Source organism: Metopolophium dirhodum, chromosome 2 (assembly GCF_019925205.1).
Source record: "Metopolophium dirhodum isolate CAU chromosome 2, ASM1992520v1, whole genome shotgun sequence".
Taxonomy (NCBI): Eukaryota; Metazoa; Arthropoda; class Insecta; order Hemiptera; family Aphididae; genus Metopolophium; species Metopolophium dirhodum.
Genome location: NC_083561.1, coordinates 37,995,115 through 38,052,575, shown reverse-complemented (window position 1 = coordinate 38,052,575; position 57,461 = coordinate 37,995,115). Strand labels below are relative to the sequence as shown.

General features: G+C 30.4%; 2 protein-coding genes and 1 long non-coding RNA gene across 3 annotated transcripts; all 3 read left to right on the top strand.

The window, feature by feature from the left end:
- The first annotated feature begins 224 nt into the window (after window positions 1–224).
- LOC132937871 (acetylcholine receptor subunit beta-like 2) lies at window positions 225–19,674 on the top strand. The gene is made up of 11 exons (XM_061004458.1): window positions 225–377; window positions 1,747–1,892; window positions 1,973–2,127; window positions 4,564–4,744; window positions 4,869–5,025; window positions 6,909–7,036; window positions 7,882–8,057; window positions 8,149–8,301; window positions 8,501–8,607; window positions 8,862–8,965; window positions 13,462–19,674. The coding sequence occupies exons 1-11, from the start codon at window positions 314–316 to the stop codon at window positions 13,687–13,689; spliced, it is 1,599 nt and encodes a 532-aa protein (XP_060860441.1). The 5' UTR covers window positions 225–313; the 3' UTR covers window positions 13,690–19,674.
- A 3,387-nt stretch (window positions 19,675–23,061) lies between these two features.
- LOC132939220 (uncharacterized) lies at window positions 23,062–30,614 on the top strand. The gene is made up of 4 exons (XR_009663961.1): window positions 23,062–23,566; window positions 27,485–27,563; window positions 28,771–28,885; window positions 28,968–30,614. It is a non-coding gene; the product is annotated as an uncharacterized LOC132939220 (long non-coding RNA).
- On the top strand, window positions 24,305–25,961 carry LOC132939321 (E3 SUMO-protein ligase KIAA1586-like). Its single transcript, XM_061006417.1, has 2 exons — window positions 24,305–25,213; window positions 25,312–25,961. The coding sequence occupies exons 1-2, from the start codon at window positions 24,932–24,934 to the stop codon at window positions 25,741–25,743; spliced, it is 714 nt and encodes a 237-aa protein (XP_060862400.1). The 5' UTR covers window positions 24,305–24,931; the 3' UTR covers window positions 25,744–25,961.
- Window positions 30,615–57,461: the final 26,847 nt, after the last annotated feature.

Genomic DNA, 57,461 nt, shown 5'->3' with positions numbered 1-57,461 from the left:
TTATAATATTGCGCGTTGTCATCTGCTGCAGTATATGGGATTTCGAGATCGAATCATGACAACGCAGTGATGGTGTGTTGATATGAACGTAGGTAACGAAATGTCGCTGTGGGTCGCGGTGCGCATCTGTGCGAATTTTCCATGGAAAACGGGGTGGAAGCTGTGGACGAGAGGGCGTGGTTATTGATTTTCCACGGCAATGCGCGAAAAGTGCAGTCAGCTGACGTGAAACGTGAGTGTTGGTCTTCGCTATCCGTACGAGTCTTGTGCATTTTCCCATACGGTGTCCTAGCAGTTCCTTGACGGCGTCAAAATGAATATTTTATTTATCCTCCCGTTACTATTGCCTCTCAGCTATTGTGAATTCGCGTTGAACGGTAAGTAAAACATTGATATTGATCACACCCATAGACAATAATATTATATACATATTATATATTATACACGTAGGTACAACGGACGAGACCTGTATTCTGTTATAGATATGTTTGATTCGTTTGTAGACGTAAATAATGCGAGCACAAAAACAACAAATACAACGGTTGTATTTATAAACCAGCATATTAGAACATAATAGCGTGTCGAAATGATTTAAATATTTTAGAGTTCAAACAATCGTTGGATCCATCACTTTGATCCTTTAACTGTTTAAACTACGTTCTGTAACACACATAATAATATGTTATTTATTCGTGGTATTCTGCAACTTGTCCATTGGAATTCTATAAATTTCACGCGTGGTGTATTCTTGAAGTTGAAACATTTTGGCTTATCATAACATAATATATTATGAGATTTGGGCACGCAGATACGCATTGACGTGTTATGTATACTTAGATTTGTGTATGTACTATAATATATACACGAGTTTGATGATAAATTGATAACGTTAAGCCATTAATTTTAAATTGTTACGTAACGCGTGTATAATGTATTACAGCTAATAATAATAATAATAATAATAATAATAATAATAATATCCAAGCAAAAATCGATTGTCGTTTGTTATATTATTATTGAAGGGATAGTGAAACCTTATCTTTTCACAAAGCTGTATTATCATAACACGTACCTATACACTATCTAAATTCTAAATCATAGACCTTATATTAGGTAGGTATAGTAGGTACCTATAGTATACCTACCTTAGTATAAGGTATATTATTTAATTGCATAAATATTACAATCCAAGCATAGATGCAATTTAAATCTTTGACTTACTGAAGCTAGACATTTTTTTTTTTAATGCGACAGACCCGTGGACGCTTAAACGCTATACCCACACTGCACTGAACCTCGCCTACTCTCACCAAACAATATAATAAAAAGCATTTTTGGACGAGCTAAATTGAGTATTGAAGTTTCTCACCACCAAAAATTGAATTAATAAAATCTAGGTGATATTTGCATTATTCAATAACAGAATAATCAACGGATTTATATAATTAAAATGGCATCATAATAATTATTACCGGTGTTATGGTTGTGGGCGCCGCATGAACAACAGTTTTTGCATTTTATACTTTTCAGTTTCCATAATCCGTAATATTTTAAATTGTAGGCACGTACCTATTACATTTGTCTTAATTGTTGTCGTTAAACTGCGCCCATTAAAACGATATTGTTGCCAGCAATTTATTGATTTTTGTTTGTTGAAATAATGTAGTTAATTTTCGATCAATCGACGAGTCTATATTGTGTTATTAATTGTTTCGTATTATTAATTAGTCTTAAATATGTAATTAGATACAAAATTCGAAGGAAACCCTTACAAAAAACATCTGTTCGATGACCTTCTGAGCAACTACAATCGGCTGATCAGACCAGTCCAAAACCATTCGGAGAACTTGACCGTTTGGATGGGCTTAAAACTCACTCAGCTAACCGAAATGGTAATGGGTGCGACGACGGACAGTAATATAGCTAATTCACCATGATGCGTATTTCAACACATTTTTTGTTTTTGTTATAGAATCTCAAAAGTCAAGTGATGACAACGAGTGTGTGGTTGATCCAGAAATGGTTTGACTGCAATTTGAAATGGGATCCCAAAGACTATGGTGGCTTAGACAAGTTATACGTGCCATCGGATCATATTTGGTTGCCCGACATAGTTTTGTTCAACAAGTAATAATCGTTTACTTAACATTATACTATATAATTCGTAAACGCCAAAATAATTATATTATAAGAATATACTAAAAATAACTATGCACTATATTCTACCGTCGTTCATAAATCTTCATAAATAATTTTTTAGTCTCGTGATTTATTACGCAAACAAGCTGTAATTGTTGCCAACGACCACACATAGACGTCTAGCCGCCTAACGAAAAACCAATTGTGGGTGGATAATAATATTTCATTGACATTTTGTTGTTTAGTATGTTCATAATATCCATAGTAAAAATTCCAATCGAAATCCATATAGGCATTTATGAGTAATTGCATAACGGAGGAACACATAATAATATAATATACGTATATATTTTTTCCATGTATGTACTATTGTCTATTGTACGATATATATTTGTATTTTCTATTGTTTATTTGTTATGGAATGTTCGTTTGCCCTTGGGTTTGTTTTCGTATCGAACTATATTAAAGTAGATTGTAGGTACGTACGTAAATTATGAAGAAAATGTATACTAATTTTAATGCTACTAATTTTGTCTCAACATAAAATAAATTAAAATGTTATAATACTAATAATTATTATACATGTATACGGTTAGAACTATAGTAATATTTTTGAACGACGCAAAGTCCCAATGCCTAATCTGGTATGATGAATGACGAATATACCTATAACCGTACAATAATATTGATTTTCACATATAAGTGATAAGTACTTATAAATTAATCGACTTGCATTTGATATAATACAATAAATATCATAAGACAATCGAATGATCCAAGCATAGGAATAATTAGGTATAGGTTTACCAATTACCGAGATACCTATAGGTATATGACGCTTGCATTTATGAACAAATTTCCGGCTTTAGTGGGAGAGCAAATCTAATGTTTGCGTACCTCTCAACCACCTGTAACGCCCTTGGCCTACAATATTTGATGATTTAAGATTTATTTTTTTTGTCATTATAATTGGTGCAGTAAAAATTCTAAGCTTTTCTACTTCAGCATCATTTCGGATATGAAAGAGAAACTAGTTGGTACTTTGGTGGATCAAAAGTAAAAAATTCCCAGAACTCTTTAAAAAGCGTCAGGAAAAACATACCAACAATTAAGTAAAAACTGAGATTTTTACGCAAAACCGGCAATTTTCAAAAAAACAGATTTTGTTTATTGGCGTAACTCTAAATATTTTTAAATTTTTTTAAACTATTTGTAGACATAAGAAAATTTTGATTTACATTAGTTTTTTTTAAATTATAGTCGATAAAAAAGTTTTCACTCGGTCTCATAACTTGAAAATTTAAAAACAAGTTGAGCGTAAATCCACTATAAATCATACATTCATACGTTCTGCGTTTTTGAGTGTGGATGGTACAACATTGCCATGACAAGATTTTTTTTTTGTAGAATTGTCCGAATTCAGTCGAACTTTATTTTGGGGGTGGGTGAAATTGACAACGAGTTTTTATAACTTTATACCATAATATGTTATATATATAATATTATATACATATATTTTTGGGTAATAGTTTTTTTTTTTTTTATCTTTTTATGTTAATTGTTCGTATGTAAAAATCGTTACACTATAATCCTTAGTTCCAACTACTTATTCCATATATTGTGATCCAATTTTCAAATGTTAAAAAATTAAATTTTTCATACATAATTTTAGATGATGATTGCCAGGAAAACTTTAAATAATAATAATAATAATAATAATAATAATAATAATAATAATAATAATAATAATAAAGGTAATAGTTATCATGATTTACATATAATATTCGTTGTCATAATATAAAATAAAATCGATGGTATGTAGTTATGGTAGTACCTATAGGTATAATACCTAGCTACAAAGTTATAATTTGCTATCATATTATATCATCATTAATAATGTATCAATAATATTCTATTCTTTGGTAATATTGATATTTATACATTATTATAGGCATGTAAGTATGTTTAAATGTAATTCATTATTTACATAATTGTAAACTTAATAGTTATAATAGTATAATAATACATATAATTTAATAGGTACTCTTCTTCGCTATTGAAGTATAAAAGGAAAATTAATACCTATCTAAAATAATACACCACATTTTTCTTTTTATCGTTCATTTTTTTGACACCCCTTAAATTCATGAAAGCCCTTGGGCACTTTCCCCTTTTGCCCCCCTCCCCCCTGGACGGCTATGGAATTCCTCTATTGGATTATTGTTAAATATAATATATTAGGTATATGATGTGTATGTAAACATGATATATCTATAAGTGGAGGTGGTTTAAAAGCTGAGTAACAACGGGTGATTTACAATTTTTACGATTTTACTCGTAAATCCAATAAATTGAGAATTATACTATAACGAAATCAAATGTCTAACAAATTGAAGAATACATTTTTATATTTTTCCTTCGCAGTGCCGACGGGAACTACGAAGTAACCTTGATGACAAAAGCTGTGCTCAAGTATACCGGTGAAGTATTATGGTCACCTCCGGCCATCTACAAATCATACTGCGAGATCAACGTTCTGTACTTTCCGTTTGACGAACAGAACTGTTATATGATGTTCGGTTCGTGGACGTACAACGGAAATCAGGTATGTGATCACTGATCAATAATGTTTACGTTTTCGGTATATTATTTAATATTTTAATCCCAATTCCCAACTGACTAGGCAGATTAACCGTACTTATCTCTTTTACTGTATAAATAACGTGCAGGTAGACTTGAGGCACATCGACCAATCGCAGGGTAGAAACCGCGTGGACGTTGGCATCGATTTAAGCGAATTCTATCTATCCGTCGAATGGGATTTACTCGAAGTCCCTGCGGTCAGGAACGAAGAGTTCTATTCCTGTTGCTCAGAATCGTATACAGGTGAGTCGAAACGTTTTAAATGTTATCGAATTTTTTCTCGCGAACCTCGTGTAAATATTGTCCAATTCGCCAAGACAATTGTGTTTTATTGTTTAAGGGTTATGTTCGTTAACCACTCATACATTATGGTTTATTATACTTTATAGTTCATAGTTTATACCATAAAATATGTATCAAAATAATATTATGTACCTACTATATTATGTACGCATAATTTGATATTATGATGATTCGGGTATGGTTATGAGTTACACGACAAGTCGTCACTCGTCTGGATAAACGATGATTAGCGTGATTCTAATACCTATATATAATATATATACCTATGTGATTAAATTTAGGTAATATTGTGCACAGCTTGCGCCAAGACAGCATATTATAAGGTGCCTTTATTATATTAGAGAGACATAAATTTTAGTAGGTATATTATATTTGCATGTAAAATATAATACAACTATCATAATATGAATATAATATACTGAATAGACTGATTATTTATGATTATAATATATGATATTATGTCTTATATATCGTATATGGAATAATAAGTGATTAAACGTTCAACATTAAGAACAACTTTCGCTGTCCGGACAAAACGGTTAGGTACCAACTGCAGTTGTCGTTATTGTGGGGGTCTTATACGATGTTTTAAGTTTGAACATAGGTCAATTAACCTAAAATGGATAGAATACATTTAATTTTAAAGAGTAATATTGTGTAATATGTGTGATTTTTTTTTACTAACATTATGCCAACGTCGACAGAAAGTATAAGGCGAGGGCGCGAGGCGTATAAGATCTGCACAACATTTAGGCAAAAAACAATAATAACATAATATACCTACTATAGGTAGTAAATAATATTATCATATTTTAAACGTTTACAGGTAAACAAATATTAATTATATGTTAGTTTCTGTATTAATATAATAAATCTATGTGTACGGAATAATATATAGGTAATATATTATATAAGCTTTAAAATTATATGTTACATTTTTTAACAATATGCGATACAAATATCTCATTTCATTATCGTAAATTATATTTTATGACGTCCTAATATTTTCGTCAAAAACTTGATTATTATGTACGAATGCGTCATCATGATAATTTAATGACATTTTTGTTGTGGGTATTGACGTGCATTTGGGTATGCGATTATATTGATAAACTTATAATCAGTTATTTTCAATAATCACGTACTATTTGCAAAAAATTACACTTGATTTTGATAAAGCGAGAAACCAACATTATATAAAATAGGTACTACAGTAAAATTATAATTTATATTCAAAGTTTATATACCTAAGTACTTTAGTATTTGGTTTAATACAATTGACTAGCATTAAGTAATATTGAGTACCTTAAAACAAATTGCATACCAATATTATAATATATACCTAATAATAATATTGTAACATTATTTCATGTACAATATCACTAGTCGCCATATTATATTAACCTAGAACTCATGTAATAATGGAATCAAATATCAATATGGAATACTATGCAATATTTAGTTGAAGTATAATAGTTAACTGTTTTATACATTTATATTTATATAACTGCAGCATACAGTTAGTACATACTATGCAAGAAGATGGATAGGTATATCGTATTTCGCATATATTAGCAAAATGCATTCAACTAATCGATTTCTAATTATCGATTTTCTGAACAAAATATTGGCTATAAAAAATGTATACTGGGACGCAAGTAGTATGATTATGACCGGTTTTCGACATTTTTTATGTGGATGCAATACTTGCGTATCAAATAAATTCTGGGACGCAAGTATAGTATGCACCGCCTCAAAGTCTACCTACCAACTAGATCAAAATTGTTACCAGAAACAACATTTCTAATGTAAGAATTTTTCAGACATAACTTTCAACATAAAGATGCGACGCAAGACTTTGTTCTACACTGTTAATCTGATCATTCCGTGCGTCGGACTGACATTCATGACGGTGTTGGTGTTCTATTTGCCGTCAGACTCTGGCGAAAAGGTAATAAAAAAAAAACCATATACCTACATATTATAAACTCGTATTTGCTGCATTTTTTGAAAAAAAAACTGTTTGAATTCAAAAAATCATATTGCAATATCGAAAGCGCTATATCTGCATACATTTTACACGGTTCATCGACCTGGGAACTGTTTTATATAAATCGCGGAATTATAATTTTAAATCGATTATAATAACACAAATCCACTTAGTACAGTATTCAGTATAAATCAAATTTACTATTGTTATATTAAATATACAGATAAATAGGTAATGACGCACTAAAATAAGGGTAGATGTTTGTTTGGAACACTAACACAGTGGTTCCCAATCTTTTTTCAAAAATCTCACGCCCTCTCCCCCTTAAATTAGTGTTTAAATGACCTTTTATTTTTAATAATATAAAATAACTTAATAATTAGGTATAAATATTATTTTTATATTTTTTAGCACAATTTTATAAATATTATAATTTATAAGTAAAATTAATTTATTGTTTTCAATTTTACTGAATGTAAAATGGCATAATTATTTTAACAATAAAATTTTCGTTATTTCATCATTAGGTACTACTATATCCCCCCCCCTCCCGCCGTTCAGTATCTTAATTCCTACCGGTCGGGAACCACTGCACTAGCAAATGTAACGTACAACCTGTTATTATTAACAAATAACAATATATAATAATATAGTACACGAAGAAAATATATATTATATTTTGTAACGAGTAAGATGTTACAGCAATTTAGTTAAATATTTCAAAAGTAACTTACCCCTAATACCTTATACTACGAACGATCACTGATGCGATTTCGTCCTTTTATAATAATATAATAATACTTCAGGTGACTCTGTGCAGTAACATTCTAGTGTCGTTGACTGTGTTCTTCTTGCTGCTAGCCGAGATCATCCCCCCGACGTCTCTGGCCGTTCCACTCCTCGGCAAGTACTTGTTGTTTACCATGGTTCTAGTGTCCATGTCGATCGGCATGACCGTGGTCGTGTTAAACATCCATTTCCGGTAAGCGTGCGTTTATACCGTGCATGTCTTATCGCTATATATTACAATATTACGTCGGGCGTCTTTTAACCAAATCGAATCGCTTATAAAGGTCACCATCAACCCACACCCTGTCGCCTTGGGTGAGAACCGTGTTTCTGCACATGATGCCACAGATACTGATGATGCGCCGGCCGCCGTATTCGCTGATGACCAACGACGGATTCCAAAGCTCACCTGGTTACTTCAACGAACTGGACTACAGGTATCTGGCCCTGCTATATTATACAGCTGTTATATGCTCACTGTTAACCATATATACTATACCGGCTTTTTTTTAAAAACAGTTTTATCGATAATTTAAAGTCTGAACGTCTGATTGTGACGGATGCGCAGTCTCATGATGTTCAGTATAGATTATAGTTGTTATTATTTATTATACGATAATTTATTATAATTCACAGTCGAGACAGCATAAGCGATAGCGGTGGAACCGAACAGAAACCTCCATCTTTGACCCAGAGACACTGGTCCTTCAAAAAAATTCAATCTGTACAGCCTCACAATTATCGTAAGTCATTAATCATTATTCAATAATTTAATGAATATATTTAATAGTATAGCTACCTATATCTGTAGTTTTATTTATTTATTTTCTCACTATTTGTGAAAATTATTATAAATTTATAAATTCAATATAATATAGATGATATTTTAAATTTGTTTAGTCTGTTGTACACACGTAGTACCTATGCATATTATAATAATATGAAATGAAATGAATTCTCGTACAAAGACTAATGGAAAATAATGATATTTCTCTAGCGGAGAATGTAATGCCAAAGACAATGTCTCCAGATCTACTCAAGGCTTTACAAGGGGTCTGTTATATTGCTCAACATATAAAAGACGCAGACAAAGATAAAGAGGTAAATTAATGTAATATAATAATCAAATATTAATTTAATTATACATTGTACAATATTCAAATAGGTTAATGGTTTTTATTAGTTTCAAGTTGTTTAATGTTCGTTGTTCGTATAATATAGACGCGTGAATTGAATAATAATATTTATAATATTATATAAATGCAAATATACTGTGTAGCCGTGTAGGACGTACTTTGAAAAAAAACAAAAACAATTATTGCTCTAATCAATATATAAACCCTTTTACTTTATCTTCATTCCACCTATATAATTAAAATTATAATATAAGCCTACAGGATACAATTATTAAACACTTAAAAGTTAAAAGTTAAAACCATAATATTCATAAAAAGTGCAAAACATTTTTGTGATTCAAAAAAGTGTCTATGAATAAGTTTTATAGTTAATCACATTAAGATTCCCTTTTGCCTATCTTTAATTTATTATCATTTATCACAATTAATCAAATAATTAATCTTAATGTACACGTACATTGTCTCAAACATAAAAATACTTTTATTAGAAATTTAGTCGTGGAGTATCTATATAATATACTAACTTATATTTGTTATTAACCATCGGAAAATAGTGTAAGTACTTCGTAGGTACATGTCATTTTATCATACGTATAAAAACGGCCTATATATTATACAATTTCAGTTATCTAAATAGTAGACAGTCATAATATGATTTCGTTTTTTTATTTAAAACAAAATTTGTTTTGACGATTCAACAAAATACGGTATTTTAATCTAAATTGATTCGGTTGTAACATTACTGGTTAGGTATAATGTTTATTTTTTTTACTATGCATACTAGCTCGAGTACCTACTTAATTTTAATTTCCTGTCTTTAAAATGTAAAAACAAATCAATTATAAACTGTGCGAAATAAATGTATCGCCTACGTATTGTACAGTTACGATAACACGTTTATTATTTAAATTTGTGTTAGTTTTATAGATCACGTAGCTACCTATATGACGTATATTAATATTATGACATGAAATATCCATACAAAAAATATTACAGAACTGAGGTTATTACTAAAAGGCAGTCAAATAACTTTGATCATCTAGCTAAGCTCATTGTATTATTAGTTATTTTAGTAAATTTAGACGAATTAATATAAATTAAAATTGTAAAATTCTGTGCTTATTTTGCAGTTAACTTTATTTTATTTATGTATATATATATACAATCTGTTAAACTAATACTTACAACAATCATATGTGCAATTATATATATAGGTATATACTATATATGTTTATATGAAATTATTTGACATAGGAAGGTACACGAAAAAAGCATACTTCGCAATGGTGACTTTTTATTATAATTCATATAATTTGACAGTCTATTCAAATATTTATACATTTATTATGCACGTATAATGTATTATTAAACTTTTAGGTTTTCATTAAATAGAGCTATCTACCAAGCATGCACATTGCACACCCCCATTTTTCCTTTTAATAATTCATTTATTTGAGTTCTGATTTTTGGGATTTTAAAGTATACACAAGGACCATATTTCAAATACAATTTGTCATTTGTATACATTGTATACAAATACATTTGTCCATATTCCTATCTCATTGCTGCAACCATTCGACGAAAATAGGTGATGTCATCCATGCATAATTCAATTCGGATATTAGCAGATTATCGATCGTAATTAATAAATATATCCGGTTACGTGGCTCAGATAAGCAATAAACAAATACACTACATTCATTAGGTAGTGTATTTTGGTAATTGAAGAGTTACCCCGATCAAGCGGTCGTCCTAATTAACCGGTGTCTCTATTAACTATTAAACGAAGTCTACTGTACATAGATATTTACACCATTTAAGGAGTGTCCTGAGGCCATACAAACTTATTATCTTCAAATAAAAACAAACCTTTTTTTACAGTAAATTGTAAATTTTTTTGAAAATTTTAATGTAACTAAAACAAAATTGGAATGAGTAATTTCTAAGTTATTTAAATGCATGCATATACTATATACTACTATACTAGGGTCTAGGGATATAGATAGGTAATATTCTTTAATAAAGGGGTTTACAAAAATTAAAAAATATGTAATATTTAATAAAGACATAGGTACCTAGTAGTTACTTACTTACATAATATATATTATACTATTATTCTTTATACAAATTATAATATTAAGTTAATAATTTAATATAGATCAATACTAATTAGTAACTAGTTAACATAATTTTAAAATCATCAAAGTAACACATATCTACCAAACCTATTATCGTGGACTTGTCCATAAATAACTCATAACTACTCGTTCAAATTTCGATATAAATACACCAACAAACTCATCTACTTAACAGTTTAATGGAAAATCTCATTTGAAAAAAAGAAGTTGGTACGCCCAAAGAAGCAAAGGACATTCCATAGACGAAATAAAAAAATAGTATTTGATTTTGTTTAAATATTTGAAAATATAGTCCTTGCAGAGTGTACTTAAAAATTCAAAAATCATTATTTGGATAGATTCATTATAAAAGGAAAAATGGGAGTAGAATGCCTGATTAATTACCCTGTAAATTGACTATAGTATTTACTTCTATAAAAATGCAAATTTCAAGCCAAAATTCATCATTTAAATCAAATAAAAAAAATATAGATAATACAACCGTTGGTAATAATTATGAACTTTAAATTTATGAAACAATTTTGAATTACGCGGTTAGCTTATCATATGGTTAACGTTGTATAATAAATGTTCAAATATTAAAATATAAAATTTTAAATTGTATAAAAATTAAAAACAACACATTTTTATAACTCAATACTTGGACTAAAAAATAAAAATGGTCTGAATGTTATTTCTTCTATCTTTTACCAAAGAAAGCTAAAAAAAACATGTTCAGAAATGTGAAGGTTGATTGGAAACCGTTAAATGCAAAAATATAAACGTAAAACACCATAAGTATTATAACTAGATCACGGATTTTTATAAAAATATTTTAGAATATTCATAAGCAATTTAAAAATATGCATCAAGAGGTACATAAAAAACTTGAAAAATAGTACATTTTTTTTAAAAAGATTTTCGAAATATAAGGTTGAAATCCTTCTTTTTTTTATTAATTTATTATGAAACAATTTAAATGATATTAATAACAAATTATAAATTTAGTATTGTATTAATATTCAGAAAATTATAAATTTATCCAGCTAATCGTTCGATTACTATATGCTCAAAATATCATGATGGCTCCTTACAACATGTAATCATTCTTTGAGCAAAATTTAAATTTATTTATTTATAATGTATATGAAACATGCAACCTGTATGCAACTATCTAAAAGTATGTAATTTATATACGTAAATTTTACTTGTATATGCAAAAAAAAAAATAATAATAACTATAGATACAGAATCTACGCATCACAAAATGTATTTAATCAGAATTATTCTAAATTAAATTATTGAAGTGTAGAAGAATAATATGCATTTATATGAAAATTCAGTCCCTATAGTTATAAATTATAACTTATAATATCAACGCATGCTAGAAAATTGTATAGTAATTAATGGCAATATAGACGAGGAAAAAAACAATAATCACACAGTCCACAGTCAGTGACTCATTAACACCTCCACGCCATCAATTTACAATCATAAATTATTTTGAACTACAATTTACAATTTTTTTTTTTACAAATACACTATGGATACAGATTACAGTCATTTATCGAAGTGTTGTCGGTATTGAGAATCAACGGAGGCACATCTCGTAAACATTTTTACATCGACTTATTCCATTTTCATACCTAGTTGATTTTTTTTCTAAGTGTCACCGGCAATGATAAGTGTATTTATATCGTAGAGCTCAATATAACGTATATAATATAATACATTAATATGATGTGTATTTATTCTCTGGGTAATTGGATTACAACCAAAATATATACGTATATTTATCATACATATTATGCTAATAAGTGTCTTAATATTTTCTGAACATATATTTCTGAATATTTCCGCGTCATCTGAAACTTAGACGGATCTTAGTGCCGTGGTTGTGTATTAATTTTCTCAGTTGTGTTAAATACATACCTATATAGTTGGCGAATATATAACATATACGCATGTTACCATTGAGTGTATTGTAAATATTTTATATTATACAATATATACTCAATGATGATACATAGGTATATCTCATTTAAATCCCACTTCACTTTTATCATACATAAAAAAAATCTTATTAATACATTGAATTACCTTATAAATAGCAAATTTTTTTTAAGAGACCTCCAATATTATTTAATAAGTAGTCTCACCCCGACCATCCGAGACTTTGGCGGATCTCAGTGCCAGAGCACTGCGGGTCGTGTATCAGATTTTTAGGCCGGGGCTAAACTAAACATAATATATTTGGCGAATATATAACATTAATTCTCGTGTGATTTATACAACCTACTATGTGTATAGTACTTATAATGTATATAACAATATTAAAATTTAGGTGATCGAGGACTGGAAGTACGTTTCGATGGTGTTTGACCGGTTCTTCCTGTGGGTGTTCACTCTAGCCTGTATAGTGGGCACATGCGCCATAATATTCCAGGCACCATCGCTGTATGACCAACGGCAACCCATTGACTTCCAGCTGTCCAGCATACCCCGCCGCCGGAGCAACCTGGCACTACCTCATGAAATCGACTTTTACGAGCGCACTTACGGTGCCAACTAGAGTATCTAACAACTATTATATTTTATAGACAATATATCCGTTGAAATCCCGCCGCAGGCTCATTTTAATATGTACATAATTAAATATATATATACTTATATACCTACGTAGTCATGTAGATAACAAACACGCGTGTTTATATAGATATACCGAATAAGCGATATATAGTGAGAGGTGAAACCTCTAAATATTGGACACTATATCGGTCGCTAAAATGTTGTCCGCTAATCAGAGGGTTCAGTTCGTAGAAAGTTTGTACTTGGTTCCCAAGAAAACGCCCGCAATTCGGAAGTGACCGCTATTTAGAGGCGATCGTTATGTAACATGAGATATGTCCGTCGCTTCTCAAACGCGTCCACTGCTGCAGTGGCGCAACTATATAAAATAACTAAGGGATGGAAATATTTAACCCCCCCCCACGCCAACGAGAAACCGAGACCCCCAAACGGTTTGGACTTTTCGAACCATCCGTCGTGATCACGAGAAATAGAATAATATTATTGTGGACGGAATACCACCACATCTCATTATTGATATAAAATATAATATTTTCGCTTATCTGGAAGGCTACATAATAATAATAATAATAATATATCATATCCGTTATATTGTGCACACGACGTGTTATCTAAACGCGTCTGTGCGCGTTTAACGAAACATAATATTAATGCGTGTGGAAAAAATGGTACCTATCTTTAAATAGTTTTAGCGGCACGATTATATATTATTTTGTTTATTCTTTTCGCATGTCCGCTGTACGCACGCAAAATCGTCGCCAATCAGACACACCGAAAAACCCCGTGTATGGGGCACACGCGTGCGTACTGTGTGTCTGTGTGTTATACGTCAATATACAATATTATAATATATAATATGAGCAACGAGCGGAATCCGCAGCGTGCTGCAGAGTCTGCGCGTGTTGTGCCTGTATGGAAGTCGTTTCGTCTTAGACGCATAGCTAGGTACTGCCGAGACGTAGACCGCGAGGTGATGTACCTATGTATATAATATCTATCTGTATAACAGTATATGCATACCGGGCGAACCATATTTTAACGCCAGTCGTTCATTGTTTCCAATAACGTTTTCGGAGATATTTTTTAATTTTTTCATATCACTCGGAGTATAATTCGTTGAAAAGCAAAATTTTTCAAGCAATTTTTTTTTATATCGTTATCAATTTTCAAATAAATATTGTTCCTGTTTTTTAGTGACAACATGTATTTTTAATTCCGTAGTCCAAAGCAAAATATTTTTTGGAGTACTTAGAGAGGAATTTGGAAATCAAATTTTGGATGAGTAGCTTATGAGTTACAAATAGGTATTTAAAGTTTTGGTGAGCGGTGTGGAGTGGTAATTACTACAGACTATTATAGTGGTACTCTGGAAAATGTTGGTCCATTACTCCGTTCGTCTATACTTTAAACACTTATAGGTATATGACTAATAAAATACTTGTTCGAAATTTGTTTTCAATAGATCGAAATACTCCAAGATTATTCTGCTTCAGACTATGAAATTAAAAATGTATATTATTGTAATTATTCAAAAGCGCAGAAAACTTAAAAAATGAAAACGATAAAAATTAGTAAAATAATTTAATAAATATGTTGTTTTGTAACAACTTGTAATGGCGTAAAATAAATATTAACAAAAACGTTAGGGTTTTCTGAAATTATATGAGTGTCTTAAGTTAAATGAATCACACCGTATATCTATAAGTTATATAACTAATGTGTTTTAATTATCTAATTGGGATATTGCAATTACGTGGGAAAATATAAGTATAGGTACAACGAATCCCGATGATTTTCTTCGGTGAACGATGAATATTTGTGTAGGTAATTGTGTATAATGACGTCTATATTCTTTTTAGGTATACGACTATATACTATCAATAAAAAAGCTGATCGTATAATATTTTATAGAAATCAATAACTTTTTTTTTTTTTAATTGTGTTTAACTGTTTAAATAACATACCAAAACTACCAAAATATTGTATACATATATACGGACAGCGTTGCGACTTGCGATAATATAATACACGCATGAATACATGATCATAATTCATATTATTATGTTATTCAAGTACAAATAGTATAATCAATAAATGTTTCCGATTGACGCAATGATGCAATACTATAAAATATACATTTGAACAGGAATCGCAATAGTATGTATCAGCAGAGCTTGCAGCGTTAAGGAATCTTAAAAACTTTAATAATATCCCAATTTGTTTTCTAATCCATTTTCCCATTCAATAGTTTTAATTTTGTTCTTTTAATAGTTGTATGCTTCTTTGTACAAATAACCATTGGTGAACTGTTTCTCTATAATATCCCAAGCATCAATCGCAGGGGCGAATCTAAGGAGGGGTTCAGGAGGTCAGCTGACCCACAGTTAATATTTGCCGATCAAATTGGCCTCTTTTCAGATCTTAGGTAGTTGCAGGGCACTTGGACCCTCGAATAAACACACATACAGTATAAATGAATTTTTTAATATTACACAAGTATAGATTTCTAATCTGGTTTTAATAAGTGGCCCCTTGAAAAGTCCTGACCCACAGTTTCCTAACTCTGGATCTTCCCCTGAATTTCAACCGTATATAAGGGTGGCATATATATATAGGTATATCTATAATAATTTATGTTTAACTACAGATTTTCTGTTTCAACACAGTCCAACATAGTTGAGCGTAATGGAAATATATTACTAGTACCTACTAGTTAAACGATCTATATCAGCACTGAAATGTATAATTATTAACTAATATCAAATTTGATAACAATGGAACACGATGTAAAATGGAAATTGGAATAATGATTTTTAATTTTTTAGAGATACAATTTATCTACGTTGATAGTTGAAAATGTAGAACATAAATGCATACATATTTGCAGATGTATTAATCTATATATAATATATTGTGTAGTTGGATACAAAAGTTGAAAAAATTATATAATGAAATTGTTTTGAACTTGGACTTACATAAATTTGTAAATTTCACAAATATTTCATTAATTTTAGGTTCTGATTAAATTTGTATTTATAACGGCCTATTTTAGTATAGAACCGGCCATATTGGTTATAAAACTGCCGCGATGCCGCTTAGAGCAAGCTTTTATTATTATTATTATTACCTAGATCAACATTCGATTGATATTATGCTTCCCTGGCAGTGGCGTGACGAACTTCATTAACTTATGAGGCACAAATGCACAATAATTTATAAATACTTATATAAATAATTACATATATACTTAAATGGTAACTGAGAATGATTGGCTTAGTCTTGGTGTGTACTTAATAAATTATTTACTATATGTGAAATGCCCCTAGTCTCCAGGACACCCACCAAATAAAGTTCTTCGTCACGCCACTGCTTCCCTGTATAATATAATATGTTACAATACTTTCCCCAAACGACATATTGTATTGTTAAAATTATTTCGCATCGAGAGGACCTTTTACTGCAGATAAACCTCTCCTCCCCCAAGTTTCGACATGGCCGTCTATCGGTTATACCAACAATAAACATTCAAAACGCTGCACAGAGCACGAATTATTCGCGAATAAATGTAGGTACCTATACATAATATGTCTTAACGAACGGTGGGAGATCGTGTTTCGAGGTCAAAGAGCACTGCGCGTGTATATATATATATTTATATTTATGAATTATGCTTATTGCTTATGTCTTTTTCGCATTTGTGTATATGCGCTTTGCGTGCATGCTGTAGTTATATATTCATACCTATACTCGAAACGTGGGCGATGGCTACAGATTTTTTTATCGTTATCATTTCTAATTGACGGTCGAAATGCTGTTGGACGATACCTACCTATAGCATAAGATGATTAACTTGGTCGGCGGAAGGAATTTTTAAAAAATAAACAAACGCTTTTCGTTCAAAACCAAAGTCCGTGGGGCAGGGCAGTATATAAGATGATATAATACCGTATTTTCCTAATATAATTTTGTTTTAGCTCTGAAATCTACATCGAAACCGTCGGAGACGTGTGACAATTCCCGTTGTATATAGGTACCATAATATAATATTATACGTTATAAACTTATTATGACCTACCCCAATTTTTGAAGTACATAATTATTATTATTATAACTATTATCTAACTATGCATGAACACAATATCGATGAATTAGTATGTATTATCTACTCGGACGGCAACTTTCTAAAAGTATACAATGTGTAATATTGTATACATATACCTATTATTATATTATTATAGGTATACGTTATTCCTATTTTAAAAAGCGTTATATGCATCATCATATTATATTCATAAACGAAACGTTTAAGTTTGCTCAAACAATCTATCGAAAGACTATGTACATTTATTATTATTACCTAGGTATACATTATTATGCTCCGACGCGTATACGTAAATATTATAATAGCATAATATTTTAAAGAACATTTACATTATTATAAAGAGCGATGGCTTACTACGCGTCACGTTTGTCAATCGACCTTTTTGTGAATTTTTGTAGATTTTATATTGATGATATCGTTATTGCCAGAATTTTCGATTTCCTGGACTGTTTGATACTTTGATTTCGTTTCGTCGTGTCGATTATTGAATATTTTACTCACTCGGATAAGTCTTATAGATTAAAGATATTTCGTGCGGCCGGCCGCCAAAACGTAGAAGATAACCGTTTCGCCTGGTCACGTCTAAGAAAAGAATAACAAACATTTAAAAAAAAATTTAAATAAATAAATAGAAATAACAATCGTGGACAAAGTAGACATTATGATGGACTTTAGCGTTAGTCTTCCGGTATACCACGTGATCCTAGTGGCAGAAACAAATTGAGTTTCACGCCTGCGTATTTCTAATAGGTATATAGATAAATGGATCCCCTGCTCAATGTGCACAGATTTCTGTAGAATCGATTGAATAATATTGTATATTAGTCTTCGAAACTGTTTTCTTACAATATTAAATAATTTTAAAAAAACATAGGTACACTTTTTTATGTACACCCGATGTCTTACTACATAATTTTATCTATATGTGCGTCCTTTGTGTAATATTATTCCAATTTATTAAATATAACCAATTTATTAGACTATTTTTTAGATTAATTTTGTTGACCTAGTCCGAAAGTTTTCTAGCACAAATTGTACTCAAAGAATAGTAATTCATTCAAATATTTTTTTACATTTCACCAAAAGTAAAATAATACTAATTTTTATAAATATTATTGTTAATTATTTGTTATAATATTTACTTGCAAATAAACGAATACCAATTCAATAAAAAGGAATTTTGGTTAAGCAGTGTAGAATAATTGTTAAAAATGATCGTTCAATGTTCTCGATTCAAACCGGAACCGCGTAAGAAATTCAATTTAGTCAATTGATACAGCTAAAATAAATTGAACTTATAAATTATGATGCCTATATTATAAATTTGCGTGCAAGTTCGGGATGGTATTAAAATAATATATTATATTATAAAGTTACTCAATCGATGTTGTAGTATTTTATGTGTGAAATATAATACTTAATATTAATGGTGAATATGGAATAATGTATACATGTTGTATTTCCTGTATAATATAATGTAATACTATTATAATTACAGTCGTTTAAGAATTTGAATTATATTATTTTATTTTAACATTTTCAATGAATTCAAAAAATCCCATTATCTTCTACGGAGTACAAAATATTAACTAGGCATTTAACTTGCTAATTCCTTTTTTGGATACAATTAATGTCTTTTAAATGATTTTCGAAAGATATTAGGTATACTAAATAGCTTAATTATTGTTATTATTATAAAAAGTACTTTAACTTCATAATTGTATACTTCTGAAGTTATAACATAAGTTACTAGTTTGTAAGGTTTGCTTAAGTGTTGTAGTAAAATTTAAAATTATATTTAATTATATAATAATATGTTGTATCAATGTAAATATATTTTAATAAACTGAACATTATTATATTATATATTTAATATTATGTAATATTTATTAGTTTATTAAATTCGGAGAAAAAGAAATTTGATAACATTAGAAAAGTACACTTGAACCACATATTATTTATTTAAAATCATTAATATTAGAATAAAATATATCTAAATTATCATAGTTACCTAATGCATTAGCATACTTGCCGGTGAATTGATTTAATAATTAGAACGTATCTACGAATATGTTTTGTAGAAAAAAAATTTTTATGTCTTTTATTTTTCAGATTTATTTTAAAATTAGTTAATAAAATTTAAAAGTTTCTCTAACAAAGAGCTACAATAACAATCTAATTCATTACTGAAGAGTTTGAATAAAAAGTCTAAATTAAGATAGTTTCTACCGTTTTTTACAGAAGTCATACTACAAAACCATAAAATGTTATCATAATTCATAACCAGTATGAGGCTGAAGTGTTTCTACTCTACATTTAAAAGAAAAGAACCATAAAAAAGAATTACGGAAAGATTCGAGATTTTAAGCCAGTGTTATGGAATTGGGAGATCAGACGAAGGTGGTATAATATTCTAATTGAGAACGTTTTAAGAGAAATATATATATTTTTATAGTGCAAGTGGGTTACTAAATTTTAATTTCTGCGCAACATCGTTTAAGAAAACCTAGTTTTGAGGATGTTTTGTTTTTAATTTTATTAATACGGTCGTTGAATTTTAGTTTAGTATCAAAGAAGACAAGATGACTAAATCATTCACAAACGTTTTAAATAAACTTGAAATATTTGTAGAACATAAATATTAAGACTTTTATATAAAACGTTGTATAGAACAATATAAATAGTTAAAAGTAGACCTATTTTATTCATAAAATAAACTGATTTCAGAACATTTATTTAAATTAACTTAAAGCACCATCTGCATTCATTGATTTAATATTTTATACATTTTAGAGACATCGGCGAGAAGCAATATTTTTAAAATTTAAGAAATACCTCAAATACCTATCATTAATGAATGATAAAAGTAATGAAAAAGAGGAACTACAGAGGAAATATGAATGGAATATTTATACACACTATACATAGGTACATAAAACATACAGTTGTTGTACTGTCATATTATGTGTATAAGCGACTGAAGTGCTTCAAATATCTATAACGTAATCACATAACGATATTCCAATGAATATATTTTTAATAAATTATCGTAGGTAGGTACGTTTATAGTTATACTCCGAATGTCTTAGGTGCATATTATATTAAATTTTTTGTAAATAAATCAGAAACTCTTGATAGGAGTAATATTGCAAGGCCACGCGGGTGAGAGTATAATATATACGAGCGTAAACACATAGAATTTGATAAGAATAAGTTACTTTTACCAATTAGGTATACTTATACAATCGATAAAATCGTTAAAGTTTACCTAACCAACACGAAAAAAATGAAAATTTACATTTTATAGCTGCATAACATATACGTATAATATATATAATGTATAACCATGGCGGTCAAATGATTTTTCGGGTGGTGGGAGTCACCCCAACTGATTTTTCAACATGCACTATTTGATCATAAAAAATATAATTCATTGTTATAAGATCATATAAATATTGAGATGTGCCATGGGGGGGGGGATCTACAATTCCCCTTCATCCGCCCCCGTTTGACCGCCTCTAAAACCAATCCACCAATACTATCTTATACAATATAAATATATAGATCAATCATTATTGGATTTCGATAAATAAATAAAAAAAACATTTGGTTGACATTTACTTGTGTATTATGCGAGTGTCGAATGGATGGATGTTGGGTAAAGGCCGAAGGGTATGCAATACGATGTACGTTTGAAATACAATTATCTGAATATTTTTTGAAATTTGTCAAAAAATAAATCAAACTAGATCATTCCGCTGCAATTGCAACGTCGCCACCGCGGTAATACAATATAAAATATTATTTCCAAAAGCAATGGGCAGTACAAATTTTTAAATATCGGAATATCGCAACCACCATAGAAGTACCTAGCGAGTGTCCGGGTGACCGGGTAAAACACTCGTTACTTCAAAAAATAATAACATTTTTGAAGATATTCTTTTTACATGAATGTAAATCGTTTGTAGGTCGTTAAAAAACAAAATAGTTCCATAAAAATTAATAATTATTTTACTTTTTTTTATTTTTTTTAAAAGACAACCATATAATATATTTTCCATTCTTTATTCTAAACCAGAATATTTTTTGAAGTGCTTTGATGTATAAAAATCAAATTTTGGACAAGTAGTTTATTGGTCATTACTCACAAGTCATAAGTATTTAAAATATACATATGAGCGGATTAAAGTTGATCAACATTGACTTCGGAATATGAAATTAAAAATGTACGTTGTTATTTAAAAGAGTAAAAAACTTTTGATACATTTTTACACAAAAATATTGTTTTGTAATGACTCAAATTTATGTGAAAGAAATATTTTCAAAAACGTTAGTGTTTTCTGTAGTAATAAGACGTGTCTTGCGTTAAATGGATTGCGGCTATTTTTTTTAATCAGTAAAGTAGTTTCGTGGCCAGTGGGTCAAGTAATTAACCACTGTGTCAGCCTTCCCAGCTTCCGTCCCTCGCGATTCCGGTTTCGCAATATAATATTTTAACACAATTTTAGGTATGTACCCACTATACCTAGTATAATGTTTGCAGACACGAACCTATTGCGTAGCAAGTTAGCGGAATGCTCAAAATATGTAATATTATGTATTAAGGTATATATAATATACAGCTGCTACCACGCCGTAAATGTACTATGGTTACTTTACTATATACTATATTAATTAATAGATATATTATTATATCATAATATTATATAGGTACATACACCTACAGCGAGTAATAATGTGTCGATTTGTGTATTATTCATTGGCTTACTTATAATGGATGCAAGCAGATAAACCGCGAACGATATATTATGCCGTTTTATCGCTTAGGCAGAAATGCATTTCTTTCGTTATCTGAACACGTTTGTGTTTGCAGTGAGAAATAAAATCAAACAAAACATATTTGCATTAGCATTGTTATTATTCTACAATTATATTATAGAATAAAGAACAACAAACACTTCCGATTAAAAATAATTGCGTTCGTTGGGCAAATAGTATATTGTTGCATAGAGAAATATAATATTGTTCGAGAACGTGATCGTTAGCGAATTTACTATTTGATAAGAGTCCTAATAGTTAAAATGCAATGTGTTTATATATATATAATATATTATACTATAATAATATAGGCCATAGGAGGTACTATAAGGCATACTTTATTATAGGTTATATATTATTCTATTATTGCGAATAGAACAATAGTTTTTTCTTCTTTTAATATTCAATTTAATCGGTTAGTGTACGCATTTTAAATCAAACGCAATCAACCTCAATATAATAAATATCATTATTATGCAATGGTTTTATATCCTCGTAAATATTTAAAAACGATTTTGCTATTCCGTTTTAATAATGTTCAGTTAAATTTTTTTTTTTTATTTACCACCTAGTAAAATAAATAATATATACAGCCACACAGGTACCACAGTATTATTACTGTACCGCGGATAACTATACGAAATGTAAAAACATCATTTTCTTTCATTCGGACGTTACGAGTTACGATGATTACTTAGTTTATGTGCATTGTGCGGTCCAGTGTATTATGACTAATGGTGTGATATTACAGACCATACAGTATCCAAACAAATGACCCTCTAGCCGCACACGAGTTTATCCGAAGGGTCATAACAATTAAAGAGACGGGTGTCGGAGTGTGACAATAGGAGAAATTCATTTTTATATCATTATTGTAAAAACTACGAAGACAGAAAACGGGTAAAAACTATAAACGTACAAATGGAATTAAATGATATAGGTACGATTATTACAATTACAATATTAAAATAACGACTACACACACACACACACTCGTTCTTTTTCATAGTATACAATATTATGGTATATTATAATATTATAATATGGTTTTAATTTTTTTTTTTTTTATTAAAGATGTTAAATAATTTTTTTTCCCGGCACAAAAATAACACGTGATGTACTGAATGTGTTAAACAACATATGTGCACGGTTTTTTGAACCGTATCAAATGTTAAACAGCTAATGAGACATTTTTTATAGACGTCTGTAAATGCAGGCGCTGTATAATAATTAATACATTAATGTGCGCGCCCATGTGGATCAAATATACGCATTGCAAATGTGTTTCACAACATAATTTCATCTCTAAACGCCATTAAATATCTTGTATTCTTACGAGTGTTCACTAAAAAAATAAATAAATTATTATTAATCTAAAATTTTATTCGTTTTTGCATTAACTTGCAATTTTAAATAATTATTAATATTATTATTATTTTTTAATTCAAAGATATATTATGGTCTAATACTTTAAACACGACTATTTTATAGATTATTGTTTTACGCAGAAAGTACTTGTATTCGTTTTACAGAATAATAAATTGTAGATTGTCGAATTCGAAGTTTTTTCGAACTTAAGGACAAATTATCTCCGTGGACTAAAAACTATATATGTGGGTAAACAACTATAACAGTAAAACAATGACATTCATTATAATTATAAAAATATGCGGGTACTTATATCCAGAGGTGTTCCCATAGGGTATACTACATATACGCCGTATACTCTCAAGATATTTTGTGAAAACTATGGGTATACTGCGTATACTCTCAAATTATATACAAAAGTAAAAAAAAAAACTGGTTTTGGTTACTCAGAAAATGCTAGACAACTGGATTGCTTTTGCCAGTGACGGAGCAAGTGTAATGACGGGTAAGAAAGCTGGAGTTGCTACTAAACTACGCGAAAAAATTCCGAATCTATTTACCTGGCATTGTTTATGTCATCGCCTCGAACTCTCAGTACATGACGTAATAAAAGATTGTACTGGAGTCTCTCGTTTCCAAAGTCTAATGGACAAACTCTACGCTTACTATCATCAAAGTCCTAAAAATTCAATGGGTTTAGATAAATCTTGTGTTGAAGTAGGCATTGAAATGAAAAAAATAGGTCGTGTTTTGAATGTACGCTGGTCTGCAAGCAGTTTTCGATCTATAAAAGCCATATGGAATAATTATCCGGGAATATATTTACATGTTAGTAAAACACATGATGCGACATCAAACGGCATAAAAAAAAAAATTAGAATCCTCTTCTTTTTTGGAGGAACTTGGACTTTTTTACGATGTTCTTTCTGAGCTTGCAATGTTATCTTGTATATTACAGTCCAGAAAAACAACTCTAATGCGTGCCCAGTCGGAGATAAATAGAACGATTAGAATTTTAGAAAGTCTGAAAGCTGAACCTGGGGAAAAAGAAAAGGAAATTATAGAAGCTATTCAGAAAGGAATTAACAAAGGTGTCAATATTACAATGACAAAATCAGGAGGGATTAACAGGTTACAATTTTTGCAAAATTTAGTAGACAGAATGCGTCAACGCTTATTTGATGACTCAAAAAATAAAACAATGCTAGAAGACATTCAGGTAAAGAAAAAAACTATTATTTTGATAATTTATTTCAATATTTTGATTATTTAAACAGAATAAATGAATATTTTAATAAATCGTCTTTTATTTTATAGGTAATTGATGAAGTGTTCAAAGTAGCAACTAATGATGCAAAGGGAGAAGATGAAGTTAAAAGAGTATCACGGACATTAGGTTTTTCTGAATTTGAAAGTGTAGTTGACTTCCGTTCAAGAAATGTTTTTTCTAGTTTCATCAAAGCATTAAATATACTCCCAACTTCAACAGCTGATTGTGAACGAGGGTTTTCCGATATGAATTTGACAATAACTGATTTAAGGACTAGATTAAACATTGAAAATGTGTCAGATTTGATGTTCATCTCTATCAATGGCCCTTCAGTTGCAGATTTTAATCCTAGACCTTATATTAAAATTTGGTTAAGAGATCACCGTTCTGCCGTTTCCACTCCTAGAGGTAAAGAAAGAAAAGAAATAGACGACGAAAATAAGATGCAGAAATTATTTTTTAACAATTTATTTAATTAAATTTTTTAGTATTTGTATATTTTCATATTTTATTGACTTATAAAGGTAATTTCAAGCTTTTTTTAAAAGTTTGATTTTTTTTTCATATTTTTAACACATCCTTTATAATTATAGACCACAGTAAAAATATTTGTATATTATTAAATATTCATGTTTATTACTAAATCATGGATCTTCACCTCGACTAGTCTTAGTATACTCTCAAAAAAAATATTGGGAACACCTCTGCTTATATCTTAAATCAGTTAGGTAGGTTGTTTGCGTGTATTCTTAAAAATAGTCAATTTTGGGTTTAGCATAACGAAATTATCAATATTTGTAATTGATAATTGTATACTTGTATATCACAACCTACTTAATAATATTGTTTATACATAATATACTGTAATTGATTATTAAATAACGCTCGTGCATTATTTTTCACCAATTATTCCGAAGCTGTAGATAACAATAATGCACTATTGCACATAATATATCACAATGTATATTATAAAATATATAACTACCGCACATGTTGGCTGTTGCGAGTATAAATTTAATCTCAAATAATTCGTGAAATTAATTAATTTTTGTGAATACATTAATTAATATACAAATTATATATACAACTATCCATTTCCGCTTTTCGTGATAACCGCTATTGTCCGTGAGGTATATATAGTGACGTAGTGTAAATATTCCATTTTTTCCACCCTCGTAAAATCAATGGGACGCAAGTATATACACGACCCACCCCAAGACTTGTTCAATGTGACTGCACCCGTAATTCCGTGAGGTTAGTGACATTATATATATATATATAATGTAATATAATATTATTATGTACGTTTATTATTCGAAACGAACGCGATTTCCAATGAATTATTTATGATATACATTTGAAATTTCTCCGTGCAAATGGAAATCAATCGTGTGATGTATTTATGTGTACGTCATATAATTCATGAAATGTGTGATTTAACGATTCCATCAAACCTATAACCGAAACACGATGGACTCATATTATATATAGGCGTCGAGTACACGGGGGCTCAGCGACCACAGCCCTCTGTAGCAAAGATTGAGCCGTGGCTAAGTCCCCGGAGGCCAACAGATAGGACTCAAAAACAGTAATTTCAGCCCCCAAAGAAATTTTGAAAACCTGTTGCCTATATGGAATATGTGCATTCACTATTCGTTAAACCACCGATTAATCTGCACGGGTCGTATACAACCTGCTTACGCCGTCCTAAATAATTATGTTATCAGCTGAAACCGCGTATACAGATGATTTAAAAAATGTTTATGAGCATGATGGTGTGTGTGCAAACTTTGAGAGACGAGATGCATAATATAATATACAAACATTAAACGTAATATGTATTTTATCATTTTTAATTATAAACATAATATATTATTCACTATTCAACGCTTTCCAGAAAAAAAATGGTTTTTTATTTAGTATTCGCAATTTTTTCGTTCACAAATTTCAGATTAACCACAAACATTCACCAACACCAACCAGTAAAAACTAATAAGTAATAACTTATGATTGATCGCCTTCCATCCTCCTACTTAACACCACCGCTGGTAACACAAGTACCAACTTATATAATAGTATGTAGGTCTCGTGAGTTTTCTTTTAAAATTGTAATAACATGAGATATTATATGCTGACACATTAAAATGTATTAAATAAAAAAAAATAAGAAGTTTTCTTCTATAATAATAATAATAATATAATAATTACTATATTTTGCAGGTAGGTAATATTTCAGATATTGAACAGTTTTAATAATATTTCAAAACCACAAAAAACCATCATTATAGCAGGTCTAAAAGTGAGTAAAACTAATATAAGTAATATAATAATATTATATACGAGTAGGTAGTACAGTTACGCGGCTATACGCTGAGCGGTAAAGGTGAACGCGAAGTCAGCGTGTGGCAGCGATACCGCAGCGGCGGGATTTACGCCGATAAGGTTTTAGACGTGTTTTGGTGTTTAAGAGGCTGATAAGACCTCGTAATCTAATCTTTTTTAACGCCGCACATAAAAAAGTAAACAAAAACATGTCTGATTTCTTAGAAACTATTCAATTCTAAAAAATCGGCTATGTGTATAGTAGAGAGATTAGGCAATAAAATACTGTCGATATAGATATATAGTATACCTAGAGTACAACTAGACACGACTGGCATACAGACTACATTTTCGGTTATTTGGTCGTAATTTTAATGATGTAACGACAATTTGTCACTGTTTTTTACAATACGTCTTATTGTGTCCACGAAAATACATTTTAAATGAATATGTCTAACTTAAAACTATTTGTTTATTCTCAATGTTATAATGTGTGTATCATTATACTATTATTTCGTATTTGGATATAAGCTACCTCCGTATAATAGTTATATTAGTTTCTAAAATAAATTACTTAACGGTAGGTACATTGGTAATGTACTTCAAGTTTCAAGCGGTAATGTACTGCGACTTACTGGCAATGCGTAGTGGAAATATTATTTTAATTATAAGAGCGTATAATATTATTGTTATAGGTTATCCACAGTAAATTATGGTAGTAATTTGAATAGCATTGTAAATACCAGAATTTTATAGTGTGTAGGAAATTACGATCAATATAACTATCATATACAAGATAATACAACTACATAAGATTGGTGTTTGTACCTATATAATTTCAACACGTCATACGAGTTTTTCATTTGTAATCATAGTATTCATAATATAGGTATATATTATATCTATGAAATATTGACGAGGAAAATTAAGAAAAAAATATTGGCAGGAGTACAGGACAATAGCATTATAACTCCAATAACAAGTGTTGTAATAAATAAATCATGATGTCACTCAAAAAACAATTTTGATCTCAGTTTACGCTTTTATTATGTATAAAATAATATTTAAAATAGTTGAGTTTTTTAAACTTTAAATGGCATGTTCACAAATTATTTCGTGTAGTAATAGTAATATTCAATATTTATTCGATCTAGTCAACTAATTTAATGATGGGAACTTTATAGCAAAATTGTTTGATACCCTAACTCCAAAGTGCAATTCTACATGACGTGACTACTGACTATATACCTATCGCCCTATCGCCTAGATTTAAGTTGGATTTTATACGTTTAGCTATAGGTAAATATATAGAGTATATTACACCTAATAATAATAGGTATAATATAATAGTATATTTGTAAGTAATATTAGTTATATCTAGGGTTATTTAAAAAAAACGTCAACGACGATCGCCGGAGCGTATGAATGAATGTCAATCCCTACGAGGAACATGACGTGAATAATATTGCAGGCGACATGGTTTTGTCTTACTTTGATGTGCCGCCCTTGGAAAATAACGTACACTGTACGACTCGTTTCGCTGGAATTCAGTCGACTGCACAGTGCAAAACGCTCAACAGACAACAGTGCACGATTGATCGAGAGAACGGGCCGCAGTGAAAAGGCTGACGAAGACCGCGTTTTCCTTTTGGACGGACCGCGTCCGACGACGGAGAGAATACCATGGTTACCCGCTCGACGAATTTATACCTACCACGCGGTCGAGGGGACGTACACTTTGTACCGTTTTTTGCCTCCACGTGGTTTATGTTTCTCGGAACCGTGGGTAACCTCGACATTTTTCGTTTCGTTATTTTTGGTCAGTAAGTTAAAAGTTTTAATTTGTATTAGGGGAAAATGTAGCCGTTAACCGTTTTCTCTACGTCCGCCGCGCCACCCCGCGCCATTATGTATAATAATATGTTTTCGGCGTTTATCAATCAGACTGTTTTTTTTTTTATAATATTTATAACACATTAATATGATTTACATTTATAGATATTCTCAATCAAACAGTTTTCACATCGACACGCGACGTTCGCGTTTGAGCGTTTATAAGGTACTGTATACGTCTTGATTATAGATATTATTTACCTATATTATATATGTATATATGTATCTAATATTATATATTATATTATATTCAATGATAATAAGCACGTTAGTACGTAGTTTCGAGCCTCATCACTTCCGGTCCACCTAAAATTGGACCTTTCCTATCTTTCCTAAAGATAGTATCACGGTAAAAAGCCCCAAATACAATCACCCATGCCATGTATACATGATATGATATCATTCACCGTTTCCTCGGTTACCTCTGTGACCGATTTATAATTGGTTGTATACAGTTGTCAGTTACACATCATGTTCATACTACCTATGCATATATGTATAATATAGATTTGTAAAATCAAAATATAGAATCCTTAAAAAGTATTTTATTTTTTTTTTTAACACTCGATTTCATTGTTGGGAATTTTCGTTTTCCGCCAAAGCGACCTAGAACGTTATTTGAACCGTGTCCTTTTTCCGCAGATTATATCCCAATTTCCGCATAAATAAATTAATATATTATCATTTTTGATTTTTTTTTTTTTGAGAACCCCTGAACCTAAATTTCTAATGATTGTGATTACGTGCTTACATCCTCGCCTCGTAATGTCTCTAAATATCATATCAAGTAATAAATTATTTGATTGTACCTATTGTACAATGTTTATTAAAAAACTGCATTTCAAATTCCAAAACGTTCCTTCTTATGTAAGTTATGAACAGAAGCAACAAGAACCACGAATATTATAATATCTAATTATATTAATTTAGTTTAGTATAGTATTATGAGCCATTATTTCTTTAAATAAAACTTCAATTTTTCTTGCATGTATTAGAAATGTAATTAATTGATTAGAACTCTCGTCTTCCGATCTTCGTACATGCAATTGGCTTGGAGATGACCAACTCTCTTTAGTGGTAATGATCATTTCATTTTGTTTTTATGTAATATTGTTGAATGTTGTAAATGGAATTTTATTCAATAAATAAATAAATATATGTGAATCATTTCATTCTGATTTTAATCAATTTTATAAAACTCACCCTTAAAAGGTAATTACGTTTCGTTGTTGGATATCATTTTATCATCTAAAAAACTTGATCAGAAAATATATAGATATTTATATTTAAAACTATAAAAATAATAATGAGTACTTATATATTTTTTTCACTATTTTCACCTAAGCATGTGAACTTGTATAGAGTTCAGTGTTGGGAAAAGATAAACAAAAAATCATCTGGATAAGAAAACAGATAATTCACTCAAAATGTATTTAGATAAGATAAAATATAACATCATTTTTTTTTATCTAGATAAAGATAAAAATACACATAAATTTATTTAGATAAAAAAATAGATAATTTTTTTTAAATTCTTATAAATAATGTAATTTATTAGTAATTACTAATTAGATAATATTTATTAATTAATAAATCCTTAATGTCATTTCTCAACTAAAATAATATACTATTTACATTTTTAATACAACTTGAATAAAAATAAAAACTACTCGGTTCTAGTAAATGATTGGCTATTTCAGTATTCAAAAATATTCTTATTATTATATTATTTATCTAGATAAATTACCACAGATAACCATTACATTTATCTAGATGAGATAATTAGATGATTTAATTATTTTTATCTAGATAAGGTAATTAAAGAAATAATTTTATCTATATAATTCCCAACACTGATAGAGTTCATGACTTTTTACTAGGAAATCCATCGTTATTAAGAGAGATCTAACAAATATTATACAATATGAATTATGAGACAACTTCCCCATCAATACAAGTAACAAACAATTAGTTTGGTTTTTATAAACAAATTTCGTTATATTGATTTATATAAAAAATCTATTCCCAAATGTACCTATCTACAGTTAGCAAATTTAGCAAATTTAATAAATTATTTATTTGATTAGTTATAGCCATAGGTATATATTATATATTAACATACTTTACTTTTACGGAGTTTTAACACGCCACATAACATACGATATACCTATAGTATAATGCTATTATATGCCTATATGGCTATATCATTTAGAAATATATGTTAGATGGGAACTCAATTTTATTGACAAACAACCAATTAGTTCTACAAGGTTAAATAATATATATTATGTGTACGGATGTATACATGTATATTTATAAATGTAATTTGATATTTATTTAATAACTTAGTTCCTTATTTTTTGGCTATTACTATTTACTATACAAAAATTCTAAAAAATAATTGTTTTTTTTTTTTTTTTTAGATTCTGAGCGCTCTGCTGAATGTGTTGATTTTACAATGATGTGTTATATTTCTTTTTGTATGTACCTACGTGTTACAGTATAATTCGTTAAATTTATATTAACATTATTAATCACTAATCAATATCTAATTACCCAACGTTAATAGATAATAATGAATAATTTACTAGGGTTATAACGTTAATTACTAAGGATTTTTGTTGATTCCAAATGATATTAGATTATCGTGTTAGTTGTATTATAATTATTTATTTTCACATGATAATGAACTATATGGCATTTAGAAATGCATATAATTTTCCAACTACTCGACAGGCGCATTTATTCGTTTTACTGTAGTTCTATCTACAATGTACTGTGGCTGTAATACTATCGAATACCATTAAAATAACATTATATCAACATTTTCCATCGTTGGTATAAATTATCGATAATCAAACCAAAAAAAATAATAAACCACGATAATTATTGGTTTGTTTGGTAACTATTGTTATTTACTAGAAAATAATATTATTTTGATGTATAAGGTTAGGTTGAACTAACCATCGTTTAATTTAACATACAATAGTTTTCTATGAGTATCTAAAATTAGAATTTTGTTTTTTTTTTTTATGACAACTTATATTTCTTTAAATGTAATACTGTATTACTATTTTATATCATTGAAATCAAATATAACATAATCCATTACTGTGGACCCACTAGTAACCTGCTGTACAGCAGAGCGACACCCACTTACCCGCTCTTTTTTTATTGAGCTTAAAAAATATGTTATGTTATTATCTTATATATTTTATCAAAACTTTTAATTAAAGGTATCTTATGCTATTTTAGAAAGCCAATGTTAATATTAACTCACCCCTCACCAAAATAAATATCGTCTAATACGTATAATAGTTGTACCTGTACATTATAACACAAGGAACTTTCATCAACATTTTATAGTTTCGACATTTAACATAGACTTAGAGACTACCTACTATAAAACAACACAGATATGTTTTGCATTACTTATCCAGTTTCTTAAAGTTAGAAATCTGGCAACCTGGTTTGTTTGAATATTAATAGATATACCTATATACCTATTTATATTTTAGCTACCTATAGGTATGTCGGAATATTATAATATTGTTTTTAATTTTTATGTGTAGATCTTATGACTGCAGTCTGCAATCCTATGTGTTCGTAATTCATTTTTCTATAATCTTACACCTCGATAATGTTGTAAATTTCATTATGTAAGTACCGCAGTCGTTTAAAATACACTTAATGATTCATACGAATCGGAGGGATTAGATTGAATTAAACCATCTTAACATATTTTCCGTTTTATAAAATTAAATATAAAGTAGTGTATTACACTATAGTTTATACATAAATATAATGCAGCCCTTATTAATTCATTGAAATTATTTAATTAAAATTTTTTTTTAATTTCAATAAACACGTAAACCGGAATAATAATCCTGGGACTGTATGTTGAAAACAGGCAGTATCCGTATTTTGAATCGGGATTAATGGCAATAACTTGGCATACGTACTTGGTACTTATAGTTATAGACCTACCTATATTGAACATTGGCATTGGTAATTATTTGGTTTTTGTTATGGAAATTGCGGTTATAGGAGTTGTATGTTTTTTAACGTAGGTATATACCTAATCCATCAACTATCAAGGTTACAATAATTCTTTTTTCCATAAATACAGAGTAATTTTTGAAGAACAAAATATAATTATTTACGCTTAAATCATACTAATTAATTTTAATTGAATTATATGCCAACGAAAAATGGACGGACAGTGCATATATTCCACCAAGGTTCAACACCGATTATATAAGCCTAAATTACATTTAATAATACACGTAAATTTACAATAAATGAAGCGACCATAATTCATTATATAATACTTCAAATTCGGGTGTCGGAACCATTTATTCGATATATATAAGCCTAAATTATATTTAATAATAAACGTAAATTTACAATAAATGAAGCGACCATAATTCATTATATAATACTTCAAATTCGGGTGTCGGAACCATTTATTCGGGTTTCGGGTGCTGCATGATGTATTCGAGTGTTTAAACACCGGATAAAAAAAAATTTAAACTAACGTTTGGGTGTTCATAATCGTTATTATTTGAGTTCATTAATTGGTTATTACGGGTACTTAGTAGTTAGGTTAATACCTAAAAATATATACACGATATATATATGACGTGAATAATATATATCATTAGAAAATATTTCTCGGTCATCATTGAAACAACATAGCCCCACAAAAAATAAAAAAATTAGCATATTTGCACCTATATTATTACCTTTAATAATTATTAATAGCAATTTTATATAATTATTGCTGATGTAAAATTATTATTAAAATTTGTAAGATAAATAAAATATTCGGGTTATATGGGTTTCGGTTATTAGATTTGTCAAGGATTTTAGGGGTACTATGGGTTTTGGTTAATTCTGGTGCAAATCCCTGCTGTTGAGGGTTTAACACTGACCCCCCCTCCCCGAAATTTTCTTTGTATATGTGCCTGACTTGAAGTACCTATACAGATTTCCAAAATTCGTAACTTAATGCATTCCTTGAGACTCGAAGGGTGTTTATAACTTATTCTTCAACCTTTATAGATTGCTATAGGGTGGCTCAGTACCGGCTCACACATGCATTTAGTTTTGATCGTTTTGGCTCATTAAAATCAACTATTTTGTAGTTTATTTAAATGGTTGCCATTAGTTACAGATTATATTACTAATTACTATTTTAATTAATACAAATATGGCATATAATTATGTAAACATTTCTACAATGTATTTAAAAAAAAATTAAAATCAAAACATACTTATGAGCACAATTACAATGATAATTGATAACTCTTATGATTTGTAATCATATAATATTATGCTTTCTTAACTCATATTCTTATGTATAGGTAATAGGTGAACACATTGAGACGAATTTATAATCATTAAAGCTGGTTTTTAAGCATTCGTTGAACAATATTTACATAACAAATATGTCCAGAATTAAGAGTTGGAATATCATAATTATACGTCTGTATTTAAATATATTTCAACTAAAGCAAAACGGGAAAGATAGATTAACCAGTTAAATTTAACCAGGACAAAGTCTGGTAATATAGCTAATATATTGTTATAAATTATAATTATTATTATACACGAGGATTGGTGAAACGTATTTTCATTAACGGGGGGGGGGGGGAGGGGGGGGGGCTGTGCTATAATAAATAGTGGTCGGAAAATGTCCCAGAAAAAAGAAGACTGAAATAATTCGACCAAAAATGTTTAACACTGAAAAGTACTATGTCCTGCAGAGGTGTGTGTTTTTTATAATAATATTGTATACAATTATGTTTCTATTTTTGTCATGCCTGCACCGAAAGTTTAGTTTTCGATGACGGTTGAACCGTTGGAAAGCGACGTTTTTCCGTCCAGCGGGCGGTAAAGTGGGAATCCCCAAAAGTACCGGGTGGTAAATTGGAAATCCCCAAAAGTACCGGGCGGTAAAGTGGAATTCCCCAAAAGTACCGGGCGGTAAAATGGAAATATATATATATATCAATAAAATATATTAAGAACAAACGGACACTAAAATCTATACTACGGTCCTCATAAAACATAAACTTTTGGTTACATCTTATATTCATATTATATAACCTCCTTGCATGACGCGTAAACATTTTTCTTTCATGAAATTGTTTTCGTATAATAATTTGGTTGATGCATAGATCCCCGCACAATGCATTTACCTTTGCCTTGATTACATTTTTTATTCTTATTTTATTTTAATATAATAATTATTATTTATACTGAAATCTATACCACGGTCCTTACAAAACATAAGCTTTTGGTTACATCTTATATTCATATTATATAACCTCCTTGCATGACGCTTAAAATAAATAAAACCAAATGGTTTGTTTCATGAAATATTGTTTTCGTAGAATAGTCTGCAGGTTGTTGCATAGATCCTAGCCTGAATTACCTTTGCCGTGATGACGCGATCAATGAACGCTGCAGAGTCGTGACAAAAAATAGTATGTGTGGCTCGTGCGGGAAGGCAATTTCAGTCTTGGCCCTCACCCGCGACTGAAATAGCTCACTTCCCCACACAATATACTATTCTCAGTTGCTTTTGTTTTCTTATTATTTATATTTCGGGCCGGTATCACACTTGCAGAATATCCGCGGCGGAAATTCGACCCGCGGAGTCGGCATTTTTTGAAAACTAGTTGTTTTGAATACACGTGTAACGCGCGTCGTACCTATACTAGATTGGAAATGTCGTCGCGGGACATCCGCTGCGAATATCCGCAAGTGTGACACCGGCCAATTGACATAATAATAATATGTATACAATTAATTTGTACCGTCAAAAGTCGACATTATACAAAATAACGATCTAGGATGGGTGCCGATCAGAGATTAGTGCTGCCGTGGTGCGAAAATTCTGTGTACATAATATCTCAGTCGTGACATAGGTACAGTCGTCGGCGGCGTTTGACATGATAACGATATAGTATATTATAGTATTGTCGTCGTGGCACTCCCCCGCCAATCGAGTTTGCAACGTAAACACACGACGATACGCGAGTCGCGTATATTATTATTATTATTATATAGTGTGACACGAATGCGCGATTACAATATTATTGTAATTTTACGGTGGTATTGCGCCGAATTGGCCAGACGAGGTTTTCGCAAGCGTTGTTGAAAAAACCCGAACGAAAAAAGAACGGGATAAAAACCTACCAGCGCCGTGCGTGCGTACAACGGCGGCGTTTAAACGGAAACCGCCGATGAGTCAGATGGGTTTTTTTTCGGGCGGTCTCCGCCGCAGTTGCCGTAGTTTCACTTTCACCCGAACGCAGATCCGTCTCGAAACCGGTCCATCACGGTCGTGTGCGTACGCACACATAATATTAATATATTATTATTATTATTATTATTATTATTATTATTATTATAGATAATAATGTTTAATCGCGCGTTTGTCAACTATACGTATATTATGTTATGTATTTTGTATACATAATAAATTCCTGCGCTCTGCGGTCGTACCTAAATATTGACGACACGGTGACTCAGGTCGGACCTCGTCTGTCAGGCAGGCCCGGCGCTTGCTGATATTTTGATGATAGGTACTTTTTTTTTTTATTGAGATATAAGTATTACATATTATATTATATATTCGAGGAGTAGGTTATATTAAATAATAACATTTTGTCGTGTTCAGAGGGTGTAACGGTAAATCCTACGGCCTCCCTGTCAACGCCCATGTCGCAAATTGATACTGTTATACAATTAGCTATATCTATCCGCAAACACGTACATAAAAAGTAGACCATACTTCACAGGAACAATAAAAATGCCATGGTGGAGGAGGGGGGGGGGGGTGTAATCTTTAAATTTTCGGACTAAAAAAATTGTTATATGTCGAACAAATTTACTGACTGCCGACCAAAAGTCAAATATTGGTGCCAAAGGGGAAGGGGGGGGAGGGTTGTTACTCCTCACCCCAACGCACATTCAGTTCATCTGTAGAATCTATATTAGTGTCAAGTGTCGTAGACATGATTTCTTCAGTGTCTATATGGTGTCTATATGTCGATACGGTGGGACGAGACGGTGTGATATCCGCTCGCCAAGATTTATGATTTTCTCCACGTGTTAAAAATTAAAAGTCGTGTTTGTTTTAATAATCAAAATCGATTTTTTTTCAACGTAAAATACATCACGGCTAATGTTGGGAATAACCATTATCATAATTGCGACCTGTTGTTTGTTTATTGGAATTAATTACACTGTATTATTATAATGTGTTTTTCAAACTATAAATTTCCAACTATAGTCGCATTATAAACCCATCGTTAAAGTGCTCAACGTGCGTTTGTACCTACCCCATGTTCGGACGGTATAAATAAACGATTACTGAAAGTGAAAACACACGGATTATAATATTATAGACGTCGGTAAAAATTGAGTTTCTTTTGATTGGGCGGGCGGCGGCGGCGGCGTCCGTAAACGAAAATCGCAAAGCGCTGACACGGTGATTTACGCGCATTTAGCACAACAAAACGGTATAAACACGCGTTGGCACTTCTTCGTGTTGTCGTTATCATGCCGAACGCGTGCAAGTGTATTTTATCAGTCGATTTCGATACATTTTGAAAGTCGTCCGTGGAGAAAAACAAAACAAAACCCGATTCGCGTCCCGCAGTGTACATAATATTGTATAACTTGGTCCGGTCGAAGAGAGCACTCGCGCGCGTCCGGTTGGGGGACTATAATATAATATTATTGTGTTCTCGGAAATCACGACGCGATATCGACTTGTTTTTTTCATATTTTAATGTCGCCGCGCGTCCTTCAGATATCAAAAGTTGTATTGGGTTATATTATAGGTACTTGTATACTAGATACAACAACACGCGGATGGCCACCACTGCAACAAACGATACAAATATATACCTTTAAAATATAATATTATGTAATAACGTAACGTGTCCACAATGTATATGCAAGTGCCGCGGAGTACCGTTTAAATATTAATATATGGTCGACATGAAAAGCGCACGTCCGCGATTATTAATATAAACGAAAACGTGTATCACGATACCTGACCCTAATCCTTGTACCATTATTGCGGTGCGCCTGTTCCGCGAAAAATGTCTCTTTTGATTGCTCACCGTGTGTTTCGTAATATTATAATATTAATAATTTAATATGTGCATAATAATTATTGTGATTTATATTATTATAAAGCTCTTTGTCCTTTGAATTGCAAGTATAAAACAAAAAACCACGCTTGTCGACATTTTTTATAGACTCGATAATATTACGATCTGTACAAAAACTTCAAAGGCGCTTATTGCGCAAAACTTTCTGAGAACTCCTTTGCTATAAACTCGAATGGGAACGTAGTAAGATTATACTGCAATACACCTTTGTTAAACCTAAATACATTTTTCGCTTCAATATTGAAGTAGGTATGAACATTTTAAAGCGGTACTATATGAACACTGCCTACATCGTCTGGCCACGATACGCTGCAGAATATTATACATGTGCGGTTTTGTGATATTCAGTCGACAGTTTGACGAAGGCAATTATAGCGATAAATCGTTTGATACGAAAAAAAAAAGATTGTACCTTCTGAATTAATCCAAAAAAATGGCCTATTCTTCGGGACCTTAGGACACGTCTTGTTTGCTCTAAACCATGCATGCAGTTCAGGGGCACCATTTCAGTTTTAAAACAGGGCTGCCACATTTTTCTACCACCAGGCCACACTTATAACAATGAAAATTGAAATGTAGCCATGTCGTAGTTATTTCTAACCTTACTATTAGGGATGAAAAATAATTAATATTTTAAGTGATAACACTGATAAAAGTATACGATCATTATTCATTAATATACATTTTCTTTCTATGACTTTAACACCCAGGTATATATCTATGTATATCCCCTTGTTTATAAAATGTTTTTATCTTATATTAATTATTTCAATTAATTAAATTTAACTGACACATCGGACATCGGTGCGACGGTGCCAGCATGTAATCAAGACCGGCTAATATGTATACGTCGAAAAATAGGGCCACCAATGTATACCCTGCGATACCCCAAATAATGGCGCCCCGGATGCAGCTGCAGCAGCGTTTAAAATAATATTAACCTTTAATATAATAATATGATATACATATAATATAGCTCACCGAATTCGTTTGTCAAAGTACATCACGGAATTAATAAAATGAATTTTAATTGGAATATTGCATTAGATCGTCGGCCGTCGCGGGATGTGCTACGAAGTAAATAAATATATTCGGATACCATGTGAAATATCATATTATGCGAAATTTGACAGCATATATATTGCGCCGACGTGCACACACGTCGTTCCTCGTGTTTTTGCGACCGTGGTAACTGGTACATATCATATACTATTATATATATATATATATATATATATGCAATATGTATTTATGTGTTCTATGTACATTGTGTACACTGCGTACAATGTAAAGATGTATAAATATAAGATATACCATTATACCATAAACATATTATACTATAGCTGTGTTACAGGACTTCACTATCAGTTATCTTTCTATATTGTTTTTTTGGTTTTTTTTTCCGTTGAAATATAAAGCACATTAACAATGATACATGATATGATTTTCCACTTCTCAATTCTGGACATATTTTTTATGTAAACAAAAACAATGAATACAGATCAACGAATGTTTTTCGAAGCTGACGTAAATCGAATATCGTTAAGATTGGTAGGTATATTTTTGTCTTTATTTGCTTACATCAAAAAATTATGTCCAGAATTGTTACGAAAGCAAATCATCGTTGTAAATCATAAAAGGTAATCATTGCATTTGTGTTTATAAGTATTTTATTTTAGTTTTTGTTTTTTTTTTTTTCGTAAATAATTGCATATGCCTTAACTTTTACTAATTTATTATTGTGGACAACCATTCAAATACCTAAACAAAACGATATTCGATTTTCGTGAGCCAAAACTAAGTTCATGTGTGAGCCACCAGCCACCCAATAAGCCATCCCTCTGAGATTCAAGGAGTCCATATCGATATAACTTATATTGAAAACGGTCCAATAGTTTTTTAGAAAATGGAGGACGAACAAATAATGAAACATTAATAACTAATACAATTATTGTTATATATTATACTGACACTGTAAACATTTTTTGCAGGGTGTTTTTTCTTTTTTTGTATGCAATTGTATTGATATTATTTCTTATATGTATAGGTGTATGTGTGCATAAACCTTTAACGACCGACCGTGCTTAGTCGTTCGTGTTTCAAGTAGTTTAACCGTTTTAAAAGCCGAGATATCAAATAGTTTGCGAACGCTCGGGTACATCGTGGTATTGTCTGGTTTGTAATGAAAATAAATACCTGATAAATGATCACCCTGTAGATAGCTAGGTATGATGTGAGGCCGCGAAATAACACACACGTATATAAGATGTAAGTATATATAATATATAAGGTACCTATACACCGACGTAGTTTGGCAAATGGCAACATTGAATTATTGCGCGCACGCGTCGCCGTTGGCTGTACAATGTATATATTATATTATTATATAGTATATTATTTTATATGTATTATGTATATATATATACCATTACCGGAAACCGGAGACATTCTTCTATTCTTCTTCCTCTTCTTCCTCTTCTTCCTCTTCTTCTCGCCGCGCTCAGTTTCGTAAACTATGTTTTATACCTTTCGAGGCCCGTAGGACGGTATTCGCGGGCGCGTCGTATATACCTATATATTGACTACAGCCGGTGATATACCATTAGTATATTATGGGGCCATAATATTATAGTAATAATTATACAGTACAATATTGTATTATACACCGTTCGGTCCAATATATGTGACCATCGGATAATATATACATTAGGTGTACTATACGACCGATGTAATATATATAATATTATAATATTATAATATTATAATATTATATATGTTAAATATTATCAGTATCACACTATAATATATTGTGCACATTACTGTGAGACGTAGGTGGGTGCGCACCGCGTATTGAATATTAATGTTACATATTATTATTTTAATGTAGTACAACATTATACATGTCATTCTGCGATCTGCCCGTATTTATATGAATCTATTATGGGTTAAAATAATAAAACGTTAGGTACTATCGTCTTACGCTGCAGCGCGTATACCTAATATTATACAAACCTTTTTCATATTTTGAAACTGTTCGAAATTAAAATTAATTACTCATATCTGATAATATTATTATTATATAAATGCATACAAAATATTATGTGCAATTGTTATTTGTTTATATACCTATATAGGTACAGGCAGCGCTTGCCGTATAACGTACCAACACGAGTGAACGATTGGCTCCATCTATAAAACCACATCTTTAAAAAAAATATGTTATCCCATTCATCTTTATAATTTTTAAAATATAGATAGTAAGTACATAATAAAATTTACGTTAAAACAATAATTACCGTGTGCCCTTCGGTGTTTCAATGTGTTCAAACGATCAAGAAAGTTAAAGTAATTTTTCTATTACATAATATATCAAATACCAAATTAACATACTTTGTTGTAAGCATATGGTTATGATTTAACTTGTAACAATAATACGGTTCAGGATGTGTGTAAATTATCAACAGTAAATTTCAATTTCTAACTTATGTTTAAAAATTAATGTTGAATAATTTTGTGAGTGCAAATTGTGATTATGAAGTATAATAAGTAATATTTATACTGATAAGACTTATTAGTTATACCATCATGAGTTAAAAATATTTACAGACTGAGTACATGCGATTATTTAATTATTTGTATTTACAAAGATTTGATTAGAATTTAATTTATACAATGTGTGTGTAAATGTACTATAATATTATTATGTATTCATTAAATATATCATGTCAATAACATTATCATCGTTATTAATTACAATACATTGAGTATTTTTATTTATCTTTTATTGCTATTATTAAGATAACATATTATTGCATTTATACGGGAATTTTTTCGAATCCTATGGGTTTAAAAGAATATTTAAGTAGTTATACTGGTGTATTCCACACCATATATATAATATATTAGCTATTAGTATTTAGTTAATACTTATTAGTTATTATATATAAGTACAGTATTTATATTTAATGGATTTAAATATACTTTACAGATATATTATACCATATTAAATGGGTTATTAAAAACTAATTTTGAATAAAGTTACGAAGTGGCTAATTATTAAATAATGTCAAGTTAATGTCAATAATATAATTATATTATATTTTTCACTTTTCATAAATATTTTCAATTATCATGGCATATTATTATAAACTCAACTATAATCATTACCGATCGAACCCAAAGTTATAAATCTGTAGATCTTATTGGGTCATAATTACCAATTTAAGAATCATAAGAACCATATTACCATCTTTTTTTTTATCAAAATAATACCACACTTTTTGTTTTTCTTAAATTTTAGAATTAAAATTTAGGTTAACAGATACAAATAAAATACATTTTAATACATTTTAATAAACAGCCAACAGGAACAGGTATAACTTTATAAGACACAGAGTAGGTACAAAGTGTTAATCTTCATTGTGTAATATAATATAACCAGAAGATTTAGAACTAGTTACATAATATTTAATGTCCTGCTTCAGCCAGATACATAATGCACAATACAATATTTTTTTTCACTTAAGTTTTTCCTTAAAATTTCGATTAATTTTAAAATTCTTTGTTTAAATCTAAATTCTCTTCTTGATTAATAGCTATTAATTCTTAATGTATTCTAATAATATTTTCTCTAGTCTTTAAACTTAATATTTATGACTGATTATAAAAACCACTGAACATCCCTTAAACACGATTTAGTGGCACATGGCATAGTATGGTACCAATTTTAGTGAATCATAGTCTTCCAATCTTGTATACCTAATCCTACATATTAGGATTGTTTATAAATACAGATAAATACAGGATTGTTTATAGTCTATATTATTTTTCTATATTAGATAATGTTATGGAAGCTAAATAAATAATTATCTTAGAATTACACAAATAATATATTATTATATTAATATTTAATCGAAAAGCCAAATGTGCAGCTTATAAACCTACTGTTCAAACCAGCGATGTTGGCGAACCAGCGATCATTGGGTACAAAAATATACGGACATTACAATAATGCAATCTATATCTATATCTATCTATATATTATATAAAAATAAGTGTACATTTTGAATAAATTTTATAACTCAAGATCCACCAAACCGATTTTGATAAAAACTTCAGGTCATATTAAGATTGATATGTAAATGGTTTCTGTGAAGTTTGTACGCTGTGCAATAAGTGGTTCCGGAGTTATGGCCTCTTAAGTGCACACCTGGCGACATGACCAAAAACAACAACAACGTCTATTCCTTGGTCATCGCATCACGCGTGAACGGCTGGACCGATTTTGCTAATTCTTTTTTTTTTGTGTTTGTAATAATTATCAGGAGAAGGTTCTTATGTACCTAATACAATTTTAGGAAACTTTACCGGAAAAGTAGGAAATATGGATGAAAAAAGCTACAACAGTGGTGACATCTGTCCAGAAAAAAATAAACAAAATAATAAAAAAATTAGTTGCAGATTAAAATAATAATAGTGTATTGTATATTGCTTGCTATTGGTTACGGGCATGTTTGTTGATTTTTATTATTATTTTTTGTCTATATTTATACATACCTATATAATATACAATTGAATGTTTGTGTGTAGATTAGATATCTGGGAAGAAAATAGGCTAATTTAAAAATGGTTAGGTTAGGTTAGGATTTTGTATTAATTGATTATATTAATCCACCATAGGTAGAACATGACAAACTTGGTATAACTTTTATACTTTAGAGTTAAATCATACACTTACGTGCAAACAGCACGGGGTCCGCGATCTACCGCAGGTAGATTGCCTGCCTGATAATATAGTGCTGCGAATCAGAATTTTTATTCCGGGAAACGGAAAAGTTAAGATAAATTTTGAACACTATACACCGAATATTAAATAACGAATTGAACAAAGTTTGAGTCATATAGAGTTAGTACATTTAACGGGCAACGAAGTGCACGGGTTCAGCTAATATTATTATAATATTATATGACTGAACAAAATCAACATGTCATTGATTCGGACAATTCGGGTAAACCAAGGCGCATACCAACATTATAATGTACTGTGGGAGTTCTAGAATTGCTACGTTATGATTACATTTTTTGTAAACGATATTCGACCGCTAAATCCCGCATTAAGAATTTCATATGGTTCGATAAAAAAGCGCATACAAAATGTACCTATTCTATATTAATTAGGACAGAAAATGGTTATTTTTCAGAAGATTTTTAACAAGTTGAATCACAAGTACAAATGATAAATGATAACAATAATATATCCATACTCTATATTGTATCAAAAAGTGATATTGTATCTATCTATAATTGTTTAACTGCGCGAAGAAAGAAATTAATTTTAAAAGGCTTAAACTACCAAAGACTACTGATAACAATATTAATATACTAGCGGTTTTCTAAAATTTTTAAATATTATAATATATTACATTATACGCATATATATATTTGGACTCATTTAAAAAAATAAAGCGAAAAACGTAAATATAATAGCCGTTATAGTGGTGATTTGTTAAGTGCAGTCAACGGCAAGCAACTATTTAATTAAAAATCAAAATTTTTCAATTCGTTGTCGCTATTATGCATGCGCATTTTTTGTTCATTCAACAATGTGCATATTTTCATGTAGATAATATATATAAGCGCTAACAATTTCAAATTCATATTTTTTCAATTGTTTGAATAGTTTGATTATTTCGTTCACATAATATCATAATAATATATTTGGCACCTAATTGCATATTTTTATCACAATCGAAATCCGTCGACGAACGACGGTGGATCGACGGTTCGGCGGCTTGCAGTGGACATAATAATTATGTCACAATTATTATTATTGTACCATTATTATTTAATATACCTATGTGTGTATAATACAACTTACATGTAAATAGTAATAATATGATACCGTATAGGTACATACTTCTTATAGGGTATAGGTACCATATACGTGAAAAGTCGTTCGACAAATATTTCGGCGTTGCGTGTTGTTGCGTAATACACGTCTCGTACTGCATAATATGCTTAGATGCTTGTAGTTCCATATGACTTGTATACACCAATAAGAATAGCGACTGTGGCCGTAGGCTGATGGCTAATATTTTGTTCCGCGAACTACGATATAGTACGAAATATTATTATTATCAGCGAACTATTTAGGCCGGAGCCCTACGGGTTCGTCCGAGTTGGAGGCACGATAATTATCACGGTGACATTATAAAAAAAAAAACTGAGGAATTATTTTTTAATTTTAATCTCTTAACCATGGATGTAAGAGGTCATTATCAAGTAAGCGGGGTTTTACAACGGTGTTATTGTTTTAAATACATTGTATAGGTGTACATGATATTGTATGATATCCCAGACTGCATTACCTTTGCCATGACGGCGTGATAAATTATCGCAGGGGCGTGACAAAAAATAGCATGTGTGGCTCGTGCGGGAAAGCAATTTCAGTCTTGGGCGAAATGAGGCCCTCACCGCACACGTCGCCCGCGACTGAAATAGCTCACTTCCCGTCCTTGCCACGCGATACAGTGTATACTATTATTATATTACGCTTGCAATGTTATAGAAAAATAGGCCCTCGCACTTGTTTTATTTATATTTGTAAACAATCGTCAATCAATGTGATTTTTTAAATATTTTATTGCGTATAGCGTGCAGAGGACAATATTCATAACGACGAGGAAGAAAAGATATGTATCAGACCCGTGGGGGGGGGGCTCACGATCACTTTTGCCCCGGGCCTCAAAAATCCTAAAGCCGGCCCTGATAATGTTTACGTTGCATATTAATATAATATATGGGTTTGTCCGCGAATTCTGCGAATTCTGCGAACTCTGCGAATTCTGCGAACATGTGCAAAAACGACTGGTGTTACCTATATGTATTTATTAGTGTTTATGTCTAACATACACGTAGGTACCTACGTGCAAAATGGCTCGCGCACGTTTGTCAAACGCGTTTCGCGCGCATTATCGTCGGCGGCGCGGTGAAAGGAGACGCCGTCGGTTCCACCAGCCAGCCGTGTGCCGCCCGTGTGCCGACCGTGTGCCGACCGCCACCACCCGACGCCGTCGCGGCCAGATTTCACCGGGTCAAGGATTTTTCGTCGCCGTTCTTCTTCTTCTTTAGCTGACGCTCAACCCGTCGTCGACTATCGTGCAAAACTGTATAATATACCATTATACTGTACATGCATATCGTATACAAATAAACACAAACAATACTGGCGAGAGTATTATAATAATAACATGTACATAAAATATCGGTCGTGTGTGTGTGTGTGTGTGTGTGCAGGCCCTGTGAACATTACTGTGCAGATCCGGTGCAGCAGTGCGGGCGGGCGGGCGGGCGAGCGCGACAAGGTTGTATTTTAAATAATAATTATTGTAATAATATTAGGTATAACCTACACGCGCCGTGTGCCTACGCGTTCCACGCGTCCACTGCGGTGCAGGCGTCCGCCGGCGGCGAGCTTCCCGCAAGGTGTCCGCCGGTACATAACATTGTGCAGGATTCGAAAATAAAAACAAGTGTATAATATAGGCCTATATAATTATATCATATCGTAATAAAGGTACGAATGAATTCATATCAAAGTCTCTTGCAGAAAGTCGCGAGAAAGCTGCAGGTTTTCAAATTATACGCAACGATGCGTCCTGTGCAATTATATTATACAGAAATACGGAATACTTTTAATACTCGATGCATATTATACCTATTGTAGCACGGTCCTCTCGGATTTAGGTCCTCTTGATAATATAGTAGGTTGTGGGTAGGTGTATTGAAAAAAACGTCAAACTTATATAAAATAAAATGCCTATATAATTTTTATGACAGAATTATATACGTGATTTTTATATCGTTCATTGGTTCCAAAATATTCATTGTAGATTTATATATATATATATATAGCATAAACAGCATATATTTTTGAAACCATTTGATAATTTATTTTAATGATAATAATAATATAATATGGGTATAAGCTATAAGTTAAAATATTCCTTCAAATATTATATAGTCGCTAGTTAAAACTTTAAATCAGACCTAATCAAAGTAACTATACTTAAAATTTGGATTTGATATTTTTATCGTGAAGGAAGCGTCGTAGTAAGAATAAGTTATCTCAGTTCGGTTTATAATAATATGATATATACGTAACACGCAACAAAATCGCGTTCAGTGTATTTCCAATACCACATTGTGGGTCACAGGTTAATTTGAGAGTTTTATGTTAGTCTATTATGGACAGATAAAGAGCAACATTATCTATACTCTGATGGCTATTATTTATTTCATTTATTTTTTAATAAATTAATAGCAAAGCTAAAATACGTAATATCTTAATTTACCAATATAATATACAACTTATAATATACCGTATTTATTATTATTAAAATACTATTGATTAGAATAAAAATTAATTTATAAAAAAAATATGTCATGGACCAAACGCTAGCGCTGTGTTAAATATACAAAATATGTCCATTTCCCGGCATTTATAGTTTCTTCAATACCCAATTAAAAATATGCATATAATTATTCGTCTGTCGTAGGCATATGCCTATTGTTGATTTATAATAACTATTTTCTATTCAGTAGCTATACTACCTATACAATGTGGAGATAAAAGAATAGATTTGCAAAATGTGTAAAACATTAATTACTGTTAAGTGTTAATGAACAAAACATCTTTTAAGTAGATATATAATTACTTTATAAGTATACGCGTAGGTAGTAACTGTATATAGACATATATAGTACATATGTATTTAAATAAAAATGAATAATGGTCTTTACTCTTTAACGATAGACTTTAATAATGTATTACCTACGTTGAATGTATGTTTAATATAATGTGTATAATGCTACCTAGGCTATACCTGGGCACTACATTATATTGTTGGGTATTATTTTCATTCGTTTATCCCCGGCAATATGCGTACACAGAATAAATAATATTTATACGTTTTATTTAACTTTTTCTGTTATATTTATAATAGTCGCACTGTACTATATGGTGTATAGTATATTATATTGCGAAAGTTGAAACTATAGGTAGGTACAGGGCCGTAACTACGAGGGGGGGGGGGTTTAAGGGGTTCAAACCCCCCCCCCCCTTTAGAAAAATAGAAAATTTAAAAATTTCTAGTTTATTCTAAAATTTAAAAAAAAAAATTTTAAACCATTTTTTTTGAACTGAATAAATAATAAATACTTTATATATCTATATTATGATCGATTTATGTATGTATATATTTATAGTATAGTGCTCAAGGTGGCAAGGTGTATGATAGCGTAACCGTATCTTCTCGTCGAATTACGGAGCCTTTCGTACACGTAGAACGGTCATAACTCATAGATAGAGGGCACTTTTCGTGTGTGACTTGTGACTGCACAATATTAATATTATATATTATATATATAATATATATATTCAATAATATAATTATAATATATATTATACTGACATATTGTGAATTACTGCAGACTGCAGTATGTTTGACCGGTTACTACAACAACTACTCTATAGGCAAGGCCATCTATTAATAAAACGATCTATGGTTTTCCCGGTTAAACTGATATCACTGATATAACAGTCACAATTTTGTATTATGTGTTACACACTTATACACTATACGTCTATACAGTGTAATATTTAATATTGTGTTGCCACTGCCCACTTGTGAGACGTTTTTACTTTTACAGTGAATTGTGATGTGAATTTTCAATTTTAATACTTACATATTTTATTGCAACGACTGTTGTTGTTGGCCAACAAAAATTAGGGGCTTTATGGAACTGAACCCTCCCCATAGAAAATTTTTTAGCTACGGCCCTGGGTAGGTATTATATAGACGTATAGACGTATATTGTCGTGTGCCGGGCGCTCAAAGTGCTTTATAATGAGTGCGTAAAAAATGTAACAAACAAGAAAATAGTTTTAAATTTAACTGTACACAACCTTCTATGACTAAATGGAATGAAAAAGTTGAACGATTCGATTAAATTATATATGCGCGCACACACACACGCGTATACATAATATTATATACTTTATATTGGACACTCCAAACCCGCATTTCGTGTCCAGGGTTTAAACGAAGCCAATTCCAAGTGAACTTCCAACACACAAGCTTATATTATATGAAATATAATTTACGTTTGAATTATCGTTTTTATTGGTAGGTAATGACGATAGTGTAAATGATATACTTTCGTCCACGATATACAACCGTGTATAGAACAAATTGAAGTGTTATAAATTCTACGGCGGCCAGCGATAGACTTTCGTTGCACGTGCCTATATACAAGCTCCAAAATACCAAAACAATGTATATTTTTCAGTAAGTAGGTACATGTAAAAAAAATGATATAGTTTTCGTCTGCAAATCATACTGCAGTTTCGTCCTCGCTGATATTTTTACATTTTCCGTTTGCGGCGGCGGGGGAACTTATCGACACGATCGTTGAACATGGTAAATTTAATGACATTTTACAAATCGACCGTGTAAATGTATTATAGTTGCAGTTTTTGATTTCTCGATGACTCTATAACAAATCTGTTTCTGTCGTATTTCGCCAAGAAGCGTTTCGGAAAATCAGCGGCAGCAGAGCACGGAAATCGTTTATACCGTACACTAGGCCTCCAGGTTTTGTTTCAAACACATTTTATCGCTCAGAAATATACTATCGATATACATTTGTTTTGTCCGATCTACGAGTAAAGTAAAACTATCGCGAACTTGCGAGTTAATATAACCAACACAATAAAACATATTATTTATACCTACGTCCAATGGCTATTTTATTATGTTTCACTGTCTGAGTGGGCCCTGCATGCCCAAAAAGTCCACCTACAATATCTGATAGTTATGATACTAACCCAATTTGAAATCGTATAATATTTCCACCAGTGGCCTGAACGACAATATTGTTATTTCTTGTTTAAATGTTAATATATAATAATTGTTTAAATTGAAATTAAACTTTATAGTTTTTTTATTCATCAAATATTTCTAAATAAAAATGATAAATATTTATCCGATTTGAGTGTACATGATTTAGTGTTTACGATAGTAAGTGTTGCTGTTTTCTCAGTTAAATTTGACCGTTTACGTTTAAACGTAAATTGTATGGTTTTGAAAAAAATAATTTGAGCTTTCGTTTTAGATATACTTGTTCACATACTTTACTTTATTTATACGTGTATATTATTATACGTTATTGTACCATTATTTGTGTACCGAAATGTGTAGTGTCTTCTAATTGCTCAAAGTGCTCATAAAAAATAAAACGGTCTTTAACATTGTCAGCGTGTAGGCATTTTGTACACATGCAACTTATTACTCATTTTACATTTTGAGCACGTACTCGAACAATGAGTGGAGAACGGAAACTATATACTTACTTGGTTATCTATGGAATAGAAATAACAACAGATAACGATTTTTTTTATTATTTAAGCATGATTTACAAATACTATTCAAATATTATACATGGTCGGAACGATTTTATTTTCCATATTTTACTTGTTCGATGATTATAATATAATATAGTAATTATTATTGATCGTTATTATTTTTTTATCCGTTTAATCAATAGTATTGCTTTATATATTATTATTATACGTGTGTGTCCCTGTCGATGTCATTCATTTATTATTATAAAACGTAATTTTCACAAAAGGATAAAAAAAAAAAGTGTCTTCAAAGCCACAAGCATTATAGGCGGATAGGTACCATTTATATTTCTCTCAAGCAGAATTATTTAAAATGACTCGACATTTTTTAATTATTGTCTTTGTAAATTGTAGCTTACTATATAGATACGCGTGGCACAAGTGGCAAGTGCACAATAAAATCGAACAAAATAATATACGATACCACCTATATGTATCTATAATCTATATTTTATGTTTTGATATTCAATATTAATAAATATTATTATTTTTACATAAGCATTAGAATATAAGATTACATACTATATGGTGTCAGCATATTATACACCGTATACAAATATACAATAATGATAATGGAAGACGTTCTGAATAAAATACTGTGTATTATAGTAGGAAGCTATAATACCTGTCCTATGGGTGGCTGCTATACATATTTCGACATTAATAGTACACGTCTTGTTCTAATATATATGTTTATAGACTCCAAGATGTCAAGAAAAAAATGGAAAATACAGTTATTAAAAATCAATTGAAAATGAAATGTATTTTGTTATTCTCGTGAAACATATTATAGTTCAATTTGCGTGCGTATAATATGTAGTGCGATGATAATAATATAATATTATTGAACGCGTCGGAACGCCACCGCCATCCTTGTATAAGGTCTTCGAGATTATTTCCTCGTGTGCACTTGATAATATTTACTGTTGCCATTTATTCGTTATATATTATATAATACATTACTGGTACGCGCCTTCATCAATACACCTATGGTTTACAAACCTACAGCAGATACAGCGTGCAGTATACGACGATGAACTGCAAAGATACGTGTAATAGACTTCGGTGACAATTTGCCACAGAGTATAATTGCGATAACGCAACACAGTTAAAGGTATATAGGTATGTATATAATAATATATCTGTAATATATTTTGTGATTGCTTTTAGAAATGAATATGGTTTGAACAGTTGATTGGTCAATTTTTTTCATATTATTATAATCTCCAGAAATCGTTAATACGGCGTACCTACCTACCTATATCGTAAAGGCGTAATACAACAATAAGATTTACGCGCGACCTTGTAGCGTTTTACTGCATGATTTTTCCATATTTGTCATTGGAAGACCTACTTTTAGGTGCTAAATCACAATTGAGTCAGTAGTACCAATGTCGTTTTAAAAACTACGGGTTTAACTTCGGGTTCATTAAATTGCGTAGGTATAGTATACTCGCGCAAGGCACAATAGCCATAGTTTTTCTATTATTATTATTATTATTATTATTATTTGATTTTTGTCACAGACACAGACATGCTACTACTCGCACGTCTTATCAAGAAAAACAAGTCCTCTTAAATTTCTATTCGAGATGTACCTACTTATGTATAATAATAGATATTTCAATACGTCAGAGATAATAAACAATTTATTGGCGTTTTGTTTGTTTAACGACAGCCGAAATAACGACAAAAAAAAACCTATGGCTGCACCAACGGCGGGTAAACTTTTCTATAGATAGTTAAAAAAAAAAAAAACATTTTTCACTTATAATTATTTAAAAAGCTATGGCGCCACTGCAGTAGTACTACAGCAGTTGACTCTCGGCAGTCAGACGCGCGACTCAGACGTTGGGTTTATTAAGTCCGTGTGTGTGTATATATATTACACCTATTATATACTATATTGCATGTGTCCAACAACAATAAAATATAGCGACGGCATTATGTTTCTATGTTTAATACTGTAAATGTATAATTTGTATGAATAATTAATAATAATATGGTGGTGTATCGTCTATATATACCGACGGCGTCCATCGTCGTAGAAATGTGTATATATTTTTTACATTTATTGGTATAATATACATCATACATTCACGTTTAACCAAGTTTGTAACACCGTATGTATTGTTCGTTTATTAAAAAAAATTATCAATAATTCTATACGTAATATATGCGATTTATATATATATATATATATTATAATATTTTACATACATATGCAATACGAATATGTATATAAATAATACATGGAGAACTGTCTACTCTATATTAGGTGCGCCGTTTCACGCATTACTACTATAATATAGGACACGGCTAATATATTATTATTATTATGTCTAATAAATAATAATGGATTTATGTTTTATCTCAAGAGAAACATACTATCTTTTGTTGTGCACGAATTCAAATTCAAAATCAAAAACAATAAAATCAACCGAATACCTACAGGTATAGGCGGATGACTATAATATGGTTTGATAATTTATTTTTTTTATTTTAACTCCTGTTCACTTTGTTTTCATATAATATTATGACGTGAAAAAGAAGGAAGATGAAAGCGTTTTTAGAGGTTTTCACCGAATAAATAATATACCATAGTAATATATTACCTGCAGGTGGTGTTATATTATATTATTATATCATTATTTTGTACATTATTGCTGTAATATTTATACATCAAAGTGTTCACGTGACATTCATACATTGTTGTGTTAAAATTAACTTGTGCATTTTAATATTATATGATATATGTCTAATAATAAATTATAATATATTCAATCATACATTTTATATACTTAATTAAAAATATTTAATCAATACTTTGTTTTATTTGAACTCAATTTAGTATTTTTTTTTAATCATATATTCAACAAAAACAATTATTTAACACATATACTTTGTTATGATAAAATACATTTGTAAAAGTAGATAAAAATTATTCGATTTAATTTTAATTTTGTATAGATTGTAATTATATTTTAAATAAAAAAAAAAAAAAATTTTAATTTTATGCACGGTTGATAATTAAATTAATATTTATGAATCCAGGGTATTATTGTTTATATCACGTGTTTTATTTAAAGATTCTTAAAGATAAATATAAAATTTGTATTTTTAATAATAATTAAATCTTTGCAGCAGCCCTAAACATTAACCCACCACACAGGAAATATCAATTTTTGTTGATTAAACAACAAAATATTGAAATGAAATATTGTGATTAGAAAAATTATTGTGCCGGAAAGACTGAATCCTAATTTTGATTAACCCGAAAATATGCAAACAAATTATTTCATGATGGCTAGCAAAAAAAAAAAAATTCTAAACATTAAAACCGATTAGTATAGCAATAAATGCATTGTTTCTTTGAACGATTTAACGCACATTTGTATTGATTGTGTTTTATAGAAAAAATTCGTAGAAAACTGTCATTCGGAGATGGTATTGGGATCGAAAAAAATGTTTATTAAAAAAAATTATATTTAACACATTCAGCAGAATTTCAAAAAGGGAAATTACTATTGTAATAACAATATTGAACACGAAAAAATTTTAAAAACGTATTTAAAAGAAAAATATATTTAGAAAATAGGTATACTCTCTTCCATACATAAACATAAAAAAAAATAATAATTAGATATTATTATGTATATTGTTTTTGTTCTGAAAATGCTAAATTATACTCAAAATATTTTATTTTGATCGCCAGTAACAATTTATTAAAACATATAAAATAATTGAATTACAAATAGATAATGAATAATAATAATAATTAAGTTATAATTGATGTTTATATAGAACCTAATCAGCGCCGTTTAGTCTTTAGTTTACACATACACTGGACTCCTTAATCATTAAAAGTGAAATAAATTTCTTTTAATTTAATTTATTAAGAGCTGTTGTATTAAACAATTATACTCGATTGTTATTTACTAAGAAGTTAGAAATTTCTTGATTATTAATTATAATTTATCTCAATAACAACATTTTTTAGGCTATTATTCACAAATTCACACTATTTGGATTTACAGTTTTACAGTACAATTCGAATTCATTAAATAATGATAAAAGAATAGCTACGATATTACAATAGAAATTATAGGTGAACGCAGACTTTTGGTTCAGGTGTAGGGTGTAGCTGATATCATATTTTCATGTAACCTAACTTGATCAGCAAAAAAAAAAAGTATAATGTGATAAAATTAAAATATTACTGAAACTTCAGTTTTTATATAATTTATATACCTAATATAAAATGGAAATATTCTCTATACATATTAATATATTTGAAACGAGATTGGTGTCGGGACCTCTCGAATGATTATATAGGGATCATTCCCCACCACCGTGAAGTTCCATCAATGGATGGATTCTTCCTCTAAGACCACTACAAATCATTAAATATTGACATCATTAATTATACTTATCGTAAATAAATAATTACAAATTGTATAAAAAACGATTGAACTACAAAAAAAACTTAATATATTATGTGATATTAAATTAAACAAAATATATTGATAAATAAAAATTATTACAATATTTATAGACGTCAGTCATGCGAGGAATAACCATTTTAGTTTTGAACTCGTCGATTATATATTATCATGATAGTTCATAAATTTGTGATTGATAAAGCTTCAAGAGTCTATTATGGTATTCCAGAGTGTTTACTTGAAAATAATAAAGCATTGAAAAAAAAATTTCACAGTGCAAGACGTATATACTGGGATGGAATAAGGAACACATCGTTATATAGGCAAACTCTCGAAGGAGTTAATAATAATTGAAGATTCTAGATGATCTTTATCAGTTTTGAAATTACGGTAAATGTGGTAATATATTACATAGTCTATAATATATATATATACATAGTGTCTACGGATAATTGATAAGAGCGGTGAGACATTGTGACCTATTGGCGTTATTACACGCCACATCAATCGTATAGTATTTTTGGCGGTGCGCGGTGCAGGCGCAGTCTATTAGTCTATAATATGCCATATCAGCAACTATATAGGTTTTACACAAATATTCAAACAATTTCAATTGTTCAACGTAATTGAATGATTATGGATTTTAAATTAAAAATAGATTTATCAGAAAAAAAAGATGCAGGCGTCGCTAAAGCATTCCCGGTAACACCCGTAAACATCACGCATATAATAATATCATAAATAGTATTATGTTTTGCGAATATATAATAATATTATATAGTATCGGCACTTGGCGCGTCTTGGTTTCGGAAGCGGCATGGGCATGGGGCGTGATGAAAAATACTATGTGTGGCTGGTGCGGGAAGGCAACTTCAACCTCGGTGTGAAATGCGGCCCTCCGCTTCAGTTCTCGTGCCCGAGACCGAAGTAGCTCTTTTAAACACAATATATTAGATACTATAATACACTAAATATTTTAAATATCAATTACTCCATCGCACCTGCAGCTAGGACCAGGCCACTTCTTATACAAGCAATCCAGGCATTGTCCCGGTTGCCCGGCCGGCCACTCCGCCCCTGCTATATTGGTATATATTTTATATTATAATGCGTAGTGGACGAGAATATATTGGTTTATTCACTGAGGATTATCTGATTAACCTAATCGTTTGACTAACGTCACAACATATTTACACTGCAGGGCTTTACCACGGGTACTTAATAATAATTGTATGAGATATTTGTGTGAAAAAAAAATAAGTGAAAATATTTCCGATCCCTACTTAAAATATACATACCTATTAGGGAAGATTTTATATTAGATATTATGTTAAATATTGAGGCAGTAGGGTAAATCGTGAATCGAAGACATTATTATTAAAAGTTGACATTGTATATTTTATACAACTGATAAAAAAAAATCACGTTACGTAATTAGGTCAGTCTCTTAAGTCGGTTGGGCTTATATTATATAGGTTGGGTATGCAGCTGATTTGTTTTTGACGTCTTAGGTACATTTTTTCATGTATACTACCGCAGTAGAGGTAGGTAAGTGAAATAGTGTCAGGACCTATATATACAGAGTTTACGTTTATTTCCATTACAACTTAAGCTGATAAAAAGGATAACCTTACCTAACCTTGCACAGGATAAAAAATACGTAGACAGTTGATTAAAAAAATTACAATGGTACAATGTTGTATAATATATCCATAATAGGATACGGATAATTAAGTTCGTGCGTATTAAAATAGTAAATAACTATTTAAATGTGTAAATCGAGTGTTATTTATGGTTATGTGTTTGAAAAAAACTCATCAACAGCATGATTTAGTGCGCCTTGACCTCCAATCGTATGTTTTCGACAATTTTTGGATAATTGA

What these genes read in the sequence shown, in the direction of transcription:
- LOC132937871 (XM_061004458.1), top strand. Translation starts at nt 314, where the DNA reads ATGAATATTTTATTTATCCTCCCGTTACTATTGCCTCTCAGCTATTGT. An exon ending in TTGCTCAGAATCGTATACAG is followed by an intron (nt 5,026 to 6,908) that starts GTGAGTCGAAAC and finishes AGAATTTTTCAG; the next exon opens with ACATAACTTTCAACATAAAG. An exon ending in ACGCAGACAAAGATAAAGAG is followed by an intron (nt 8,966 to 13,461) that starts GTAAATTAATGT and finishes ATTAAAATTTAG; the next exon opens with GTGATCGAGGACTGGAAGTA.
- LOC132939321 (XM_061006417.1), top strand. Translation starts at nt 24,932, where the DNA reads ATGTTATCTTGTATATTACAGTCCAGAAAAACAACTCTAATGCGTGCC. An exon ending in CAATGCTAGAAGACATTCAG is followed by an intron (nt 25,214 to 25,311) that starts GTAAAGAAAAAA and finishes TTTATTTTATAG; the next exon opens with GTAATTGATGAAGTGTTCAA.